This window comes from Lepus europaeus, chromosome 19, assembly GCF_033115175.1.
Source record: "Lepus europaeus isolate LE1 chromosome 19, mLepTim1.pri, whole genome shotgun sequence".
Taxonomy (NCBI): domain Eukaryota; kingdom Metazoa; phylum Chordata; class Mammalia; order Lagomorpha; family Leporidae; genus Lepus; species Lepus europaeus.
The window spans coordinates 28,335,380-28,407,468 of NC_084845.1; positions in this window are offsets into that span (position 1 = coordinate 28,335,380).

Consider the following 72,089-nt stretch of genomic DNA (forward strand, 5'->3'; position numbering starts at 1 on the left):
CTCAATCCCAGATATTGCGCCAGACTCTGTGTTTGCGTTTTCTGGACATTATCAACGGACTTTATTGTTTTGAATGTTTTTATCAGGGAACATTTAATTTTGTACCTTAGAAACACTAATTGGTTCAACATGGAGACACCAGTCTACACATTCGTATGTTCTAGGGAGAAAGTTAGAGGAACTGCGGCAAACAAACATGATATTTCTGTTTGTATACATGACATTTTATGCACTTGCATAACGAAAAAAACTTTGCTTTTCTCCAAAACCATTTTTACTGTGATTTTCTCGGTCCATTGCGTACGAATTCCACCAAACTTAGTCATGATACGACTGGATGAAACCAGAAATATCCGGTTGTGTTTTGGCTTACTACAACCCAGATATTGTGAAAGCCTCTGTGTTTATGTTTTCCGGATATTATCAACGGAATTTATGTTTTTGCATGTTATTTATCAGGGAACATTTAATTTTGTGCTGGGAAACACTAATTGGTTCCACATGGAGACACCAGCTCTACACATTCGTATTTTCTAGGGAGAAAGCTAGAGGAACTGCGGCAAACAAACATGATATTTCTGTTTGTATAGATGACATTTTATGCACTTTCCTAAAGAAAAGACTTTGCTTTTCTCCAAAACCATTTTTCCTGTGATTTTCTCGGTCCATTACATATGAATTCCACCCCACTTTGTCCGGATATGAGTGGATGAAACCAGAAATATCCGGTTGTGTTTTGTCTTACTATATCCCAGATATTGCTACAGCCTCAGTGTCTGTGTTTTCTGGATACTATCGATGGATTTTATTGTTTTGAATGTTTTTATCAGGGAACATTTAATTTTGTACCGTAGAAACACTAATTGGTTCCACATGGAGACACCAGTCTACACATTCCTATTTTCTAGGGAGAAAGCTAGAGGAACTGCGGCAAACAAACATGATATTTCTGTTTGTATAGATGACATTTTATGCACTTTCCTAAGAAAAAGACTTTACTTTTCTCCAAAACCATTTTTACTGCGATTTTCCTGGTTCATTGCATAGGAATTCCACCAAACTTAGTCCGGATATGACTGGATGAAACCAGAAATATCCGGTTGTGTTTTGGCTAACTCAATCCCAGATATCGCGACAGACTCTGTGTTTGTGTTTTCTGGACATTATCAACGGACTTTATTGTTTTGAATGTTTTTATCAGGGAACATTTAATTTTGTGCTGGGAAACACTAATTGGTTCCACATGGAGACACCAGTCTACACATTCGTATTTTCTAGGGAGAAAGCTAGAATAACTGCGGTAAACAAACATGATGTTTCTGTTTGTATAGATGACATTTTATGCACTGGCTTAAGGAAAAGACTTTGTTTTACTCCAAAACCATTTTTACTGCAATTTTCCTGGTTCATTGCATACGAATTCCACCAAACTTAGTCCGGATATGACTGGATGAAACCAGAAATATCCGGTTGTGTTTTGGCTAACTCAATCCCAGATATTGCGCCAGACTCTGTGTTTGCGTTTTCTGGACATTATCAACGGACTTTATTGTTTTGAATGTTTTTATCAGGGAACATTTAATTTTGTACCTTAGAAACACTAATTGGTTCAACATGGAGACACCAGTCTACACATTCGTATGTTCTAGGGAGAAAGTTAGAGGAACTGCGGCAAACAAACATGATATTTCTGTTTGTATACATGACATTTTATGCACTTGCATAACGAAAAAAACTTTGCTTTTCTCCAAAACCATTTTTACTGTGATTTTCTCGGTCCATTGCGTACGAATTCCACCAAACTTAGTCATGATACGACTGGATGAAACCAGAAATATACGGTTGTGTTTTGGCTTACTACAACCCAGATATTGTGAAAGCCTCTGTGTTTATGTTTTCCGGATATTATCAACGGAATTTATGTTTTTGCATGTTATTTATCAGGGAACATTTAATTTTGTGCTGGGAAACACTAATTGGTTCCACATGGAGACACCAGCTCTACACATTCGTATTTTCTAGGGAGAAAGCTAGAGGAACTGCGGCAAACAAACATGATATTTCTGTTTGTATAGATGACATTTTATGCACTTTCCTAAAGAAAAGACTTTGCTTTTCTCCAAAACCATTTTTCCTGTGATTTTCTCGGTCCATTACATATGAATTCCACCCCACTTTGTCCGGATATGAGTGGATGAAACCAGAAATATCCGGTTGTGTTTTGGCTAACTCAATCCCAGATATTGTGAAAGCTTCTGTATTTGTGTTCTCCGGATATTATGAACGGATTTTATGGTTTTGCATGTTTTTTATCAGGGAATATTTAATTTTGTACCGTAGAAACACTAATTGGTTCCACACGGAGACACCAGCTCTACACATTTGTATTTTCTAGGGAGAAAGCTAGAGGAACTGCGGCAAACAAACATGATATTTCTGTTTGTATAGATGACATTTTATGCACTCTCCTAAGAAGAAGACTTTACTTTTCTCCAAAACCATTTTTACTGTGATTTTTTCGGTCCATTGCATACGAATTCCACCTCACTTTGTCCGGATATGACTGGATGAAACCAGAAATATCCGTTTTCTTTTTTTTTTGGCTTACTATATCCCAGATATTACTACAGACTCTGTGTTTGTGTTTTCTGGATATTATCGATGGATTATATTGTTTTTAATGTTTTTATCAGGCAACACTTAATTTTGTGCTGGGAAACACTAATTGGTTCCACATGGAGACACCAGTCTACACATTCGTATTTTCTAGGGAGAAAGCTAGAATAACTGCGGTAAACAAACATGATGTTTCTGTATGTATAGATGACATTTTATGCACTGGCTTAAGGAAAAGACTTTGTTTTACTCCAAAACCATTTTTACTGCGATTTTCCCGGTTCATTGCATATGAATTCCACCAAACTTAGTCCGGATATGACTGGATGAAACCAGAAATATCCGGTTGTGTTTTGGCTAACTCAATCCCAGATATTGCGACGGACTCTGTGTTTGCGTTTTCTGGACATTATCAACGGACTTTATTGTTTTGAATGTTTTTATCAGGGAACATTTAATTTTGTACCTTAGAAACACTAATTGGTTCAACATGGAGACACCAGTATACACATTCATATGTTCTAGGGAGAAAGTTAGAGGAACTGCGGCAAACAAACATGATATTTCTGTTTGTATACATGACATTTTATGCACTTGCATAACGAAAAAAACTTTGCTTTTCTCCAAAACCATTTTTACTGTGATTTTCTCGGTCCGTTGCATACGAATTCCACCAAACTTAGTCCTGATACGACTGGATGAAACCAGAAATATCCGGTTGTGTTTTGGCTTACTACAACCCAGATATTGTGAAAGCCTCTGTACTTATGTTTTCCGGATATTATCAACGGAATTTATGTTTTTGCATGTTATTTATCAGGGAACATTTAATTTTGTGCTGGGAAACACTAATTGGTTCCACATGGAGACACCAGCTCTACACATTCGTATTTTCTAGGGAGAAACCTAGAGGAACTGCGGCAAACAAACATCATATTTCTGTTTGTATAGATGACATTTTATGCACTTTCCTAAAGAAAAGACTTTGCTTTTCTCCAAAACCATTTTTCCTGTGATTTTCTCTGTCCATTACATATGAATTCCACCCCACTTTGTCCAGATATGAGTGGATGAAACCAGAAATATCCGGTTGTGTTTTGTCTTACTATATCCCAGATATTGCTACAGCCTCAGTGTCTGTGTTTTCTGGATATTATCGATGGATTTTATTGTTTTGAATGTTTTTATCAGGGAACATTTAATTTTGTACCGTAGAAACACTAATTGGTTCCCCATGGAGACACCAGTAACACATTCCTATGTTCTAGGGAGAAAGCTTGAGGAACTGCAAATCGATATGATATGTCTGTTTGTATAGATGACATTTTATGCACTTGCGATGGAAAAGACTTTTTGCCTTTCTCTAAAACCATTTTTACTGTGATTTTGTTGGTCCATTGCGTACGAATTCCAACCCACTTTGTCCGGATATGACTGGATGAAACCAGAAATATCCGGTTGTGTTTTGGCTAACTCAATCCCAGATATTGTGAAAGCTTCTGTATTTGTGTTCTCCGGATATTATGAACGGATTTTATGGTTTTGCATGTTTTTTATCAGGGAACATTTAATTTTGTACCGTAGAAACACTAATTGGTTCCACACGGAGACACCAGCTCTACACATTTGTATTTTCTAGGGAGAAAGCTAGAGGAACTGCGGCAAACAAACATGATATTTCTGTTTGTATAGATGACATTTTATGCACTTTCCCAAGAAAAAGACTTTACTTTTCTCCAAAACCATTTTTACTGTGATTTTCTCGGTCCATTGCATACGAATTCCACCTCACTTTGTCCGGATATGAGTGGATGAAACCAGAAATATCCGTTTTCTTTTTTTTTTTTTTTTGGCTTACAATATCCCAGATATTACTACAGACTCTGTGTTTGTGTTTTCTGGATATTATCGATGGATTATATTGTTTTGAATGTTTTTATCAGGGAACATTTAATTTTGTGCTGGGAAACACTAATTGGTTCCACATGGAGACACCAGTCTACACATTCGTATTTTCTAGGGAGAAAGCTAGAATAACTGCGGTAAACAAACATGATATTTCTGTTTGTATAGATGACATTTTATGCACTGGCTTAAGGAAAAGACTTTGTTTTACTCCAAAACCATTTTTACTGCGATTTTCCCGGTTCATTGCATACGAATTCCACCAAACTTAGTCCGGATATGACTGGATGAAACCAGAAATATCCGGTTGTGTTTTGGCTAACTCAATCCCAGATATTGCGACGGACTCTGTGTTTGTGTTTTCTGGACATTATCAACGGACTTTATTGTTTTGAATGTTTTTATCAGGGAACATTTAATTTTGTACCTTAGAAACACTAATAGGTTCAACATGGAGACACCAGTATACACATTCGTATGTTCTAGGGAGAAAGTTAGAGGAACTGCGGCAAACAAACATGATATTTCTGTTTGTATACATGACATTTTATGCACTTGCATAACGAAAAAAACTTTGTTTTTCTCCAAAACCATTTTTACTGTGATTTTCTCGGTCCATTGCATACAAATTCCACCTCGCTTTGTCCGGATATGACTGGATGAAACCAGGAATATCCGGTTGTGTTTTGGCTTACTACAACCCAGATATTGTGAAAGCCTCTGTGTTTACGTTTTCCGGATATTATCAACGGAATTTATGTTTTTGCATGTTATTTATCAGGGAACATTTAATTTTGTGCTGGGAAACACTAATTGGTTCCACATGGAGACACCAGCTCTACACAATCGTATTTTCTAGGGAGAAAGCTAGAGGAACTGCGGCAAACAAACATGATATTTCTGTTTGTATAGATGACATTTTATGCACTTTCCTAAAGAAAAGACTTTGTTTTTCTCCAAAACCATTTTTACTGTGATTTTCTCGGTCCATTACATATGAATTCCACCCCACTTTGTCCGGATATGAGTGGATGAAACCAGAAATATCCGGTTGTGTTTTGTCTTACTATATCCCAGATATTGCTACAGCCTCAGTGTCTGTGTTTTCTGGATATTATCGATGGATTTTATTGTTTTGAATGTTTTTATCAGGGAACATTTAATTTTGTACCGTAGAAACACTAATTGGTTCCACATGGAGACACCAGTAACACATTCCTATGTTCTAGGGAGAAAGCTTGAGGAACTGCAAATCGATATGTTATGTCTGTTTGTATAGATGATATTTTATGCACTTGCGATGGAAAAGACTTTTTGCCTTTCTCTAAAACCATTTTTACTGTGATTTTGTTGGTCCATTGCATATGAATTCCAACCCACTTTGTCCGGGTATGACTGGATGAAACCAGAAATATCCGGTTGTGTTTTGGCTAACTCAATCCCAGATATTGTGAAAGCTTCTGTATTTGTGTTCTCCGGATATTATGAACGGATTTTATGGTTTTGCATGTTTTTTATCAGGGAACATTTAATTTTGTACCTTAGAAACACTAATCGGTTCCACACGGAGACACCAGCTCTACACATTTGTATTTTCTAGGGAGAAAGCTAGAGGAACTGCGGCAAACAAACATGATATTTCTGTTTGTATAGATGACATTTTATGCACTTTCCCAAGAAAAAGACTTTACTTTTCTCCAAAACCATTTTTACTGTGATTTTCTCGGTCCATTGCATACGAATTCCACCCCACTTTGTCCGGATATGAGTGGATGAAACCAGAAATATCCGGTTGTGTTTTGTCTTACTATATCCCAGATATTGCTACAGCCTCAGTGTCTGTGTTTTCTGGATATTATCGATGGATTTTATTGTTTTGAATGTTTTTATCAGGGAACATTTAATTTTGTACCGTAGAAACACTAATTGGTTCCACATGGAGACACCAGTAACACATTCCTATGTTGTAGGGAGAAAGCTTGAGGAACTGCAAATCGATATGATATGTCTGTTTGTATAGATGACATTTTATGCACTTGCGATGGAAAAGACTTTTTGCCTTTCTCTAAAACCATTTTTACTGTGATTTTGTTGGTCCATTGCATACGAATTCCAACCCACTTTGTCCGGATATGACTGGATGAAACCAGAAATATCCGGTTGTGTTTTGGCTAACTCAATCCCAGATATTGTGAAAGCTTCTGTATTTGTGTTCTCCGGATATTATGAACGGATTTTATGGTTTTGCATGTTTTTTATCAGGGAACATTTAATTTTGTACCGTAGAAACACTAATTGGTTCCACAAGGAGACACCAGCTCTACACATTTGTATTTTCTAGGGAGAAAGCTAGAGGAACTGCGGCAAACAAACATGATATTTCTGTTTGTATACATGACATTTTATGCACTTGCATAACGAAAAAAACTTTGCTTTTCTCCAAAACCATTTTTACTGTGATTTTCTCGGTCCATTGCATACGAATTCCACCTCACTTTGTCCGGATATGACTGGATGAAACCAGAAATATCCGTTTTTTTTTTTTTTTGGCTTACTATATCCCAGATATTACTACAGACTCTGTGTTTGTGTTTTCTGGATATTATCGATTGATTTTATTGTTTTGAATGTTTTTATCAGGGAACATTTAATTTTGTTCTGGGAAACACTAATTGGTTCCACATGGAGACACCAGTCTACACATTCGTATTTTCTAGGGAGAAAGCTAGAATAACTACGGTAAACACACATGATGTTTCTGTTTGTATAGATGACATTTTATGCACTGGCTTAAGGAAAAGACTTTGTTTTACTCCAAAACCATTTTTACTGCGATTTTCCCGGTTCATTGCATACGAATTCCACCAAACTTAGTCCGGATATGACTGGATGAAACCAGAAATATCCGGTTGTGTTTTGGCTAACTCAATCCCAGATATTGCGACGGACTCTGTGTTTGTGTTTTCTGGACATTATCAACGGACTTTATTGTTTTGAATGTTTTTATCAGGGAACATTTAATTTTGTACCTTAGAAACACTAATAGGTTCAACATGGAGACACCAGTCTACACATTCGTATGTTCTAGGGAGAAAGTTAGAGGAACTGCGGCAAACAAACATGATATTTCTGTTTGTATACATGACATTTTATGCACTTGCATAACGAAAAAAACTTTGCTTTTCTCCAAAACCATTTTTACTGTGATTTTCTCGGACCATTGCATACGAATTCCACCTCGCTTTGTCCGGATATGACTGGATGAAACCAGAAATATCCGGTTGTGTTTTGGCTTACTACAACCCAGATATTGTGAAAGCCTCTGTGTTTATGTTTTCCGGATATTATCAACGGAATTTATGTTGTTGCATGTTATTTATCAGGGAACATTTAATTTTGTGCTGGGAAACACTAACTGGTTCCACACGGAGACACCAGCTCTACACATTCGTATTTTCTAGGGAGAAAGCTAGAGGAACTGCGGCAAACAAACATGACATTTCTGTTTGTATAGATGACATTTTATGCACTTTCCTAAAGAAAAGACTTTGCTTTTCTCCAAAACCATTTTTCCTGTGATATTCTCGATCCATTACATATGAATTCCACCCCACTTTGTCCGGATATGAGTGGATGAAACCAGAAATATCTGGTTGTGTTTTGTCTTACTATATCCCAGATATTGCTACAGCCTCAGTGTCTGTGTTTTCTAGATAATATCGATAGATTTTATTGTTTTGAATGTTTTTATCAGGGAACATTTAATTTTGTACCGTAGAAACACTAATTGGTTCCACATGGAGACACCAGTAACACATTCCTATGTTCTAGGGAGAAAGCTTGAGGAACTGCAAATCGATATGATATGTCTGTTTGTATAGATGACACTTTATGCACTTGCGATGGAAAAGACTTTTTGCCTTTCTCTAAAACCATTTTTACTGTGATTTTGTTGGTCCATTGCATACGAATTCCAACCCACTTTGTCCGGATATGACTGGATGAAACCAGAAATATCCGGTTGTGTTTTGGCTAACTCAATCCCAGATATTGTGAAAGCTTCTGTATTTGTGTTCTCCGGATATTATGAATGGATTTTATGGTTTTGCATCTTTTTTATCAGGGAACATTTAATTTTGTACCGTAGAAACACTAATTGGTTCCACACGGAGACACCAGCTCTACACATTTGTATTTTCTAGGGAGAAAGCTAGAGGAACTGCGGCAAACAAACATGATATTTCTGTTTGTATAGATGACATTTTATGCACTTTCCTAACAAAAAGACTTTACTTTTCTCCAAAACCATTTTTACTGTGATTTTCTCGGTCCATTGCATACGAATTCCACCTCACTTTGTCCGGATATGACTGGATGAAACCAGAAATATCCGTTTTCTTTTTTTGTCGTTTACTATATCCCAGATATTACTACAGACTCTGTGTTTGTGTTTTCTGGATATTATCGATGGATTATATTGTTTTGAATGTATTTATCAGGGAACATTTAATTTTGTGCTGGGAAACACTAATTGGTTCCACATGGAGACACCAGTCTACACATTCGTATTTTCTAGAGAGAAAGCTAGAATAACTGCGGTAAACAAACATGATGTTTCTGTTTGTATAGATGGCATTTTATGCACTGCCTTAAGGAAAAGACATTGTTTTACTCCAAAACCATTTTTACTGCGATTTTCCCGGTTCATTGAATACGAATTCCACCAAACTTAGTCCAGATATGATTGGATGAAACCAGAAATATCCGGTTGTGTTTTGGCTAACTCAATCCCAGATATTGCGACGGAGTCTGTGTTTGTGTTTTCTGGACATTTTCAACGGATTTTATGGTATTGCATGTTTTTTATCAGGGAACATTTAATTTTGTACCTTAGAAACACTAATTGGTTCCACACGGAGACACCAGCTCTACACATTTGTATTTTCTAGGGAGAAAGCTAGAGGAACTGCGGCAAACAAACATGATATTTCTGTTTGTATACATGACATTTTATGCACTTGCATAACGAAAAAAACTTTGCTTTTCTCCAAAACCATTTTTACTGTGATTTTCTCGGTCCATTGCATACGAATTCCACCTCGCTTTGTCCGGATATGACTGGATGAAACCAGAAATATCCGGTTGTGTTTTGGCTTACTACAACCCAGATATTGTGAAAGCCTCTGTGTTTATGTTTTCCGGATATTATCAACGGAATTTATGTTGTTGCATGTTATTTATCAGGGAACATTTAATTTTGTGCTGGGAAACACTAATTGGTTCCACATGGAGACACCAGCTCTACACATTCGTATTTTCTAGGGAGAAAGCTAGAGGAACTGCGGCAAACAAACATGATGTTTCTGTTTGTATAGATGACATTTTATGCACTTTCCTAAAGAAAAGACTTTGCTTTTCTCCAAAACCATTTTTACTGTGATTTTCTCGGTTCATTGCATACGAATTCCACCTCACTTTGTCCGGATATGACTGGATGAAACCAGAAATATCCGGTTGTGTTTTGGCTAACTCAATCCCAGATATTGTGAAAGCTTCTGTATTTGTGTTTTCCGGATATTATCAACGGATTTTATGGTTTTGCATGCTTTTTATCAGGGAACATTTAATTTTGTACCTTAGAAACACTAATTGGTTCCACACGGAGACACCAGCTCTACACATTTGTATTTTCTAGGGAGAAAGCTAGAGGAACTGCGGCAAACAAACATGATATTTCTGTTTGTATACATGACATTTTATGCACTTGCATAACGAAAAAAACTTTGCTTTTCTCCAAAACCATTTTTACTGTGATTTTCTCGGTCCATTGCATACGAATTCCACCTCGATTTGTCCGGATATGACTGGATGAAACCAGAAATATCCGGTTGTGTTTTGGCTTACTACAACCCAGATATTGTGAAAGCCTCTGTGTTTATGTTTTCCAGATGTTATCAACGAAATTTATGTTTTTGCATGTTATTTATCAGGGAACATTTAATTTTGTGCTGAGAAACACTAACTGGTTCCACACGGAGACACCAGCTCTACACATTCGTATTTTCTAGGGAGAAAGGTAGAGGAACTGCGGCAAAAAAACATGACATTTCTGTTTGTATAGATGACATTTTATGCACTTTCCTAAAGAAAAGACTTTGCTTTTCTCCAAAACCATTTTTCCTGTGATATTCTCGATCCATTACATATGAATTCCACCCCACTTTGTCCGGATATGAGTGGATGAAACCAGAAATATCCGGTTGTGTTTTGTCTTACTATATCCCAGATATTGCTACAGCCTCAGTGTCTGTGTTTTCTGGATATTATCGATGGATTTTATTGTTTTGAATGTTTTTATCAGGGAACATTTAATTTTGTACCGTAGAAACACTAATTGGTTCCACATGGAGACACCAGGAACACATTCCTATGTTCTAGGGAGAAAGCTTGAGGAACTGCAAATCGATATGATATGTCTGTTTGTATAGATGACACTTTATGCACTTGCGATGGAAAAGACTTTTTGCCTTTCTCTAAAACCATTTTTACTGTGATTTTGTTGGTCCATTGCATACGAATTCCAACCCACTTTGTCCGGATATGACTGGATGAAACCAGAAATAACCGGTTGTGTTTTGGCTAACTCAATCCCAGATATTGTGAAAGCTTCTGTATTTGTGTTCTCCGGATATTATGAATGGATTTTATGGTTTTGCATCTTTTTTATCAGGGAACATTTAATTTTGTACCGTAGAAACACTAATTGGTTCCTCACGGAGACACCAGCTCTACACATTTGTATTTTCTAGGGAGAAAGCTAGAGGAACTGCGGCAAACAAACATGATATTTCTGTTTGTATAGATGACATTTTATGCACTTTCCTAACAAAAAGACTTTACTTTTCTCCAAAACCATTTTTACTGTGATTTTCTCGGTCCATTGCATACGAATTCCACCTCACTTTGTCCGGATATGACTGGATGAAACCAGAAATATCCGTTTTCTTTTTTTGTCGCTTACTATATCCCAGATATTACTACAGACTCTGTGTTTGTGTTTTCTGGATATTATCGATGGATTATATTGTTTTGAATGTATTTATCAGGGAACATTTAATTTTGTGCTGGGAAACACTAATTGGTTCCACATGGAGACACCAGTCTACACATTCGTATTTTCTAGGGACATAGCTAGAATAACTGCGGTAAACAAACATGATGTTTCTGTTTGTATAGATGGCATTTTATGCACTGCCTTAAGGAAAAGACATTGTTTTACTCCAAAACCATTTTTACTGCGATTTTCCCGGTTCATTGCATACGAATTCCACCAAACTTAGTCCGGATATGACTGGATGAAACCAGAAATATCCGGTTGTGTTTTGGCTAACTCAATCCCAGATATTGCGACGGAGTCTGTGTTTGTGTTTTCTGGACATTTTCAACGGATTTTATGGTATTGCATGTTTTTTATCAGGGAACATTTAATTTTGTACCTTAGAAACACTAATTGGTTCCACACGGATACACCAGCTCTACACATTTGTATTTTCTAGGGAGAAAGCTAGAGGAACTGCGGCAAACAAACATGATATTTCTGTTTGTATACATGACATTTTATGCACTTGCATAACGAAAAAAACTTTGCTTTTCTCCAAAACCATTTTTACTGTGATTTTCTCGGTCCATTGCATACGAATTCCACCTCGCTTTGTCCTGATATGACTGGATGAAACCAGAAATATCCGGTTGTGTTTTGGCTTACTACAACCCAGATATTGTGAAAGCCTCTGTGTTTATGTTTTCCGGATATTATCAACGGAATTTATGTTGTTGCATGTTATTTATCAGGGAACATTTAATTTTGTGCTGGGAAACACTAATTGGTTCCACATGGAGACACCAGCTCTACACATTCGTATTTTCTAGGGAGAAAGCTAGAGGAACTGCGGCAAACAAACATGATATTTCTGTTTGTATAGATGACATTTTATGCACTTTCCTAAAGAAAAGACTTTGCTTTTCTCCAAAACCATTTTTCCTGTGATATTCTCGATCCATTACATATGAATTCCACCCCACTTTGTCCGGATATGAGTGGATGAAACGAGAAATATCCGGTTGTGTTTTGTCTTACTATATCCCAGATATTGCTACAGCCTCAGTGTCTGTGTTTTCTGGATATTATCGATGGATTTTATTGTTTTGAATGTTTTTATCAGGGAACATTTAATTTTGTACCGTAGAAACACTAATTGGTTCCACATGGAGACACCAGTAACACATTCCTATGTTGTAGGGAGAAAGCTTGAGGAACTGCAAATCGATATGATATGTCTGTTTGTATAGATGACATTTTATGCACTTGCGATGGAAAAGACTTTTTGCCTTTCTCTAAAACCATTTTTACTGTGATTTTGTTGGTCCATTGCATACGAATTCCAACCCACTTTGTCCGGATATGACTGGATGAAACCAGAAATATCCGGTTGTGTTTTGGCTAACTCAATCCCAGATATTGTGAAAGCTTCTGTATTTGTGTTCTCCGGATATTATGAACGGATTTTATGGTTTTGCATGTTTTTTATCAGGGAACATTTAATTTTGTACCGTAGAAACACTAATTGGTTCCACACGGAGACACCAGCTCTACACATTTGTATTTTCTAGGGAGAAAGCTAGAGGAACTGCGGCAAACAAACATGATATTTCTGTTTGTATAGATGACATTTTATGCACTTTCCTAACAAAAAGATTTTACTTTTCTCCAAAACCATTTTTACTGTGATTTTCTCGGTCCATTGCATACGAATTCCACCTCGCTTTGTCCGGATATGACTGGATGAAACCAGAAATATCCGGTTGTGTTTTGGCTTACTACAACCCAGATATTGTGAAAGCCTCTGTGTTTATGTTTTCCGGATGTTATCAACGAAATTTATGTTTTTGCATGTTATTTATCAGGGAACATTTAATTTTGTGCTGAGAACCACTAACTGGTTCCACACGGAGACACCAGCTCTACACATTCATATTTTCTAGGGAGAAAGGTAGAGGAACTGCGGCAAACAAACATGACATTTCTGTTTGTATAGATGACATTTTATGCACTTTCCTAAAGAAAAGACTTTGCTTTTCTCCAAAACCATTTTTCCTGTGATATTCTCCATCCATTACATATGAATTCCACCCCACTTTGTCCGGATATGAGTGGATGAAACCAGAAATATCCGGTTGTGTTTTGTCTTACTATATCCCAGATATTGCTACAGCCTCAGTGTCTGTGTTTTCTGGATATTATCGATGGATTTTATTGTTTTGAATGTTTTTATCAGGGAACATTTAATTTTGTACCGTAGAAACACTAATTGGTTCCACATGGAGACACCAGTAACACATTCCTATGTTCTAGGGAGAAAGCTTGAGGAACTGCAAATCGATATGATATGTCTGTTTGTATAGATGACACTTTATGCACTTGCGATGGAAAAGACTTTTTGCCTTTCTCTAAAACCATTTTTACTGTGATTTTGTTGGTCCATTGCATACGAATTCCAACCCACTTTGTCCGGATATGACTGGATGAAACCAGAAATATCCGGTTGTGTTTTGGCTAACTCAATCCCAGATATTGTGAAAGCTTCTGTATTTGTGTTCTCCGGATATTATGAATGGATTTTATGGTTTTGCATCTTTTTTATCAGGGAACATTTAATTTTGTACCGTAGAAACACTAATTGGTTCCACACGGAGACACCAGCTCTACACATTTGTATTTTCTAGGGAGAAAGCTAGAGGAACTGCGGCAAACAAACATGATATTTCTGTTTGTATAGATGACATTTTATGCACTTTCCTAACAAAAAGACTTTACTTTTCTCCAAAACCATTTTTACTGTGATTTTCTCGGTCCATTGCATACGAATTCCACCTCACTTTGTCCGGATATGACTGGATGAAACCAGAAATATCCGTTTTCTTTTTTTGTCGCTTACTATATCCCAGATATTACTACAGACTCTGTGTTTGTGTTTTCTGGATATTATCGATGGATTATATTGTTTTGAATGTATTTATCAGGGAACATTTAATTTTGTGCTGGGAAACACTAATTGGTTCCACATGGAGACACCAGTCTACACATTCGTATTTTCTAGGGAGAAAGCTAGAATAACTGCGGTAAACAAACATGATGTTTCTGTTTGTATAGATGGCATTTTATGCAATGCCTTAAGGAAAAGACATTGTTTTACTCCAAAACCATTTTTACTGCGATTTTCCCGGTTCATTGCATACGAATTCCACCAAACTTAGTCCGGATATGACTGGATGAAACCAGAAATATCCGGTTGTGTTTTGGCTAACTCAATCCCAGATATTGCGACGGAGTCTGTGTTTGTGTTTTCTGGACATTTTCAACGGATTTTATGGTATTGCATGTTTTTTATCAGGGAACATTTAATTTTGTACCTTAGAAACACTAATTGGTTCCACACGGATACACCAGCTCTACACATTTGTATTTTCTAGGGAGAAAGCTAGAGGAACTGCGGCAAACAAACATGATATTTCTGTTTGTATACATGACATTTTATGCACTTGCATAACGAAAAAAACTTTGCTTTTCTCCAAAACCATTTTTACTGTGATTTTCTCGGTCCATTGCATACGAATTCCACCTCGCTTTGTCCTGATATGACTGGATGAAACCAGAAATATCCGGTTGTGTTTTGGCTTACTACAACCCAGATATTGTGAAAGCCTCTGTGTTTATGTTTTCCGGATATTATCAACGGAATTTATGTTGTTGCATGTTATTTATCAGGGAACATTTAATTTTGTGCTGGGAAACACTAATTGGTTCCACATGGAGACACCAGCTCTACACATTCATATTTTCTAGGGAGAAACCTAGAGGAACTGCGGCAAACAAACATGATATTTCTGTTTGTATAGATGACATTTTATGCACTTTCCTAAAGAAAAGACTTTGCTTTTCTCCAAAATCATTTTTCCTGTGATATTCTCCATCCATTACATATGAATTCCACCCCACTTTGTCCGGATATGAGTGGATGAAACGAGAAATATCCGGTTGTGTTTTGTCTTACTATATCCCAGATATTGCTACAGCCTCAGTGTCTGTGTTTTCTGGATATTATCGATGGATTTTATTGTTTTGAATGTTTTTATCAGGGAACATTTAATTTTGTACCGTAGAAACACTAATTGGTTCCACATGGAGACACCAGTAACACATTCCTATGTTCTAGGGAGAAAGCTTGAGGAACTGCAAATCGATATGATATGTCTGTTTGTATAGATGACATTTTATGCACTTGCGATGGAAAAGACTTTTTGCCTTTCTCTAAAACCATTTTTACTGTGATTTTGTTGGTCCATTGCATACGAATTCCAACCCACTTTGTCCGGATATGACTGGATGAAACCAGAAATATCCGGTTGTGTTTTGGCTAACTCAATCCCAGATATTGTGAAAGCTTCTGTATTTGTGTTCTCCGGATATTATGAACGGATTTTATGGTTTTGCATGTTTTTTATCAGGGAACATTTAATTTTGTACCGTAGAAACACTAATTGGTTCCACACGGAGACACCAGCTCTACACATTTGTATTTTCTAGGGAGAAAGCTAGAGGAACTGCGGCAAACAAACATGATATTTCTGTTTGTATAGATGACATTTTATGCACTTTCCTAACAAAAAGATTTTACTTTTCTCCAAAACCATTTTTACTGTGATTTTCTCGGTCCATTGCATACGAATTCCACCTCACTTTGTCCGGATATGACTGGATGAAACCAGAAATATCCGTTTTCTTTTTTTTGGGCTTACTATATCCCAGATATTACTACAGACTCTGTGTTTGTGTTTTCTGGATATTATCGATGGATTATATTGTTTTGAATGTTTTTATCAGGGAACATTTAATTTTGTGCTGGGAAACACTAATTGGTTCCACATGGAGACACCAGTCTACACATTCGTATTTTCTAGGGAGAAAGCTAGAATAACTGCGGTAAACAAACATGATGTTTCTGTTTGTATAGATGACATTTTATGCACTGGCTTAAGGAAAAGATTTTGTTTTACTCCAAAACCATTTTTACTGCGATTTTCCCGGTTCATTGCATACGAATTCCACCAAACTTAGTCCGGATATGACTGGATGAAACCAGAAATATCCGGTTGTGTTTTGGCTAACTCAATCCCAGATATTGCGACGGACTCTGTGTTTGTGTTTTCTGGACATTATCAACGGACTTTATTGTTTTGAATGTTTTTATCAGGGAACATTTAATTTTGTACCTTAGAAACACTAATAGGTTCAACATGGAGACACCAGTCTACACATTCGTATGTTCTAGGGAGAAAGTTAGAGGAACTGCGGCAAACAAACATGATATTTCTGTTTGTATACATGACATTTTATGCACTTGCATAACGAAAAAAACTTTGCTTTTCTCCAAAACCATTTTTACTGTGATTTTCTCGGTCCATTGCATACGAATTCCACCTCGCTTTGTCCAGATATGACTGGATGAAACCAGAAATATCCGGTTGTGTTTTGGCTTACTACAACCCAGATATTGTGAAAGCCTCTGTGTTTATGTTTTCCGGATATTATCAACGGAATTTATGTTGTTGCATGTTATTTATCAGGGAACATTTAATTTTGTGCTGGGAAACACTAATTGGTTCCACATGGAGACACCAGCTCTACACATTCATATTTTCTAGGGAGAAACCTAGAGGAACTGCGGCAAACAAACATGATATTTCTGTTTGTATAGATGACATTTTATGCACTTTCCTAAAGAAAAGACTTTGCTTTTCTCCAAAACCATTTTTCCTGTGATATTCTCGATCCATTACATATGAATTCCACCCCACTTTGTCCGGATATGAGTGGATGAAACCAGAAATATCCGGTTGTGTTTTGTCTTACTATATCCCAGATATTGCTACAGCCTCAGTGTCTGTGTTTTCTGGATATTATCGATGGATTTTATTGTTTTGAATGTTTTTATCAGGGAACCTTTAATTTTGTACCGTAGAAACACTAATTGGTTCCCCATGGAGACACCAGTAACACATTCCTATGTTCTAGGGAGAAAGCTTGAGGAACTGCAAATCGATATGATATGTCTGTTTGTATAGATGACACTTTATGCACTTGCGATGGAAAAGACTTTTTGCCTTTCTCTAAAACCATTTTTACTGTGATTTTGTTGGTCCATTGCATACGAATTCCAACCCACTTTGTCCGGATATGACTGGATGAAACCAGAAATATCCGGTTGTGTTTTGGCTAACTCAATCCCAAATATTGTGAAAGCTTCTGTATTTGTGTTCTCTGGATATTATGAACGGATTTTATGGTTTTGCATGTTTTTTATCAGGGAACATTTAATTTTGTACCGTAGAAACACTAATTGGTTCCACACGGAGACACCAGCTCTACACATTTGTATTTTCTAGGGAGAAAGCTAGAGGAACTGCGGCAAACAAACATGATATTTCTGTTTGTATAGATGACATTTTATGCACTTTCCTAACAAAAAGACTTTACTTTTCTCCAAAACCATTTTTAATGTGATTTTCTCGGTCCATTGCATACGAATTCCACCTCACTTTGTCCGGATATGACTGGATGAAACCAGAAATATCCGTTTTCTTTTTTTTTTGGCTTACTATATCCCAGATATTACTACAGACTCTGTGTTTGTGTTTTCTGGATATTATCGATGGATTATATTGTTTTGAATGTTTTTATCAGGGAACATTTAATTTTGTGCTGGGAAACACTAATTGGTTCCACATGGAGACACCAGTCTACACATTCGTATTTTCTAGGGAGAAAGCTAGAATAACTGCGGTAAACAAACATGATGTTTCTGTTTGTATAGATGGCATTTTATGCACTGCCTTAAGGAAAAGACATTGTTTTACTCCAAAACCATTTTTACTGCGATTTTCCCGGTTCATTGCATACGAATTCCACCAAACTTAGTCCGGATATGACTGGATGAAACCAGAAATATCCGGTTGTGTTTTGGCTAACTCAATCCCAGATATTGCGACGGAGTCTGTGTTTGTGTTTTCTGGACATTTTCAACGGATTTTATGGTATTGCATGTTTTTTATCAGGGAACATTTAATTTTGTACCTTAGAAACACTAATTGGTTCCACACGGATACACCAGCTCTACACATTTGTATTTTCTAGGGAGAAAGCTAGAGGAACTGCGGCAAACAAACATGATATTTCTGTTTGTATACATGACATTTTATGCACTTGCATAACGAAAAAAACTTTGCTTTTCTCCAAAACCATTTTTACTGTGATTTTCTCGGTCCATTGCATACGAATTCCACCTCGCTTTGTCCAGATATGACTGGATGAAACCAGAAATATCCGGTTGTGTTTTGGCTTACTACAACCCAGATATTGTGAAAGCCTCTGTGTTTATGTTTTCCGGATATTATCAACGGAATTTATGTTTTTGCATGTTATTTATCAGGGAACATTTAATTTTGTGCTGGGAAACACTAATTGGTTCCACATGGAGACACCAGCTCTACACATTCGTATTTTCTAGGGAGAAAGCTAGAGGAACTGCGGCAAACAAACATGATATTTCTGTTTGTATAGATGACATTTTATGCACTTTCCTAAAGAAAAGACTTTGCTTTTCTCCAAAACCATTTTTCCTGTGATATTCTCGATCCATTACATATGAATTCCACCCCACTTTGTCCGGATATGAGTGGATGAAACCAGAAATATCCGGTTGTGTTTTGTCTTACTATATCCCAGATATTGCTACAGCCTCAGTGTCTGTGTTTTCTGGATATTATCGATGGATTTTATTGTTTTGAATGTTTTTATCAGGGAACCTTTAATTTTGTACCGTAGAAACACTAATTGGTTCCACATGGAGACACCAGTAACACATTCCTATGTTCTAGGGAGAAAGCTTGAGGAACTGCAAATCGATATGATATGTCTGTTTGTATAGATGACACTTTATGCACTTGCGATGGAAAAGACTTTTTGCCTTTCTCTAAAACCATTTTTACTGTGATTTTGTTGGTCCATTGCATACGAATTCCAACCCACTTTGTCCGGATATGACTGGATGAAACCAGAAATATCCGGTTGTGTTTTGGCTCACGCAATCCCAGATATTGTGAAAGCTTCTGTATTTGTGTTCTCCGGATATTATGAACGGATTTTATGGTTTTGCATGTTTTTTATCAGGGAACATTTAATTTTGTACCGTAGAAACACTAATTGGTTCCACACGGAGACACCAGCTCTACACATTTGTATTTTCTAGGGAGAAATCTAGAGCAACTGCGGCAAACAAACATGATATTTCTGTTTGTATACATGACATTTTATGCACTTGCATAACAAAAATACTTTACTTTTCTCCAAAACCATTTTTACTGTGATTTTCTCGGTCCATTGCATACGAATTCCACCTCACTTTGTCCGGATATGACTGGATGAAACCAGAAATATCCGTTTTCTTTTTTTTGGGCTTACTATATCCCAGATATTACTACAGACTCTGTGTTTGTGTTTTCTGGATACTATCGATGGATTATATTGTTTTGATTGTTTTTATCAGGGAACATTTAATTTTGTGCTGGGAAACACTAATTGGTTCCACATGGAGACACCAGTCTACACATTCGTATTTTCTAGGGAGAAAGCTAGAATAACTGCGGTAAACAAACATGATGTTTCTGTTTGTATAGATGACATTTTATGCACTGGCTTAAGGAAAAGACTTTGTTTTACTCCAAAACCATTTTTACTGCGATTTTCCCGGTTCATTGCATATGAATTCCACCAAACTTAGTCCGGATATGAATGGATGAAACCAGAAATATCCGGTTGTGTTTTGGCTAACTCAATCCCAGATATTGCAACGGACTCTGTGTTTGTGTTTTCTGGACATTATCAACGGACTTTATTGTTTTGAATGTTTTTATCAGGGAACATTTAATTTTGTACCTTAGAAACACTAATTGGTTCCACACGGAGACACCAGTTCTACACATTTGTATGTTCTAGGGAGAAAGCTAGAGGAACTGCGGCAAACAAACATGATATTTCTGTTTGTATACATGACATTTTATGCACTTGCATAACGAAAAAAAACTTTGCTTTTCTCCAAAACCATTTTTACTGTGATTTTCTCGTTCCATTGCATACGAATTCCACCTCGCTTTGTCCGGATATGACTGGATGAAACCAGAAATATCCGGTTGTGTTTTGGCTTACTACAACCCAGATATTGTGAAAGCCTCTGTGTTTATGTTTTCCGGATACTATCAATGGAATTTATGTTTTTGCATGTTATTTATCAGGGAACATTTAATTTTGTGCTGGGAAACACTAATTGGTTCCACATGGAGACACCAGTCTACACATTCGTATTTTCTAGGGAGAAAGCTAGAATAACTGCGGTAAACAAACATGATGTTTCTGTTTGTATAGATGACATTTTATGCACTGGCTTAAGGAAAAGACTTTGTTTTACTCCAGAACCATTTTTACTGTGATTTTCTCGGTCCATTGCATACGAATTCCACCTCACTTTGTCCGGATATGAGTGGATGAAACCAGAAATATCCGTTTTCTTTTTTTTGGGGCTTACTATATCCCAGATATTACTACAGACTCTGTGTTTGTGTTTTCTGGATATTATCGATGGATTATATTGTTTTGAATGTTTTTATCAGGGAACATTTAATTTTGTGCTGGGAAACACTAATTGGTTCCACATGGAGACACCAGTCTACACATTCGTATTTTCTAGGGAGAAAGCTAGAATAACTGCGGTAAACAAACATGATGTTTCTGTTTGTATAGATGGCATTTTATGCACTGCCTTAAGGAAAAGACATTGTTTTACTCCAAAACCATTTTTACTGCGATTTTCCCGGTTCATTGCATACGAATTCCACCAAACTTAGTCCGGATATGACTGGATGAAACCAGAAATATCCGGTTGTGTTTTGGCTAACTCAATCCCAGATATTGCGACGGAGTCTGTGTTTGTGTTTTCTGGACATTTTCAACGGATTTTATGGTATTGCATGTTTTTTATCAGGGAACATTTAATTTTGTACCTTAGAAACACTAATTGGTTCCACACGGATACACCAGCTCTACACATTTGTATTTTCTAGGGAGAAAGCTAGAGGAACTGCGGCAAACAAACATGATATTTCTGTTTGTATACATGACATTTTATGCACTTGCATAACGAAAAAAACTTTGCTTTTCTCCAAAACCATTTTTACTGTGATTTTCTCGGTCCATTGCATACGAATTCCACCTCGCTTTGTCCAGATATGACTGGATGAAACCAGAAATATCCGGTTGTGTTTTGGCTTACTACAACCCAGATATTGTGAAAGCCTCTGTGTTTATGTTTTCCGGATATTATCAACGGAATTTATGTTTTTGCATGTTATTTATCAGGGAACATTTAATTTTGTGCTGGGAAACACTAATTGGTTCCACATGGAGACACCAGCTCTACACATTCGTATTTTCTAGGGAGAAAGCTAGAGGAACTGCGGCAAACAAACATGATATTTCTGTTTGTATAGATGACATTTTATGCACTTTCCTAAAGAAAAGACTTTGCTTTTCTCCAAAACCATTTTTCCTGTGATATTCTCGATCCATTACATATGAATTCCACCCCACTTTGTCCGGATATGAGTGGATGAAACCAGAAATATCCGGTTGTGTTTTGTCTTACTATATCCCAGATATTGCTACAGCCTCAGTGTCTGTGTTTTCTGGATATTATCGATGGATTTTATTGTTTTGAATGTTTTTATCAGGGAACCTTTAATTTTGTACCGTAGAAACACTAATTGGTTCCACATGGAGACACCAGTAACACATTCCTATGTTCTAGGGAGAAAGCTTGAGGAACTGCAAATCGATATGATATGTCTGTTTGTATAGATGACACTTTATGCACTTGCGATGGAAAAGACTTTTTGCCTTTCTCTAAAACCATTTTTACTGTGATTTTGTTGGTCCATTGCATACGAATTCCAACCCACTTTGTCCGGATATGACTGGATGAAACCAGAAATATCCGGTTGTGTTTTGGCTCACGCAATCCCAGATATTGTGAAAGCTTCTGTATTTGTGTTCTCCGGATATTATGAACGGATTTTATGGTTTTGCATGTTTTTTATCAGGGAACATTTAATTTTGTACCGTAGAAACACTAATTGGTTCCACACGGAGACACCAGCTCTACACATTTGTATTTTCTAGGGAGAAATCTAGAGCAACTGCGGCAAACAAACATGATATTTCTGTTTGTATACATGACATTTTATGCACTTGCATAACAAAAATACTTTACTTTTCTCCAAAACCATTTTTACTGTGATTTTCTCGGTCCATTGCATACGAATTCCACCTCACTTTGTCCGGATATGACTGGATGAAACCAGAAATATCCGTTTTCTTTTTTTTGGGCTTACTATATCCCAGATATTACTACAGACTCTGTGTTTGTGTTTTCTGGATACTATCGATGGATTATATTGTTTTGATTGTTTTTATCAGGGAACATTTAATTTTGTGCTGGGAAACACTAATTGGTTCCACATGGAGACACCAGTCTACACATTCGTATTTTCTAGGGAGAAAGCTAGAATAACTGCGGTAAACAAACATGATGTTTCTGTTTGTATAGATGACATTTTATGCACTGGCTTAAGGAAAAGACTTTGTTTTACTCCAAAACCATTTTTACTGCGATTTTCCCGGTTCATTGCATATGAATTCCACCAAACTTAGTCCGGATATGAATGGATGAAACCAGAAATATCCGGTTGTGTTTTGGCTAACTCAATCCCAGATATTGCAACGGACTCTGTGTTTGTGTTTTCTGGACATTATCAACGGACTTTATTGTTTTGAATGTTTTTATCAGGGAACATTTAATTTTGTACCTTAGAAACACTAATTGGTTCCACACGGAGACACCAGTTCTACACATTTGTATGTTCTAGGGAGAAAGCTAGAGGAACTGCGGCAAACAAACATGATATTTCTGTTTGTATACATGACATTTTATGCACTTGCATAACGAAAAAAAACTTTGCTTTTCTCCAAAACCATTTTTACTGTGATTTTCTCGGTCCATTGCATACGAATTCCACCTCGCTTTGTCCGGATATGACTGGATGAAACCAGAAATATCCGGTTGTGTTTTGGCTTACTACAACCCAGATATTGTGAAAGCCTCTGTGTTTATGTTTTCCGGATACTATCAATGGAATTTATGTTTTTGCATGTTATTTATCAGGGAACATTTAATTTTGTGCTGGGAAACACTAATTGGTTCCACATGGAGACACCAGTCTACACATTCGTATTTTCTAGGGAGAAAGCTAGAATAACTGCGGTAAACAAACATGATGTTTCTGTTTGTATAGATGACATTTTATGCACTGGCTTAAGGAAAAGACTTTGTTTTACTCCAGAACCATTTTTACTGTGATTTTCTCGGTCCATTGCATACGAATTCCACCTCACTTTGTCCGGATATGAGTGGATGAAACCAGAAATATCCGTTTTCTTTTTTTTGGGGCTTACTATATCCCAGATATTACTACAGACTCTGTGTTTGTGTTTTCTGGATATTATCGATGGATTATATTGTTTTGAATGTTTTTATCAGGGAACATTTAATTTTGTGCTGGGAAACACTAATTGGTTCCACATGGAGACACCAGTCTACACATTCGTATTTTCTAGGGAGAAAGCTAGAATAACTGCGGTAAACAAACATGATGTTTCTGTTTGTATAGATGACATTTTATGCACTGGCTTAAGGAAAAGACTTTGTTTTACTCCAAAACCATTTTTACTGCGATTTTCCCGGTTCATTGCATACGAATTCCACCAAACTTAGTCCGGATATGACTGGATGAAACCAGAAATATCCGGTTGTGTTTTGGCTAACTCAATCCCAGATATTGCGACGGACTCTGTGTTTGTGTTTTCTGGACATTATCAACGGACTTTATTGTTTTGAATGTTTTTATCAGGGAACATTTAATTTTGTACCTTAGAAACACTAATAGGTTCAACATGGAGACACCAGTATACACATTCGTATGTTCTAGGGAGAAAGTTAGAGGAACTGCGGCAAACAAACATGATATTTCTGTTTGTATACATGACATTTTATGCACTTGCATAACGAAAAAAACTTTGCTTTTCTCCAAAACCATTTTTACTGTGATTTTCTCGGTCCATTGCATACGAATTCCACCTCGCTTTGTCCAGATATGACTGGATGAAACCAGAAATATCCGGTTGTGTTTTGGCTTACTACAACCCAGATATTGTGAAAGCCTCTGTGTTTATGTTTTCCGGATATTATCAACGGAATTTATGTTGTTGCATGTTATTTATCAGGGAACATTTAATTTTGTGCTGGGAAACACTAATTGGTTCCACATGGAGACACCAGCTCTACACATTCGTATTTTCTAGGGAGAAAGCTAGAGGAACTGCGGCAAACAAACATGACATTTCTGTTTGTATAGATGACATTTTATGCACTTTCCTAAAGAAAAGACTTTGCTTTTCTCCAAAACCATTTTTCCTGTGATATTCTCGATCCATTACATATGAATTCCACCCCACTTTGTCCGGATATGAGTGGATGAAACCAGAAATATCCGGTTGTGTTTTGTCTTACTATATCCCAGATATTGCTACAGCCTCAGTGTCTGTGTTTTCTGGATATTATCGATGGATTTTATTGTTTTGAATGTTTTTATCAGGGAACCTTTAATTTTGTACCGTAGAAACACTAATTGGTTCCACATGGAGACACCAGTAACACATTCCTATGTTCTAGGGAGAAAGCTTGAGGAACTGCAAATCGATATGATATGTCTGTTTGTATAGATGACACTTTATGCACTTGCGATGGAAAAGACTTTTTGCCTTTCTCTAAAACCATTTTTACTGTGATTTTGTTGGTCCATTGCATACGAATTCCAACCCACTTTGTCCGGATATGACTGGATGAAACCAGAAATATCCGGTTGTGTTTTGGCTAACTCAATCCCAGATATTGTGAAAGCTTCTGTATTTGTGTTCTCTGGATATTATGAACGGATTTTATGGTTTTGCATGTTTTTTATCAGGGAACATTTAATTTTGTACCGTAGAAACACTAATTGGTTCCACACGGAGACACCAGCTCTACACATTTGTATTTTCTAGGGAGAAAGCTAGAGGAACTGCGGCAAACAAACATGATATTTCTGTTTGTATAGATGACATTTTATGCACTTTCCTAACAAAAAGACTTTACTTTTCCCCAAAACCATTTTTAATGTGATTTTCTCGGTCCATTGCATACGAATTCCACCTCACTTTGTCCGGATATGACTGGATGAAACCAGAAATATCCGTTTTCTTTTTTTTGGGCTTACTATATCCCAGATATTACTACAGACTCTGTGTTTGTGTTTTCTGGATATTATCGATGGATTATATTGTTTTGAATGTTTTTATCAGGGAACATTTAATTTTGTGCTGGGAAACACTAATTGGTTCCACATGGAGACACCAGTCTACACATTCGTATTTTCTAGGGAAAAAGCTAGAATAACTGCGGTAAACAAACATGATGTTTCTGTTTGTATAGATGGCATTTTATGCACTGCCTTAAGGAAAAGACATTGTTTTACTCCAAAACCATTTTTACTGCGATTTTCCCGGTTCATTGCATACGAATTCCACCAAACTTAGTCCGGATATGACTGGATGAAACCAGAAATATCCGGTTGTGTTTTGGCTAACTCAATCCCAGATATTGCGACGGAGTCTGTGTTTGTGTTTTCTGGACATTTTCAACGGATTTTATGGTATTGCATGTTTTTTATCAGGGAACATTTAATTTTGTACCTTAGAAACACTAATTGGTTCCACACGGAGACACCAGCACTACACATTTGTATTTTCTAGGGAGAAAGCTAGAGGAACTGCGGCAAACAAACATGATATTTCTGTTTGTATGCATGACATTTTATGCACTTGCATAACGAAAAAAACTTTGCTTTTCTCCAAAACCATTTTTACTGTGATTTTCTCGGTCCATTGCATACGAATTCCACCTCGCTTTGTCCGGATATGACTGGATGAAACCAGAAATATCCGGTTGTGTTTTGGCTTACTACAACCCAGATATTGTGAAAGCCTCTGTGTTTATGTTTTCTAGATATTATCAACGGAATTTATGTTGTTGCATGTTGTTTATCAGGGAACATTTAATTTTGTGCTGGGAAACACTAATTGGTTCCACATGGAGATACCAGCTCTACACATTCGTATTTTCTAGGGAGAAAGGTAGAGGAACTGCGGCAAACAAACATGACATTTCTGTTTGTATAGATGACATTTTATGCACTTTCCTAAAGAAAAGACTTTGCTTTTCTCCAAAACCATTTTTCCTGTGATATTCTCGATCCATTACATATGAATTCCACCCCACTTTGTCCGGATATGAGTGGATGAAACCAGAAATATCCGGTTGTGTTTTGTCTTACTATATCCCAGATATTGCTACAGCCTCAGTGTCTGTGTTTTCTGGATATTATCGATGGATTTTATTGTTTTGAATGTTTTTATCAGGGAACATTTAATTTTGTACCGTAGAAACACTAATTGGTTCCACATGGAGACACCAGTAACACATTCCTATGTTCTAGGGAGAAAGCTTGAGGAACTGCAAATCGATATGATATGTCTGTTTGTATAGATGACACTTTATGCACTTGCGATGGAAAAGACTTTTTGCCTTTCTCTAAAACCATTTTTACTGTGATTTTGTTGGTCCATTGCATACGAATTCCAACCCACTTTGTCCGGATATGACTGGATGAAACCAGAAATATCCGGTTGTGTTTTGGCTCACGCAATCCCAGATATTGTGAAAGCTTCTGTATTTGTGTTCTCCGGATATTATGAACGGATTTTATGGTTTTGCATGTTTTTTATCAGGGAACATTTAATTTTGTACCGTAGAAACACTAATTGGTTCCACACGGAGACACCAGCTCTACACATTTGTATTTTCTAGGGAGAAATCTAGAGGAACTGCGGCAAACAAACATGATATTTCTGTTTGTATACATGACATTTTATGCACTTGCATAACAAAAATACTTTACTTTTCTCCAAAACCATTTTTACTGTGATTTTCTCGGTCCATTGCATACGAATTCCACCTCACTTTGTCCGGATATGACTGGATGAAACCAGAAATATCCGTTTTCTTTTTTTTGGGCTTACTATATCCCAGATATTACTACAGACTCTGTGTTTGTGTTTTCTGGATACTATCGATGGATTATATTGTTTTGATTGTTTTTATCAGGGAACATTTAATTTTGTGCTGGGAAACACTAATTGGTTCCACATGGAGACACCAGTCTACACATTCGTATTTTCTAGGGAGAAAGCTAGAATAACTGCGGTAAACAAACATGATGTTTCTGTTTGTATAGATGACATTTTATGCACTGGCTTAAGGAAAAGACTTTGTTTTACTCCAAAACCATTTTTACTGCGATTTTCCCGGTTCATTGCATATGAATTCCACCAAACTTAGTCCGGATATGAATGGATGAAACCAGAAATATCCGGTTGTGTTTTGGCTAACTCAATCCCAGATATTGCAACGGACTCTGTGTTTGTGTTTTCTGGACATTATCAACGGACTTTATTGTTTTGAATGTTTTTATCAGGGAACATTTAATTTTGTACCTTAGAAACACTAATTGGTTCCACACGGAGACACCAGTTCTACACATTTGTATGTTCTAGGGAGAAAGCTAGAGGAACTGCGGCAAACAAACATGATATTTCTGTTTGTATACATGACATTTTATGCACTTGCATAACGAAAAAAAACTTTGCTTTTCTCCAAAACCATTTTTACTGTGATTTTCTCGGTCCATTGCATACGAATTCCACCTCGCTTTGTCCGGATATGACTGGATGAAACCAGAAATATCCGGTTGTGTTTTGGCTTACTACAACCCAGATATTGTGAAAGCCTCTGTGTTTATGTTTTCCGGATACTATCAATGGAATTTATGTTTTTGCATGTTATTTATCAGGGAACATTTAATTTTGTGCTGGGAAACACTAATTGGTTCCACATGGAGACACCAGTCTACACATTCGTATTTTCTAGGGAGAAAGCTAGAATAACTGCGGTAAACAAACATGATGTTTCTGTTTGTATAGATGACATTTTATGCACTGGCTTAAGGAAAAGACTTTGTTTTACTCCAAAACCATTTTTACTGTGATTTTCTCGGTCCATTGCATACGAATTCCACCTCACTTTGTCCGGATATGAGTGGATGAAACCAGAAATATCCGTTTTCTTTTTTTTGGGGCTTACTATATCCCAGATATTACTACAGACTCTGTGTTTGTGTTTTCTGGATATTATCGATGGATTATATTGTTTTGAATGTTTTTATCAGGGAACATTTAATTTTGTGCTGGGAAACACTAATTGGTTCCACATGGAGACACCAGTCTACACATTCGTATTTTCTAGGGAGAAAGCTAGAATAACTGCGGTAAACAAACATGATGTTTCTGTTTGTATAGATGACATTTTATGCACTGGCTTAAGGAAAAGACTTTGTTTTACTCCAAAACCATTTTTACTGCGATTTTCCCGGTTCATTGCATACGAATTCCACCAAACTTAGTCCGGATATGACTGGATGAAACCAGAAATATCCGGTTGTGTTTTGGCTAACTCAATCCCAGATATTGCGACGGACTCTGTGTTTGTGTTTTCTGGACATTATCAACGGACTTTATTGTTTTGAATGTTTTTATCAGGGAACATTTAATTTTGTACCTTAGAAACACTAATAGGTTCAACATGGAGACACCAGTCTACACATTCGTATGTTCTAGGGAGAAAGTTAGAGGAACTGCGGCAAACAAACATGATATTTCTGTTTGTATACATGACATTTTATGCACTTGCATAACGAAAAAAACTTTGCTTTTCTCCAAAACCATTTTTACTGTGATTTTCTCGGTCCATTGCATACGAATTCCACCTCGCTTTGTCCAGATATGACTGGATGAAACCAGAAATATCCGGTTGTGTTTTGGCTTACTACAACCCAGATATTGTGAAAGCCTCTGTGTTTATGTTTTCCGGATATTATCAACGGAATTTATGTTGTTGCATGTTATTTATCAGGGAACATTTAATTTTGTGCTGGGAAACACTAATTGGTTCCACATGGAGACACCAGCTCTACACATTCGTATTTTCTAGGGAGAAAGCTAGAGGAACTGCGGCAAACAAACATGACATTTCTGTTTGTATAGATGACATTTTATGCACTTTCCTAAAGAAAAGACTTTGCTTTTCTCCAAAACCATTTTTCCTGTGATATTCTCGATCCATTACATATGAATTCCACCCCACTTTGTCCGGATATGAGTGGATGAAACCAGAAATATCCGGTTGTGTTTTGTCTTACTATATCCCAGATATTGCTACAGCCTCAGTGTCTGTGTTTTCTGGATATTATCGATGGATTTTATTGTTTTGATTGTTTTTATCAGGGAACCTTTAATTTTGTACCGTAGAAACACTAATTGGTTCCACATGGAGACACCAGTAACACATTCCTATGTTCTAGGGAGAAAGCTTGAGGAACTGCAAATCGATATGATATGTCTGTTTGTATAGATGACACTTTATGCACTTGCGATGGAAAAGACTTTTTGCCTTTCTCTAAAACCATTTTTACTGTGATTTTGTTGGTCCATTGCATACGAATTCCAACCCACTTTGTCCGGATATGACTGGATGAAACCAGAAATATCCGGTTGTGTTTTGGCTAACTCAATCCCAGATATTGTGAAAGCTTCTGTATTTGTGTTCTCTGGATATTATGAACGGATTTTATGGTTTTGCATGTTTTTTATCAGGGAACATTTAATTTTGTACCGTAGAAACACTAATTGGTTCCACACGGAGACACCAGCTCTACACATTTGTATTTTCTAGGGAGAAAGCTAGAGGAACTGCGGCAAACAAACATGATATTTCTGTTTGTATAGATGACATTTTATGCACTTTCCTAACAAAAAGACTTTACTTTTCTCCAAAACCATTTTTACTGTGATTTTCTCGGTCCATTGCATACGAATTCCACCTCACTTTGTCCGGATATGACTGGATGAAACCAGAAATATCCGTTTTCTTTTTTTTTTGGCTTACTATATCCCCGATATTACTACAGACTCTGTGTTTGTGTTTTCTGGATATTATCGATGGATTATATTGTTTTGAATGTTTTTATCAGGGAACATTTAATTTTGTGCTGGGAAACACTAATTGGTTCCACATGGAGACACCAGTCTACACATTCGTATTTTCTAGGGAGAAAGCTAGAATAACTGCGGTAAACAAACATGATGTTTCTGTTTGTATAGATGGCATTTTATGCACTGCCTTAAGGAAAAGACATTGTTTTACTCCAAAACCATTTTTACTGCGATTTTCCCGGTTCATTGCATACGAATTCCACCAAACTTAGTCCGGATATGACTGGATGAAACCAGAAATATCCGGTTGTGTTTTGGCTAACTCAATCCCAGATATTGCGACGGACTCTGTGTTTGTGTTTTCTGGACATTTTCAACGGATTTTATGGTATTGCATGTTTTTTATCAGGGAACATTTAATTTTGTACCTTAGAAACACTAATTGGTTCCACACGGAGACACCAGCTCTACACATTTGTATTTTCTAGGGAGAAAGCTAGAGGAACTGCGGCAAACAAACATGATATTTCTGTTTGTATACATGACATTTTATGCACTTGCATAACGAAAAACTTTGCTTTTCTCCAAAACCATTTTTACTGTGATTTTCTCGGTCCATTGCATACGAATTCCACCTCGCTTTGTCCGGATATGACTGGATGAAACCAGAAATATCCGGTTGTGTTTTGGCTTACTACAACCCAGATATTGTGAAAGCCTCTGTGTTTATGTTTTCCGGATGTTATCAACGAAATTTATGTTTTTGCATGTTATTTATCAGGGAACATTTAATTTTCTGCTGAGAAACACTAACTGGTTCCACACGGAGACACCAGCTCTACACATTCGTATTTTCTAGGGAGAAAGGTAGAGGAACTGCGGCAAACAAACATGACATTTCTGTTTGTATAGATGACATTTTATGCACTTTCCTAAAGAAAAGACTTTGCTTTTCTCCAAAACCATTTTTCCTGTGATATTCTCGATCCATTACATATGAATTCCACCCCACTTTGTCCGGATATGAGTGGATGAAACCAGAAATATCCGGTTGTGTTTTGTCTTACTATATCCCAGATATTGCTACAGCCTCAGTGTCTGTGTTTTCTGGATATTAATGATGGATTTTATTGTTTTGAATGTTTTTATCAGGGAACATTTAATTTTGTACCGTAGAAACACTAATTGGTTCCACATGGAGACACCAGTAACACATTCCTATGTTCTAGGGAGAAAGCTTGAGGAACTGCAAATCGATATGATATGTCTGTTTGTATAGATGACACTTTATGCACTTGCGATGGAAAAGACTTTTTGCCTTTCTCTAAAACCATTTTTACTGTGATTTTGTTGGTCCATTGCATACGAATTCCAACCCACTTTGTCCGGATATGACTGGATGAAACCAGAAATATCCGGTTGTGTTTTGGCTAAATCAATCCCAGATATTGTGAAAGCTTCTGTATTTGTGTTCTCCGGATATTATGAACGGATTTTATGGTTTTGCATGTTTTTTATCAGGGAACATTTAATTTTGTACCGTAGAAACACTAATTGGTTCCACACGGAGACACCAGCTCTACACATTTGTATTTTCTAGGGAGAAAGCTAGAGGAACTGCGGCAAACAAACATGATATTTCTGTTTGTATACATGACATTTTATGCACTTGCATAACAAAAATACTTTACTTTTCTCCAAAACCATTTTTACTGTGATTTTCTCGGTCCATTGCATACGAATTCCACCTCACTTTGTCCGGATATGACTGGATGAAACCAGAAATATCCGTTTTCTTTTTTTTGGGCTTACTATATCCCAGATATTACTACAGACTCTGTGTTTGTGTTTTCTGGATACTATCGATCGATTATATTGTTTTGAATGTTTTTATCAGGGAACATTTAATTTTGTGCTGGGAAACACTAATTGGTTCCACATGGAGACACCAGTCTACACATTCGTATTTTCTAGGGAGAAAGCTAGAATAACTGCGGTAAACAAACATGATGTTTCTGTTTGTATAGATGACATTTTATGCACTGGCTTAAGGAAAAGACTTTGTTTTACTCCAAAACCATTTTTACTGCGATTTTCCCGGTTCATTGCATATGAATTCCACCAAACTTAGTCCGGATATGAATGGATGAAACCAGAAATATCCGGTTGTGTTTTGGCTAACTCAATCCCAGATATTGCAACGGACTCTGTGTTTGTGTTTTCTGGACATTATCAACGGACTTTATTGTTTTGAATGTTTTTATCAGGGAACATTTAATTTTGTACCTTAGAAACACTAATTGGTTCCACACGGAGACACCAGTTCTACACATTTGTATGTTCTAGGGAGAAAGCTAGAGGAACTGCGGCAAACAAACATGATATTTCTGTTTGTATACATGACATTTTATGCACTTGCATAACGAAAAAATCTTTGCTTTTCTCCAAAACCATTTTTACTGTGATTTTCTCGGTCCATTGCATACGAATTCCACCTCGCTTTGTCCGGATATGACTGGATGAAACCAGAAATATCCGGTTGTGTTTTGGCTTACTACAACCCAGATATTGTGAAAGCCTCTGTGTTTATGTTTTCCGGATACTATCAATGGAATTTATGTTTTTGCATGTTATTTATCAGGGAACATTTAATTTTGTGCTGGGAAACACTAATTGGTTCCACATGGAGACACCAGTCTACACATTCGTATTTTCTAGGGAGAAAGCTAGAATAACTGCGGTAAACAAACATGATGTTTCTGTTTGTATAGATGACATTTTATGCACTGGCTTAAGGAAAAGACTTTGTTTTACTCCAAAACCATTTTTACTGTGATTTTCTCGGTCCATTGCATACGAATTCCACCTCACTTTGTCCAGATATGAGTGGATGAAACCAGAAATATCCGTTTTCTTTTTTTTGGGGCTTACTATATCCCAGATATTACTACAGACTCTGTGTTTGTGTTTTCTGGATATTATCGATGGATTATATTGTTTTGAATGTTTTTATCAGGGAACATTTAATTTTGTGCTGGGAAACACTAATTGGTTCCACATGGAGACACCAGTCTACACATTCGTATTTTCTAGGGAGAAAGCTAGAATAACTGCGGTAAACAAACATGATGTTTCTGTTTGTATAGATGACATTTTATGCACTGGCTTAAGGAAAAGACTTTGTTTTACTCCAAAACCATTTTTACTGCGATTTTCCCAGTTCATTGCATACGAATTCCACCAAACTTAGTCCGGATATGACTGGATGAAACCAGAAATATCCGGTTGTGTTTTGGCTAACTCAATCCCAGATATTGTGAAAGCTTCTGTATTTGTGTTTTCCGGATATTATCAACGGATTTTATGGTTTTGCATGCTTTTTATCAGGGAACATTTAATTTTGTACCTTAGAAACACTAATAGGTTCAACATGGAGACACCAGTATACACATTCGTATGTTCTAGGGAGAAAGTTAGAGGAACTGCGGCAAACAAACATGATATTTCTGTTTGTATACATGACATTTTATGCACTTGCATAACGAAAAAAACTTTGCTTTTCTCCAAAACCATTTTTACTGTGATTTTCTCGGTCCATTGCATACGAATTCCACCTCGCTTTGTCCGGATATGACTGGATGAAACCAGAAATATCCGGTTGTGTTTTGGCTTACTACAACCCAGATATTGTGAAAGCCTCTGTGTTTATGTTTTCCGGATATTATCAACGGAATTTATGTTGTTGCATGTTATTTATCAGGGAACATTTAATTTTGTGCTGGGAAACACTAATTGGTTCCACATGGAGACACCAGCTCTACACATTCGTATTTTCTAGGGAGAAAGCTAGAGGAACTGCGGCAAACAAACATGACATTTCTGTTTGTATAGATGACATTTTATGCACTTTCCTAAAGAAAAGACTTTGCTTTTCTCCAAAACCATTTTTCCTGTGATATTCTCGATCCATTACATATGAATTCCACCCCACTTTGTCCGGATATGAGTGGATGAAACCAGAAATATCCGGTTGTGTTTTGTCTTACTATATCCCAGATATTGCTACAGCCTCAGTGTCTGTGTTTTCTGGATATTATCGATGGATTTTATTGTTTTGAATGTTTTTATCAGGGAACATTTAATTTTGTACCGTAGAAACACTAATTGGTTCCACATGGAGACACCAGTAACACATTCCTATGTTCTAGGGAGAAAGCTTGAGGAACTGCAAATCGATATGATATGTCTGTTTGTATAGATGACATTTTATGCACTTGCGATGGAAAAGACTTTTTGCCTTTCTCTAAAACCATTTTTACTGTGATTTTGTTGGTCCATTGCATATGAATTCCAACCCACTTTGTCCGGATATGACTGGATGAAACCAGAAATATCCGGTTGTGTTTTGGCTCACGCAATCCCAGATATTGTGAAAGCTTCTGTATTTGTGTTCTCCGGATATTATGAACGGATTTTATGGTTTTGCATGTTTTTTATCAGGGAACATTTAATTTTGTACCGTAGAAACACTAATTGGTTCCACACGGAGACACCAGCTCTACACATTTGTATTTTCTAGGGAGAAAGCTAGAGGAACTGCGGCAAACAAACATGATATTTCTGTTTGTATAGATGACATTTTATGCACTTTCCTAAGAAAAAGACTTTACTTTTCTCCAAAACCATTTTTACTGTGATTTTCTCGGTCCATTGCATACGAATTCCACCTCACTTTGTCCGGATATGAGTGGATGAAACCAGAAATATCCGTTTTCTTTTTTTTGGGCTTACTATATCCCAGATATTACTACAGACTCTGTGTTTGTGTTTTCTGGATATTATCGATGGATTATATTGTTTTGAATGTTTTTATCAGGGAACATTTAATTTTGTGCTGGGAAACACTAATTGGTTCCACATGGAGACACCAGTCTACACATTCGTATTTTCTAGGAAGAAAGCTAGAGGAACTGCGGCAAACAAACATGATATTTCTGTTTGTATAGATGACATTTTATGCACTTTCCTAAAGAAAAGACTTTGCTTTTCTCCAAAACCATTTTCCTGTGATATTCTCGATCCATTACATATGAATTCCACCCCACTTTGTCCGGATATGACTGGATGAAACCAGAAATATCCGGTTGTGTTTTGTCTTACTATATCCCAGATATTGCTACAGCCTCACTGTCTGTGTTTTCTGGATATTATCGATGGATTTTATTGTTTTGAATGTTTTTATCAGGGAACATTTAATTTTGTGCTGGGAAACACTAATTGGTTCCACATGGAGACACCAGTCTACACATTCGTATTTTCTAGGGAGAAAGCTAGAATAACTGCGGTAAACAAACATGATGTTTCTGTTTGTATAGATGACATTTTATGCACTGGCTTAAGGAAAAGACTTTGTTTTACTCCAAAACCATTTTTACTGCGATTTTCCCGGTTCATTGCATACGAATTCCACCAAAATTAGTCCGGATATGACTGGATGAAACCAGAAATATCCGGTTGTGTTTTGGCTAACTCAATCCCAGATATTGAGATGGACTCTGTGATTGTGTTTTCTGGACATTATCAACAGACTTTATTGTTTTGAATGTTTTTATCAGGGAACATTTAATTTTGTACCTTAGAAACACTAATAGGTTCAACATGGAGACACCAGTATACACATTCGTATGTTCTAGGGAGAAAGTTAGAGGAACTGCGGCAAACAAACATGATATTTCTGTTTGTATACATGACATTTTATGCACTTGCATAACGAAAAAAACTTTGCTTTTCTCCAAAACCATTTTTACTGTGATTTTCTCAGTCCATTGCATACGAATTCCACCTCGCTTTGTCCGGATATGACTGGATGAAACCAGAAATATCCGGTTGTGTTTTGGCTTACTACAACCCAGATATTGTGAAAGCCTCTGTGTTTATGTTTTCCGGATATTATCAACGGAATTTATGTTTTTGCATGTTATTTATCAGGGAACATTTATCTTTGTGCTGGGAAACACTAATTGGTTCCACATGGAGATACCAGCTCTACACATTCATATTTTCTAGGGAGAAAGCTAGAGGAACTGCGGCAAACAAACATGACATTTCTGTTTGTATAGATGACATTTTATGCACTTTCCTAAAGAAAAGACTTTGCTTTTCTCCAAAACCATTTTTCCTGTGATATTCTCGATCCATTACATATGAATTCCACCCCACTTTGTCCGGATATGAGTGGATGAAACCAGAAATATCCGGTTGTGTTTTGTCTTACTATATCCAAGATATTGCTACAGCCTCAGTGTCTGTGTTTTCTGGATATTATCGATGGATTTTATTGTTTTGAATGTTTTTATCAGGGAACATTTAATTTTGTACCGTAGAAACACTAATTGGTTCCACATGGAGACACCAGTAACACATTCCTATGTTCTAGGGAGAAAGCTTGAGGAACTGCAAATCGATATGATATGTCTGTTTGTATAGATGACATTTTATGTACTTGCGATGGAAAAGACTTTTTGCCTTTCTCTAAAACCATTTTTACTGTGATTTTGTTGGTCCATTGCATACGAATTCCAACCCACTTTGTCCGGATATGACTGGATGAAACCAGAAATATCCGGTTGTGTTTTGGCTAAATCAATCCCAGATATTGTGAAAGCTTCTGTATTTGTGTTCTCCGGATATTATGAACGGATTTTATGGTTTTGCATGTTTTTTATCAGGGAACATTTAATTTTGTACCGTAGAAACACTAATTGGTTCCACACGGAGACACCAGCTCTACACATTTGTATTTTCTAGGGAGAAAGCTAGAGGAACTGCGGCAAACAAACATGATATTTCTGTTTGTATACATGACATTTTATGCACTTTCCTCAGAAAAAGACTTTACTTTTCTCCAAAACCATTTTTACTGTGATTTTCTCGGTCCATTGCATACGAATTCCACCTCACTTTGTCCGGATATCAGTGGATGAAACCAGAAATATCCGTTTTCTTTTTTTTGGGCTTACTATATCCCAGATATTACTACAGACTCTGTGTTTGTGTTTTCTGGATATTATCGATGGATTATATTGTTTTGAATGTTTTTATCAGGGAACATTTAATTTTGTGCTGGGAAACACTAATTGGTTCCACATGGAGACACCAGTCTACACATTCGTATTTTCTAGGGAGAAAGCTAGAGGAACTGCGGCAAACAAACATGATATTTCTGTTTGTATAGATGACATTTTATGCACTTTCCTAAAGAAAAGACTTTGCTTTTCTCCAAAACCATTTTCCTGTGATATTCTCGATCCATTACATATGAATTCCACCCCACTTTGTCCGGATATGACTGGATGAAACCAGAAATATCCGGTTGTGTTTTGTCTTACTATATCCCAGATATTGCTACAGCCTCAGTGTCTGTGTTTTCTGGATATTATCGATGGATTTTATTGTTTTGAATGTTTTTATCAGGGAACATTTAATTTTGTGCTGGGAAACACTAATTGGTTCCACATGGAGACACCAGTCTACACATTCGTATTTTCTAGGGAGAAAGCTAGAATAACTGCGGTAAACAAACATGATGTTTCTGTTTGTATAGATGACATTTTATGCACTGGCTTAAGGAAAAGACTTTGTTTTACTCCAAAACCATTTTTACTGCGATTTTCCCGGTTCATTGCATACGAATTCCACCAAAATTAGTCCGGATATGACTGGATGAAACCAGAAATATCCGGTTGTGTTTTGGCTAACTCAATCCCAGATATTGCGACGGACTCTGTGTTTGTGTTTTCTGGACATTATCAACGGACTTTATTGTTTTGAATGTTTTTATCAGGGAACATTTAATTTTGTACCTTAGAAACACTAATAGGTTCAACATGGAGACACCAGTATACACATTCGTATGTTCTAGGGAGAAAGTTAGAGGAACTGCGGCAAACAAACATGATATTTCTGTTTGTATACATGACATTTTATGCACTTGCATAACGAAAAAAACTTTGCTTTTCTCCAAAACCATTTTTACTGTGATTTTCTCGGTCCATTGCATACGAATTCCACCTCGCTTTGTCCAGATATGACTGGATGAAACCAGAAATATCCGGTTGTGTTTTGGCTTACTACAACCCAGATATTGTGAAAGCCTCTGTGTTTATGTTTTCCGGATATTATCAACGGAATTTATGTTGTTGCATGTTATTTATCAGGGAACATTTAATTTTGTGCTGGGAAACACTAATTGGTTCCACATGGAGACACCAGCTCTACACATTCATATTTTCTAGGTAGAAAGCTAGAGGAACTGCGGCAAACAAACATGATATTTCTGTTTGTATAGATGACATTTTATGCACTTTCCTAAAGAAAAGACTTTGCTTTTCTCCAAAACCATTTTTCCTGTGATATTCTCGATCCATTACATATGAATTCCACCCCACTTTGTCCGGATATGAGTGGGTGAAACCAGAAATATCCGGTTGTGTTTTGTCTTACTATATCCCAGATATTGCTACAGCCTCAGTGTCTGTGTTTTCTGGATATTATCGATGGATTTTATTGTTTTGAATGTTTTTATCAGGGAACATTTAATTTTGTACCGTAGAAACACTAATTGGTTCCACATGGAGACACCAGTAACACATTCCTATGTTCTAGGGAGAAAGCTTGAGGAACTGCAAATCGATATGATATGTCTGTTTGTATAGATGACATTTTATGCACTTGCGATGGAAAAGACTTTTTGCCTTTCTCTAAAACCATTTTTACTGTGATTTTGTTGGTCCATTGCATATGAATTCCAACCCACTTTGTCCGGATATGACTGGATGAAACCAGAAATATCCGGTTGTGTTTTGGCTCACGCAATCCCAGATATTGTGAAAGCTTCTGTATTTGTGTTCTCCGGATATTATGAACGGATTTTATGGTTTTGCATGTTTTTTATCAGGGAACATTTAATTTTGTACCGTAGAAACACTAATTGGTTCCACACGGAGACACCAGCTCTACACATTTGTATTTTCTAGGGAGAAAGCTAGAGGAACTGCGGCAAACAAACATGATATTTCTGTTTGTATAGATGACATTTTATGCACTTTCCTCAGAAAAAGACTTTACTTTTCTCCAAAACCATTTTTACTGTGATTTTCTCGGTCCATTGCATACGAATTCCACCTCACTTTGTCCGGATATGAGTGGATGAAACCAGAAATATCCGTTTTCTTTTTTTTGGGCTTACTATATCCCAGATATTACTACAGACTCTGTGTTTGTGTTTTCTGGATATTATCGATGGATTATATTGTTTTGAATGTTTTTATCAGGGAACATTTAATTTTGTGCTGGGAAACACTAATTGGTTCCACATGGAGACACCAGTCTACACATTCGTATTTTCTAGGAAGAAAGCTAGAGGAACTGCGGCAAACAAACATGATATTTCTGTTTGTATAGATGACATTTTATGCACTTTCCTAAAGAAAAGACTTTGCTTTTCTCCAAAACCATTTTCCTGTGATATTCTCGATCCATTACATATGAATTCCACCCCACTTTGTCCGGATATGACTGGATGAAACCAGAAATATCCGGTTGTGTTTTGTCTTACTATATCCCAGATATTGCTACAGCCTCACTGTCTGTGTTTTCTGGATATTATCGATGGATTTTATTGTTTTGAATGTTTTTATCAGGGAACATTTAATTTTGTGCTGGGAAACACTAATTGGTTCCACATGGAGACACCAGTCTACACATTCGTATTTTCTAGGGAGAAAGCTAGAATAACTGCGGTAAACAAACATGATGTTTCTGTTTGTATAGATGACATTTTATGCACTGGCTTAAGGAAAAGACTTTGTTTTACTCCAAAACCATTTTTACTGCGATTTTCCCGGTTCATTGCATACGAATTCCACCAAAATTAGTCCGGATATGACTGGATGAAACCAGAAATATCCGGTTGTGTTTTGGCTAACTCAATCCCAGATATTGAGATGGACTCTGTGATTGTGTTTTCTGGACATTATCAACAGACTTTATTGTTTTGAATGTTTTTATCAGGGAACATTTAATTTTGTACCTTAGAAACACTAATAGGTTCAACATGGAGACACCAGTATACACATTCGTATGTTCTAGGGAGAAAGTTAGAGGAACTGCGGCAAAAAAACATGATATTTCTGTTTGTATACATGACATTTTATGCACTTGCATAACGAAAAAAACTTTGCTTTTCTCCAAAACCATTTTTACTGTGATTTTCTCAGTCCATTGCATACGAATTCCACCTCGCTTTGTCCGGATATGACTTGATGAAACCAGAAATATCCGGTTGTGTTTTGGCTTACTACAACCCAGATATTGTGAAAGCCTCTGTGTTTATGTTTTCCGGATATTATCAACGGAATTTATGTTTTTGCATGTTATTTATCAGGGAACATTTATCTTTGTGCTGGGAAACACTAATTGGTTCCACATGGAGATACCAGCTCTACACATTCGTATTTTCTAGGGAGAAAGCTAGAGGAACTGCGGCAAACAAACATGACATTTCTGTTTGTATAGATGACATTTTATGCACTTTCCTAAAGAAAAGACTTTGCTTTTCTCCAAAACCATTTTTCCTGTGATATTCTCGATCCATTACATATGAATTCCACCCCACTTTGTCCGGATATGAGTGGATGAAACCAGAAATATCCGGTTGTGTTTTGTCTTACTATATCCAAGATATTGCTACAGCCTCAGTGTCTGTGTTTTCTGGATATTATCGATGGATTTTATTGTTTTGAATGTTTTTATCAGGGAACATTTAATTTTGTACCGTAGAAACACTAATTGGTTCCACATGGAGACACCAGTAACACATTCCTATGTTCTAGGGAGAAAGCTTGAGGAACTGCAAATCGATATGATATGTCTGTTTGTATAGATGACATTTTATGCACTTGCGATGGAAAAGACTTTTTGCCTTTCTCTAAAACCATTTTTACTGTGATTTTGTTGGTCCATTGCATACGAATTCCAACCCACTTTGTCCGGATATGACTGGATGAAACCAGAAATATCCGGTTGTGTTTTGGCTAAATCAATCCCAGATATTGTGAAAGCTTCTGTATTTGTGTTCTCCGGATATTATGAACGGATTTTATGGTTTTGCATGTTTTTTATCAGGGAACATTTAATTTTGTACCGTAGAAACACTAATTGGTTCCACACGGAGACACCAGCTCTACACATTTGTATTTTCTAGGGAGAAAGCTAGAGGAACTGCGGCAAACAAACATGATATTTCTGTTTGTATACATGACATTTTATGCACTTTCCTCAGAAAAAGACTTTACTTTTCTCCAAAACCATTTTTACTGTGATTTTCTCGGTCCATTGCATACGAATTCCACCTCACTTTGTCCGGATATCAGTGGATGAAACCAGAAATATCCGTTTTCTTTTTTTTGGGCTTACTATATCCCAGATATTACTACAGACTCTGTGTTTGTGTTTTCTGGATATTATCGATGGATTATATTGTTTTGAATGTTTTTATCAGGGAACATTTAATTTTGTGCTGGGAAACACTAATTGGTTCCACATGGAGACACCAGTCTACACATTCGTATTTTCTAGGGAGAAAGCTAGAGGAACTGCGGCAAACAAACATGATATTTCTGTTTGTATAGATGACATTTTATGCACTTTCCTAAAGAAAAGACTTTGCTTTTCTCCAAAACCATTTTCCTGTGATATTCTCGATCCATTACATATGAATTCCACCCCACTTTGTCCGGATATGACTGGATGAAACCAGAAATATCCGGTTGTGTTTTGTCTTACTATATCCCAGATATTGCTACAGCCTCAGTGTCTGTGTTTTCTGGATATTATCGATGGATTTTATTGTTTTGAATGTTTTTATCAGGGAACATTTAATTTTGTGCTGGGAAACACTAATTGGTTCCACATGGAGACACCAGTCTACACATTCGTATTTTCTAGGGAGAAAGCTAGAATAACTGCGGTAAACAAACATGATGTTTCTGTTTGTATAGATGACATTTTATGCACTGGCTTAAGGAAAAGACTTTGTTTTACTCCAAAACCATTTTTACTGCGATTTTCCCGGTTCATTGCATACGAATTCCACCAAACTTAGTCCGGATATGACTGGATGAAACCAGAAATATCCGGTTGTGTTTTGGCTAACTCAATCCCAGATATTGAGATGGACTCTGTGATTGTGTTTTCTGGACATTATCAACAGACTTTATTGTTTTGAATGTTTTTATCAGGGAACATTTAATTTTGTACCTTAGAAACACTAATAGGTTCAACATGGAGACACCAGTATACACATTCGTATGTTCTAGGGAGAAAGTTAGAGGAACTGCGGCAAACAAACATGATATTTCTGTTTGTATACATGACATTTTATGCACTTGCATAACGAAAAAAACTTTGCTTTTCTCCAAAACCATTTTTACTGTGATTTTCTCAGTCCATTGCATACGAATTCCACCTCGCTTTGTCAGGATATGACTGGATGAAACCAGAAATATCCGGTTGTGTTTTGGCTTACTACAACCCAGATATTGTGAAAGCCTCTGTGTTTATGTTTTCCGGATATTATCAACGGAATTTATGTTTTTGCATGTTATTTATCAGGGAACATTTATCTTTGTGCTGGGAAACACTAATTGGTTCCACATGGAGACACCAGCTCTACACATTCGTATTTTCTAGGGAGAAAGGTAGAGGAACTGCGGCAAACAAACATGACATTTCTGTTTGTATAGATGACATTTTATGCACTTTCCTAAAGAAAAGACTTTGCTTTTCTCCAAAACCATTTTTCCTGTGATATTCTCCATCCATTACATATGAATTCCACCCCACTTTGTCCGGATATGAGTGGATGAAACCAGAAATATCCGGTTGTGTTTTGTCTTACTATATCCCAGATATTGCTACAGCCTCAGTGTCTGTGTTTTCTGGATATTATCGATGGATTTTATTGTTTTGAATGTTTTTATCAGGGAACATTTAATTTTGTACCGTAGAAACACTAATTGGTTCCACATGGAGACACCAGTTCTACACATTCGTATTTTCTAGGGAGAAAGCTAGAGGAACTGCGGCAAACAAACATGATATTTCTGTTTGTATACATGACATTTTATGCACTTGCATAACGAAAAAAACTTTACTTTTCTCCAAAACCATTTTTACTGTGATTTTCTCGGTCCATTGCATACGAATTCCACCTCGCTTTTTCCGGATATGACTGGATGAAACCAGAAATATCCGGTTGTGTTTTGGCTTACTACAACCCAGATATTGTGAAAGCCTCTGTGTTTATGTTTTCCGGATACTATCAACGGAATTTATGTTTTTGCATGTTATTTATCAGGGAACATTTAATTTTGTGCTGGGAAACACTAATTGGTTCCACATGGAGACACCAGTCTACACATTCGTATTTTCTAGGGAGAAAGCTAGAATAACTGCGGTAAACAAACATGATGTTTCTGTTTGTATAGATGACATTTTATGCACTTGCCTAACGTAAAGACTTTGCTTTTCTCCAAAACCATTTGTACTGTGATTTTCTCGTTCCATTGCATATGAATTCCACCCCAGTTTGTCCGGATATGACTGGATGAAATCAGAAACAACCGGTTGTGTTTTGCCTAACTCAATCCCAGATATTGCTACAGCCTCTGTGTTTCTGCATTCCTGATATTATCCACAGACTTTATTGTTTTGAATGTTTTCAATCAGGGAACATTTAATTTTGTGCTGCGAAACACTGATTGTTTCCACATGGATACACCAGCTCTACACATTTGTAATTTCTAGGGAGAAAGCTAGAGGAACTGCGACAAACAAAAATGATATTTCTATTTGTATGGGTGACATTTTATGCTCTTGCCTAACGAAAAGACTTTGCTTTTCTCCAAAACCATTTTTACTGTTATTTTCTCGGTTCATTGCATACGAATTCCACACCAGTTTGTCTGGATATGACTGGATGAAACCAGAAATATCCGGTTGTGTTTTGGCTTACTACAACCCAGATATTGTGAAAGCCTCTGTGTTTATGTTTTCCGAATACTATCAACGGAATTTATGTTTTTGCATGTTATTTATCAGGGAACATTTAATTTTGTGCTGGGAAACACTAATTGGTTCCACATGGAGACACCAGTCTACACATTCGTATTTTCTAGGGAGAAAGCTAGAATAACTGCGGCAAACAAACATGATATTTCTGTTTGTATCGATGACATTTTATGCACTTGCCTAACGTAAAGACTTTGCTTTTCTCCAAAACCATTTGTACTGTGATTTTCTCGTTCCATTGCATACGAATTCCACCCCAGTTTGTCCGGATATGACTGGATGAAATCAGAAACATCCGGTTGTGTTTTGCCTAACTCAATCCCAGATATTGCTACAGCCTCTGTGTTTCTGCATTCCTGATATTATCCACAGACTTTATTGTTTTGAAAGTTTTTTATAAGGTAACATTTAATTTTGTACCTTAAAAACACTAATTTTTTCCACATGGAGACCCAGCTCTACATATTCCTATTTTCTAGGAAGAAATCTAGAGGAACTGCGGCAAACAAACATGATATTTCTGTTTGTATAGATGACATTTTATGCACTTGCCTAATGAAAATACTTTGCTTATCTCCAAAACCATATTTAATGCGGTTTTCTCGGTCCATTGCATATGAATTCCACACCAATTTGTCCGGATATGACTGGATGAAACCGGAAATATCCGGTTTTGTTTTGGCTAACTCAATCTGAAATATTGCTACAGCCTCTGTGTTTATGTATTCCTGATATTATCCACGGACTTTATTTTTTTGAATTTTTTTTTCAGGGAACGTTTATTTTTGTACCGTTGAAACAATAATTAATTCATCAAGGGATACCAGCTCTACACATTCGTATTTTCTAGGGAGAAAGCAAGAAGACCTGTGGAAAGCAAACATGATATTTCTGTTTCTATAGATGACATTTTATGCACTTGCCTAACGAAAAGACTTTGCTTTTCTCCAAAACCATTTGCACTGTGATTTTCTCGGTCCATTACATATGATTTCCACACTAGTTTGACCGGATATGACTGGATGAAAGCAAAAATATCCGGTTGTGTTTTGGCTATCTCAATCCCAGATATTGTTACCGCCTCTATGTTTGTGTATTCCTGATATTATCCACACACTTTATTGTTTTGAATGTTTTCAATCAGGGAACATTTAATTTTGTGCTGCGAAACACTGATTGTTTCCACATGGATACACCAGCTCTACACATTTGTAATTTCTAGGGAGAAAGCTAGAGGAACTGCGACAAACAAAAATGATATTTCTATTTGTATGGGTGACATTTTATGCTCTTGCCTAACGAAAAGACTTTGCTTTTCTCCAAAACCATTTTTACTGTTATTTTCTCGGTTCATTGCATACAAATTCCACACCAGTTTGTCCGGATATGACTGGATGAAACCAGAAATATCCGGTTGTGTTTTGGCTAACTCAATCCCAGATATTGCTACAGCCTCTGTGTTTGTGCATTCCTGATATTATCCACAGACTTTATTGTTTTGAAAGTTTTTTATAAGGTAACATTTAATTTTGTACCTTAAAACACTAATTTTTTCCACATGGAGACCCAGCTCTACATATTCCTATTTTCTAGGGAGAAAGCTAGAGGAACTGCAGCAAACAAACAAGATATTTCTGTTTGTATAGATGATATTTTATGCACTTGCCTAACATAAAGACTTTGCTTTTCTTCAAAACCATTTTTACTGTGATTTTCTCAGACCATTGCATACGAATTCCACACCAGTTTGTCTGGATATGACTGGATGAAATCAGAAATATCCAGTTTTGTTTTGGCTAACTCAATCCCAGATATTGCTATAGCCTCTGTGTTTGTGTATTCCTGATATTATCAACGGACTTTATTTTTTCAATGTTTTTTTTTTTCAGGGAATATTTAATTTTGAGCTTGTAAACACTAATTGGTCCACATGGAGACACCAGCTCTACACATTCGTATTTTCTAGGGAGAAAGCTAGAGGAACTGCGACAAACAAACATGATATTTCTGTTTGTATAGATGACATTTTATGCACTTGCCTAACGAAAATACTTTGCTTTTCTCCAAAACCATTTTTACTGTAATTTTCTCAGTCCATTGCATACGAATTCCACACCACTTTTTCCGGATATGACTGGATGAAAACAGAATTATCCGGTTGTGTCTAGGCTAACTCAATCCGAAATATTGTGAAAGCCTCTGTGTTTATGTTTTCTGGATATTATCGTTGGGCTTATTGTTTTGAATGCTTTTATCAGGGAACATTTAATTTTATACCCTGGAAACACGATTTGTTTCATAATGGGAACACCAGCTCTACACATTTCTATTTTAAAGGGAGAAAGCTAGAGGAACTGCAGCAAACAAACATGATATTTCTGTTTGTATAGGTGACATTTTATGCACTTGCCTAACGAAAAGACTTTGCTTTTCTTCAAAACCATTTTTACTGTGATTTTCTCAGACCAAAGCATACGAATTCCACACCAGTTTCTCTGGTTATGACTGGATGAAATCAGAAATATCTGGTTGTGTTTTGGCTAACTCAATCCGAAATATTACTACTGGCTCTGTGTGTGTGTATTCCGGATATTATCCACGGACTTTATTTTTTTGAATTTTTTTTTTCAGGGAACATTTAATTTTGTGCTTGTAAACACTAATTGGTCCACATGGAGACACCAGGTCTACACATTCGTATTTTCCAGGGAAAAAGCTAGAGGAACTGCCACAAACATGATATTTCTGTTTGTATAGATGACATTTTATGCACTTGCCTAACGAGAAGACATTGCTTTTCTCCAAAACCAATTTTACTGTTATTTTCTCGGTCCATTACATACGAATTCCACACCACTTTGTCTGGATATGACTGGATGAAACCAGAAATATCCGGCTGTGTTTTGGCTAACTCAATCCGAAATATTGTGAAAGCCTCTGTGTTTGTGTTTTGTTGATATTATCGATGGACTTTATTGTTTTCAATATTTTTATCAGGGGATATTTAATTTTGTGCGTGGAAACACTAATTGGTTACACATGGAGACACCAGCGCTACACATTCGTATTTTCTAGGCAGAAAGCTAGAGGAACTCCGAAAAACAACCATTATATTTCTGTTGGTATCGATGACATTTTATGCACTTTCCTAACGAAAAGTCTTTGCTTTTCTCCAAAACCCTTTTTACTGTGATTTTCTCGGTCCATTGCATACGAATTCCACACCAGTTTGTTTGGATATGAGTAGATGAAACCGGAAATATCCAGATCTGTTTTGGCTAAATCAACCCCAGATATTGCTACAGCCTCTGTGTTTCTGCATTCCTGATATTATCCACAGACTTTATTGTTTTGAAAGTTTTTTATAAGGTAACATTTAATGTTGTACCGTAAAAACACTAATTTTTTCCACATTGAGACACCAGCTCTACATATTCTTATTTTCTAGGAAGTAAGCTAGAGGAACTGCGGCAAACAAACATGATATTTCTGTTTATATAGATGACATTTTATGCACTTGCCTAACGTAAAGACTTTGCTTTTCTTCAAAACCATTTTTACTGTGATTTTCTCAGACCAAAGCATACGAATTCCACACCAGTTTCTCTGGTTATGACTGGATGAAATCAGAAATATCTGGTTGAGTTTTGGCTAACTCAATCCGAAATATTACTACTGGCTCTGTGTGTGTGTATTCCGGATATTATCCACGGACTTTATTTTTTTGAATTTTTTTTCAGGGAACATTTAATTTTGAGCTTGTAAACACTAATTGGTCCACATGGAGACACCAGGTCTACACATTAGTATTTTCCAGGGAGATAGCTAGAGGAACTGCGGCAAACAAACATGATATTTCTGTTTGTATAGATGACATTTTATGCACTTGCCTAACGTAAAGACTTTGCTTTTCTTCAAAACCATTTTTACTGTGATTTTCTCAGACCATTGCATACGAATTCCACACCAGTTTGTAAGGATATGACTGGATGAAACCGGAAATATCTGGTTGTGTTTTGGCTAACTCAATCCGAAATATTACTACTGGCTCTGTGTGTGTGTATTCCGGATATTATCCACGGACTTTATTTTTTTGAATTTTTTTTCAGGGAACATTTAATTTTGTGCTTGTAAACACTAATTGGTCCACATGGAGACACCAGGTCTACACATTCGTATTTTCCAGGGAGAAAGCTAGAGGAACTGCCACAAACATGATATTTCTGTTTGTATAGATGACATTTTATGCACTTGCCTAACGAGAAGACATTGCTTTTCTCCAAAACTAATTTTACTGTTATTTTCTCGGTCCATTGCATACGAATTCCACACCACTTTGTCCGGATATGACTGGATGAAACCAGAAATATCCGGCTGTGTTTTGGCTAACTCAATCTGAAATATTGTGAAAGCCTCTGTGTTTGTGTTTTGTTGATATTATCGATGGACTTTATTGTTTTCAATATTTTTATCAGGGGATATTTAATTTTGTGCGTGGAAACACTAATTGGTTACACATGGAGACACCAGCGCTACACATTCGTATTTTCTAGGCAGAAAGCTAGAGGAACTCCGAAAAACAACCATTATATTTCTGTTGGTATCGATGACATTTTATGCACTTTCCTAACGAAAAGACTTTGCTTTTCTCCAAAACCCTTTTTACTGTGATTTTCTCGGTCCATTGCATACGAATTCCACACCAGTTTGTTTGGATATGACTAGATGAAACCGGAAATATCCAGATCTGTTTTGGCTAAATCAACCCCAGATATTGCTACAGCCTCTGTGTTTCTGCATTCCTGATATTATCCACAGACTTTATTGTTTGAATGTTTTTTTTGTAAGGGAACATTTAATTTTAGTAACATTGAAACACTAATTTTTTCCACATGGAGACACCAGCTCTACACATTCTTATTTTCTAGGGAGAAATCTAGAGGAACTGCAGCAAACAAACATGATATTTCTGTTTGTATCGATGACATTTTATGCACTTGCCTAACGTAAAGACTTTGCTTTTCTCCAAAACCATTTGTACTGTGATTTTCTCGTTCCATTGCATACGAATTCCAACCCAGTTTGTCCGGATATGACTGGATGAAATCAGAAACATCCGGTTGTGTTTTGCCTAACTCAATCCCAGATATTGCTACAGCCTCTGTGTTTCTGCATTCCTGATATTATCCACAGACTTTATTGTTTTGAAAGTTTTTTATAAGGTAACATTTAATTTTGTACCGTAAAAACACTAATATTTTCCACATGGAGACACCAGCTCTACATATTCCTATTTTCTAGGAAGAAAGCTAGAGGAACTGCGGCAAACAAACATGATATTTCTGTTTGTATAGATGACATTTTATGCAATTGCCTAACGTAAAGACTTTGCTTTTCTTCAAAACCATTTTTACTGTGATTTTCTCAGACCAAAGCATACGAATTCCACACCAGTTTCTCTGGTTATGACTGGATGAAATCAGAAATATCTGGTTGTGTTTTGGCTAACTCAATCCGAAATATTACTACTGGCTCTGTGTGTGTGTATTCCGGATATTATCCACGGACTTTATTTTTTTGAATTTTTTTTTCAGGGAACATTTAATTTTGTGCTTGTAAACACTAATTGGTCCACATGGAGACACCAGGTCTACACATTCGTATTTTCTAGGGAGAAAGCTAGAGGAAGTGCGGCAAACAAACATGATATTTCTGTTTGTATCGATGACATTTTATGCACTTGCCTAACAAAAAGACTTTGCTTTTCTCCAAAACCAATTTTACTGTTATTTTCTCACTCCATTGCATACGAATTCCACACGAGTTTGTAAGGATATGACTGGATGAAACCGGAAATATCTGGTTGTGTTTTGGCTAACTCAATCCCAGATATTGCTACCACCTCTGTGTATGTGTATTCCTGATATTATCCATGGACTTTATTGTTTTTTAATATTTTTTTTCAGGGAACATTTTATTTTGAGCTTGGAGACACTAATGGGTCCACATGGAGACACCAGCTCTACACATTTGTATTTTCTAGGGAGAAATCTAGAAACTGCGGCTAACAAACATGATATTTCTGTTTGTATCGATGACATTGTATGCACTTGCCTAACGAAAAGACTTTGCTTTTCTCCAAAACCATTTTTACTGTGATTTTCTCGGTCCACTGCATACGAATTCCACACTAGTTTGACCGGATATGACTGGATGAAAGCAGAAATATCCGGTTTTGTTTTGGCTAACTCAATCCCAGATATTGCTACAGCCTCTGTGTTTGTGTTTTCGGGATATTATCAACGGATTTTATTGTTTTCAATGTTTTTTTTAACGGGGAACATTTAATTTTGAGCTTGGATACACTAATTGGTTCCACATGGAGACACCAGCTCTACATATTTGTATTTTCCAGGGAGAAAGCTAGAGTAACTTCGGCAAACAAACATGATATTTCTGTTTGTATCGATGACATTTTTTGCACGTGTCTAACGAAAAGTCTTTCCTTTTCTCCAAAAGCATTTTTATTTTGATTTTATGGGTCCATTGCATACGAATTCCACACCAGTTTGTCCGGATATGACTGGATGAAACCAGAAATATCCGGTTGTTTTGGCTAACTCAATCCGACATATTGTGAAAGCCTCTGTGTTTGTGTTTTCTAGATATTATCGATAGAGTTTATTGTGTTGAATGTTTTTATGAGGGAACATTTAATATTTTACCGCAGAAACACTAATTAGTTCATCATGGGGACACCAGCTCTACACATTCGTATTTTCTAGGCTGAAAGCTAGAGGAACTGCGGCAAAAAAAACACGATATTTCTGTTTGTATAGATGATATTTTATACACTTGCCTAACGAAAAGACTTTGCTTTTCTCCAAAACCATTTTTGCTGTGATTTTTGGTCCATTGCATGCGAATTCCACACCAGTTTGTCCTGATTTGACTGGATAAAACCGGTAATATCCAGTTTGTTTGGCTAACTCAATCCCAGATATAGCTACAGCCTCTGTGTTTGTGTATTGCTGATATTATACACGGACTTTATTATTTTGAATGTTTTTTATCAGGGAACATTTAATTTTGTTCGGTTGAAACACTAATTGGTTCCACATGGAGACACCAGCTCTAAATATTCCTATTTTCTAGGGAGAAAGCTAGAGGAACTGCGACAAACAAACATGATATTTCTGTTTGTATAGATGACATTTTATGCACTTGCCTAACGAAAAGACTTTGCTTTTCTCCAAAACCATTTTTACTGTGATTTTCTTGGTGCAATGCATAGGAATTCCACACCAGTTTGTCCGGATATGACTGCATGAAACCAGAATTATCCGGTTGTGTTTTGGCTAACTCAATCCGAAATATTGTGAAAGCCTCTGTGTTTGTGTTTTCTGGATATTATCAATGGACTTTATTGCTTTGAATGTTTTTATCAGGGAATATTTTATTTTGAGCTTGGAAACACTAATTGGTTCCACATGGAGACACCAGCTCTACATATTCGTATGTTCTAGGGAGAAAGCTAGTGGAACTGCGGCAAACAAGCATGATATTTCTGTTTGTATAGATGACATTTTATGCTCTTTCCTAATGAAAAGATTTTGCTTTTCTCCAAAACCATTTTTGCTGTGATTTTTTCGGTCCATTGCATGCGAATTGCACACCAGTTTGTCCTGATATGACTGGATTAAACCAGAAATTTCCACTTTTGTTTTGGCTAGCTCAATCCCAGATATTGCTACAGCCTCTGTGTATGTGTATTCCTGATATTATACACGGAGTTTATTGTTTTGAATGATTTTAACAGGGAAGATTTAACTTTGTGCTTGGACACACTAATTGATTCCACATGGAGACACCAGCTCCACACATTCCTATGTTCTATGGAAAAGCTAGAGGAATTGCAGCAAACAAACATGATATTTCTGTTTTTATAGATGACAATTTATTCTCTTTCCTAATGAAAAGATTTTGCTTTTCTCCAAAACCATTTTTGCTGTGATTTTTTTCGGTCCATTGCATGCGAATTCCACACCAGTTTGTCCTGATATGACTGGATTAAACCAGAAATATCCAGTTTTGTTTTGACTAACTCAATCCCAGATATTGCTACAGCCTCTGTGTATGTGTACTCCTGATATTATACACGGAGTTTATTGTTTTGAATGATTTTAACAGGGAATATTTAAGTTTGTGCTTGGAAATACTAATTGATTCCACATGGAGACACCAGCTCTACACATTCCTATTTTTTTGGGAGAAAGCTAGAGGAACTGCGGGAAACAAACAAGATCTTTCAGTGTGTATCCATGACATTTTATGCACTTTCCAAATGAAAAGACTTTGTTTTTATCCAAAACCATTATTACTGTGATTTTCTTGGTTCATTGCATACGAATTCCACACCAGTTTGTCCGGATATAACGGGATGAAATCGGAAATATCTGGTTTTGTTTTGGCTAAGTCAATCCCAGATATTGCTACAGCCTCTTTGTTTGTTTATTACTAATATTATCCATGGACTTTATTTTTTTGTATGTTTTTTTTCAGGGAACACTTAATTTTGTGCTTGGAAACACTAATTGGTTCTACATGGAGACACCAGCTCTACATATTCGTATTTTCTAGGGAGAAAGCTAGAGGAACTGCAGCAAACAAGCATGATATTTCTGTTTGTATAGATGACATTTTATGCAGTTGCCTAACGAAAAGACTTTGATTTCTCCACAACCATTTTTACAGTGATTTTCTCGGTCCATTGCATACGAATTCCATAGAAGTTTGTCCGGATAAGACTGGATGAAACCGAAAATATCCAGTTTTGTTTTGGCTACCTCAATCCATGTTATTTTTACCGTCTCTGTGTTTCTGTATTCTTGATATTATGCACAGACTTTATTGTTTTGTATGTTTTTTTATCAGGGAACATTTAATTTTGTGCTGCGAAACACTAATTGTTTCCACAAGGAGACACCAGCTCTAAACATTCGTATTTTCCAGGGAGAAAGCTAGAGGAACTGCGGCAAACAAACATGATATTTCTGGTTTTATAGATGACATTTTACACACTTGCATAACGAAAAGACTTTGCTTTTCTCCAAAACCATTTTTACTGTGATTTTCTCAGTCCATTGCATACGATTTCCACACCACTTTGCCCGGATGTGACTGGATGAAACCAGAAATATCCTGTTGTGTTTGGGCTAACTGAATCAGAAATATTGCTACATTCTATGTGTTTGTGTTTTCTGGATATTATCCCCGGACTTTATTGTTTTGAAAGTTTTTTTATCAGGGAACATTTTATTTTTCCTTTGAATCACTAATTCTTCCACATGGAGACACCAGCTCTACACATTCGTATTTTCTAGGGAGAAAGCTAGAGGAACTGCGGCAAACAAACATGATATTTCTGTTTGTCTAGATGACATTTTATGCACTTGCCTAACAAAAAGTCTTTGCTTTTCTCCAAAACCATTTTAATGTGATTTTCTCGGTCCATTGCATACGAATTCCACAGTAGTTTGTCCAGATATTACTGGATGAAAACAGAAATATCCGGTTGTGTTTTGGCTAACTCAATCTGAAATATTGTGAAAGCCTCTGTGTTTGTGTTTCTGGATATTATCAACGGACTTTGTATTTTTCAATGTTTTTTATCGGGGAACATTTTATTTTGAGCTTGGATACAGTAATTGATTCCACATGGAGACACCAGCTGAACATATTCGTATTTTTTAGGGAGAAAGCTAGAGGAACTGCGGCAAACAAACATGACATTTCTGTTTGTATAGATGACATTTTACGCACTTGCCTAACGAAAAGACTTTGCTTTTCTCCAAAACCATTTTTACTGTGATTTTCTCGGTCCATTGCATACGAATTCCACACCACTTTGCCTGGATATGACTGGATATAACCAGAAATATTCGGTTGTGGTTTAGCTAACTAAATCCGAAATATTGTGAAAGCCTCTGTGTTTGTGTTTTCTGGATATTATCCATGGGCTTTATTGTTTTTAATGTTTTTTTTATCAGGGAACATTTTATTTTTCACTTGGAGTCACTAAATCTTCCACATGGAGACACCAGCTCTACACATTTGTATTTTCTAGGGAGAAAGCTAGATTAACTGCGGCAAACAAACATGATATTTCTGTTTGTATAGATGACTTTTTATGCACTTGCCTAACGAAAAGCTTTGCTTTTCTCAAAAACCATTTTTACAGTGATTTTTTCGGTCCATTGCATACGAATTCCACAGTAGTTTGTCCAGATATTACTCCATGAAACCAGAAATATCCGGTTGTGTTTTGGCTAAATCAATCCGAAATATTGTGAAAGCCTCTGTGTTTGTGTTTTCTGGATATTATCCACGGGCTTTATTGTTTTGAATGTTTTTTATCAGGGAACATTTTATTATGAGCTTGGAAACACTAATTGTTTCCAGATGGAGACACCAGCTCTACACATTCCTATTTTCTACGGAAAAGCTAGAGGAACTGCAGCAAACAACCATGATATTTCTGTTTGTATAGATGACATTTTATGCACTTTCCTAATGAAAAGGCTTTGCTTTTCTCCAAAACCATTTTACTGCGATTTTCTCGGTCCATTGCATACGAATTCCACACTACTTTGTCCGGATATGACTAGATGCAAAAGGAAATATCAGGTTCTGTTTTGGCTAACTCAATCCCAGATAGGGCTACAGCCTCTGGTTTCTGTATTCCATATATTATCAACGGACTTTATGTTTTTTCAAATTTTTTATAAGGAAACATTTAATTTTATGCTGGGGAACACTAGTTGGTAGCACATGGAGACACCAGATCTACACATTCATATTTTCTGGGAAGAAAGCTAGAGGAACGGCGGCAAACAAACATGATATTTCTGTTTGTATAGATGACATTTTATGCACTTGCCGAAAACAAGACTTTGCTTTTCTCCAAAACCATTTTTACTGTGATTTTCTCAGTCCATTACATCCGAATTCCACACCACTTTGTCCGGATATGCCTGGATGAAAACAGAAATATCCAGTTCTGTTTTGGCTAACTATATCCCAGATATGGCTACAGCCTCTGTGTGTGTGTTTTCTGGATATTATCAACAGACTTTATTATTTGAGTGTTTTTATCGGGGAACATTTAATTTTGTACCGTAGAAACACTAATTGGTTCCACATGGAGACAACAGCTCTACACATTCGTATTTTCTACGGAGAAAGCTAGAGGAACTGCGGCAAACAAACATGATATTTCTGTTTGAATAGATGACATTTTATGCACTTGCCGAAGGAAAAGACTTTGCTTTTCTCTAAAACCATTTTTACTGTGATTTTCTCAGTCCATTGCATACGAATTCCACCCCACTTTGTCCGGATATGACTGTGTGCAACCAGAAATATCCGGTTTTGTTTTGGCTAACTCAATCCCAGATATTGTGAAAGCCTCTGGGTTTGTGTTTTCCGGATATTATCAATGGATTTTATGGTTTTGCATGTTTGTTATCAGGGAACATTTAATTTTGTGCTTGGAAACACTAATTGGTTCGTAGTGGAAACACCAGTCTACACATTCGTATATTCTAGGGAGAAAGCTAGAGGAACTGTGGCAAACAGACATGATATTTCTTTTTGAATAGATGACATTTTATGCACTTGCCTAAGAAAAGACTTTGCTTTCTTCCAGAAACATTTTTACTCTGATTTTCTCGGTCCATTGCATACGAATTCCACAGCACTTTGTCCGGATATGACTGGATGAAACCAGAAATATCCGGTTGTGTTTTGGCTAACTCAATGTGAAATATTGAGAAAGCCTCTGTGTTTGTTATTTCTGGATTTTTTCGATGCACTTTATTGTTTTGAATATTTTATCAGGTAACATTTAATTTTCCACCATAGAAACACAAATTAATTCACCATGGAGAAACCAGCTCTACACATTCGTATTTTCTAGGCAGAAAGCTAGAGGAACTGCGGCAATCAAACATGATATTTCAGTTTGCATACATGACATTTTATATACTTGCCTAAAGAAAAGACTTTGCTTTTCTCCAAAACCATTTTTACTATGATTTTCTCGGTCCATTGCATACGAATTCCACACCACTTTGTCCGGATATGACTGGATGAAACCAGAAATATCCAGTCGTGTTTTGGCTAACTGAATCCAAGATATTGTGAAAGCCTCTGTGTTTGTGTTTTCTGGATATTATCAATGGACTTTATGGTTTTGAATGTTTTTTTAAACTTGCATTTAATGAATATAAATTTCCAGTGTACAGCTTATGGATTACAATGGCTTCCCCCTCCCATAACTTCCCTCCCGCCCGCAACTCTCCCCTCTCCCGCTCCCTCTCCTCTTCCATTTGCATCAAGATTCATTTTCAATTCTCTTTATATACAGAAGATCAATTTAGTATAAAGATTTCAACAGTTTGCACCCACATAGAAACACAAAGTGAAACATACTGTTTGAGTACTTGTTATAGCATTAAATCACAATGGACATCACATTAAGTACAGAGATCCCACATGAGGAGCAAGTGCACAGTGGCTCCTGTTGTTGACCCAACAAATTGACACTCTAATTTATGGCGCCAGTGACCACCCTAGGCTCTCGTCATGAGTTGCCAAGGCTATGGAAGCCTTCCAAGTTCCCCGACTCTGATCATATTTAGACAAGGCCATAAAAGACAGGGTGAGGAGAGTAACCAATGATCCTAAGAGTGGCATTTACCAGGTTTGAACAATTATACAGCATTAAGTGGGGAAGAGGACCATCAGTACACACAGGTTGGGAGTAGAGCAATTGGTGGTAGAGTAGAGGTTATGATTACAAAGGAATGAGGTCCAAGTCCGCTAGACAGGGCCTAGAACAAAGGACAGAGTCATTATTAGAGGAGCTAAGAAAGGTGCTGTCTAAGCTACAAGTAATTTTTCTGATTGAGAGGCAAATAGAACCTGATAGAAAGGGTTTGGTAATAATCTGGTGGGCTTTAGGCCTTGTAAGTTAAGAGGCCCAGACCTATCTATCTCTTCACATGGGGTACATCCTAAGGGAGGTGTGAACCTCCTAGGGGAAGGCACTCTGTTGACTTTCATTACTTGGCTGGCCTGGGAGGAGAGCTGGCCAGGTAAAGGCAGGGGGCATCTCTAACTAGAAATTTACAGTTCTGCCTGCAATGTTGCTGACCCTACTTGACCATCCCCTCAGCTGCAGTGGTCACTTTGGAAGTTGGGCTGAGTGAAGGGCTTTTCAGCTCAGAGCCAATTATATCTGTGGCTCTGACCTGGGCATCCTTTGACTCCAGGGCAGGTCCATTTCCAGTGATCCAACTCTTGGCAGAGCTGCCAGGGCTCTTCACAAGCTGACTTCTGCTGAAGCCCAGGCTTACCACCTTGAAAGCCACTGCAGTGGACTGGCCTGTTGGGTCTCCTTGAGGGCAGATCACTGTACAGATCAGCCATTAATAGGCCTGCCACCCATTGCTTCTGATGCCGAGCTTTCTTTTCCTCCTGGTTTGTGTTAAAGCAGACCAGACGATGCAAGTCAAGGGAGTGCCCAAGTCCCATCTCTAATCTTCGGTGGCCTGAACTACAAGTCTATAGTCACAGGCGTGTTCTGTAGTAGTTTTTCTAAGGTAGACAATGCCCATGGGGAAAATTATATTCTCACTTTAAAACTTTCTTTCCCTTTGGTCTGAAAGGGAGGTTTTTTTCTACTTACTGTATACTTCGCTGATGGCGAAGTGAATCTAGCTATGAGATTATTAGTTAAGTTCTTATTTTGGCTATGCTATTACAGAAAAGTGTTAGCCATATCTTTTATAAGGTCTAAAGATTAAATTGTGGGTCCTACAGATTCCTTTATAATAGAATTAGTTTCCTACCTTGAAGAGAATAGAGAAATGTAAGAACAAGTTGGGCTTAGAATAGAGAAATGAGGGAGCAAGTCCTAGATCGGTTGCTGACAATAGCAATATTACATGAATACTTAGCATACCGTTTCAACCATTAGATAACAACTTAAGAAAACGTTTACCAGAAGGTCCAATGCCTTCTATAAATTTTAAGAATCATGTATTTGAAAACACCTCTTAAGTATCTAACATGGTGTAATTTGTTTAGCCAGTAAACTTAAGCACAACCATCTAAAATGTCTTTAGTTTCTTTCTACCAACACGTTTAAAACATATGATGCACAGATTCAGGTCACACAAATTAAAATGTGTCTTTGATTGATTTTAGCAGCTTAAAAATATGGACAATCTTATCTATAAGCCATTTAAAATAAAACTCTTAATAAAATTTCCCCTTGTGGACATACAATATGTACACACATATAACATAGCATAATAGACCAATATAGCAATAGCTTTTAAAATCTTTAACTCTTTTTGTAGGTTGCCAATAGATTTGAATTGCTTTTTGTTTTTAGTTACTTCAGTTAACCATACTTTCTCTCAGTTGGTACTGTTAATACATTATTGGCTTCATCTATTTACAGAGCCATCCCAAAATACTGAATACAATAAAAGTGGCTGGAAAACGTCCATAGGAACCTATAGGAGGACAGCTAAACACAGAACCTACAACGCTTTAGTTTTATGAGCAGCACATCATATATAACTATGGGTGACAAAAGACTTTATGTCGCCATGTTTAAAATTATAAACTCAACAACCAACAAGTGGCACTTGCTTACTTCACAGTATTTTTGACAGCACCTGTAGGATTTTACAAGCATTTAACCCTTTAGGCCTCTGGGGCTTTCTCATTAAGATAACTATCATGTCTAGTAACACAAGATCATTAGACTTTTTAATTCTCAAACATTTGTATTAATAGCATTTTCCATTATAGAAACTTAAAGTCTGGTACCACATCACATCTTGACAGTCCTTCTAATATAATCCAAAGAGACTGATTAGTTGGTGTCTCTATAAGATGAGAGACATAGGTCCTTCGATTTTTTCAGTTGGGCCCAAACTGGAAAAAGCAAAGTCCAGGATTTACTGTAAATTTTCTCCAAAATTTGTTTGATACTTTGATTTTGTGAATGCCTGTCAAGAATGCCAAGAAGGCGCAAAATCCAAAATATCTGGTTGAAATAAGATTCCTTAAAATCATGACATAACATAGACCAAATTTGATCATTGTTACAAGGTGATTCTTCAAATCTTTGAAAATAAGCACATATTTAAATAACCCATAGCTCTTAATAAAAATTCAGCTGTTTTTGAACAATTAGAATTTAACAGACATCAAGAGAACATAATAGATTACTTTAACACATTGCTTTAACAGAGCATCAGAGTTTAACTCTATGTCAAAGAGAAATTGAGCTTCCTGTGATCTTTTGCTGTGAGGTTTCCTTCCTTTACCTTCTTTCATATTGGTGACCATGTTTCTGTGTTTTTTTATCAGGGAACATTTAATTTTGTGCTGGGAAACACTAGCTGGTTCCTCATCGAGACACCAGCTCTACACATTCGTATTTTCTAGGGAGAAAGCTAGAGGAACTGCGGCAAACAAACATGCTATTTCTGTTTGTATACATGACATTTTATGCACTTGCCAAATGAAAAGACTTTGTTTTTCCCAAAACAATTTTTACTGTGATTTTCTCGGTCCATTGCATACGAATTCCACACCACTTTGTCTGGATATGACTGGATGAAACTAGAAATATTCGGTTGTGTTTTGGCTAACTGAATCCCAGATATTGCTACAGCCTCTTTGTTTGAGTTTTCCAGATATTATAAACGGACTTTACGGTTTTGAATGTTTTTATGAGAGAATATTTAATTTTGTGCTGGGAAACACTAATTGGTTCCACATTAATACACCAGCTCTACACATTCGTATTATCTAGGGAGAAACCCTGAGGAACTGGGGCAAACAAGCATGATATTTCTGTTTCAATAGAAGATATTTTATGCACTTTGCCTAACGAAAAGACTTTGCTTTTCTCCAGTACCATTTTTACTCTGATTTTCTCGGTCCATTGCATACGAATTACACACCACTTTGTCTGGATATGACTGGATGAAACCAGAAATATCCGGTTGTGTTTTGGCTAACTCAATCCCAGAAATTGCTTCAGGCTCTGTGTTTGTGATTTCTGGATATTATCGATGTACTTTATTGTTTTGAATATTTTTATCAGGTAACATTTAATTTTCCACCATAGAAATACTAATTAATACACCATGGAGAAACCAGGTGTACACATTCGTATTTTCTAGGGAGAAAGCTAGAGGAACTGTGGCAAACAAACATGATATTTGTTTGTATACATGACATTTTATACACTTGCCTAAAGAAAAGACTTTGCTTTTCTTCAAAACATTTTTATTGTGATTTCCTCAGTTTGTTGCATAGAAATTCCAAACCACTTTGTCAGGATATGACTGGATGAAACCAGAAATATCCGGTCTTGTTTTGGCTAACTCAATCCCAGATATTGCTACAGCCTCGGTGTTTGGGTTTTCTGGATATTATCAACAGGCTTTATGATTTTGAATGTTTTTTATCAGAGAATATTTAATTTTGTGCTGGGAAACACTAATTGGTTCCACATGGAGACACCAGCTCTACACATTCATATTTTCTAGTGACAAACCTAGAAGAACTGTGGCAAACAAACATGATATTTCTGTTTCTATAGATGACGTTTTATGTACTTGCCTAAAGAAAAGACTTTGCTTTTCTCCAAAACCATTTTTACTGCGATTTTCTCGGTCCATTGCATACGAATTCCACACCACTTTGTCCGGATATGACTTAATGAAAGGAGAAATATCAAATCCGAAATATTGTGAAAGCCTCTGTGTTTGTGTTTTCCGGATATTATCAACGGACTTTTTCTTTTGAATGTTTTTTATCAGGGAACATTTAATTTTGTGCTAGGAAACACTAATTGGTTCCACATGGGGACACCAGCTCTACACATTCGTATTTTCTAGGGAGAAATCTAGAGGACGTGCGGCAAACAAACATATTATTTCTGTTTGTATACATGACATTGTATGCACTTGCCTAACGAAAAGACTTTGCTTTCCTGCAAAACCATTTTTACTGTGATTTTCTCGGTCCATTGCATACGAATTCCACGCAACTTTGTCTGGATATGACTGGATGAAACCAGGAATATCCGGTTGTGTTTTGGCTAACTCAATCCTAGATATTGCTACAGCCTCTGTGTTTGTGTTTTCCGGATATTATCAACGGGTTTTATGCTTTTGAATGTTTTTTGACAGAGAATATTTAATTTTGTGCTGGGAAACACTAATTGGTTCCACAAGGAGACAGCATCTCTACACATTCGTATTTTCTAGGGAGAAATCTAGAAGAACTGCGGCCAACAAACATGATATTTCTGTTTGTATAGATAACATTTTATGCACTTGCCTAGCGAAAACACTTTGCTTTTCTCCAAAACAATTTTACTGTGTTTTTTTGGTCATTGTATACAAATTCCCCTCCACTTTTTTAGATATGACTGGATGAAAACAGAATTACCCGGTTGCGTTTTGGCTAACTCAATTCGAAATATTGTGAAAGCCCCTGAGTTTGTGTTTTCCAGATATAATTAATGGACTTTTTCCTTTGAATGTTTTTTTTTATCAGGGAACATTTAATTTTGTGCTGGAAACACTAGTTGACTCCACATGGAGACACCAGCTCTAAACATTCATATTTTATAGGGGTAAATCTAGACGAACTGCGGCAAACAAACATGATATTTCTGTTCGTATAGATTACATTTTATGCACTTGCCTAAACAAAGGACTTTGCTTTTCTCCAAAACCATTTTTACTTTGATTTTCTTGGTCCATTCCATACGAATTCCACACTACTTTGTCTGGATATGACTGGATGAATCCAGCAATATCAAGTTCTTTTTTGGCTAACTCAATCTGTAATATTGTGAAAGCCTCTGTGTTACTGTTTTCTGGATATTATCGATGGACTTTATTCTTTTGAGTGTTTTTATCCAGGAAAAGTTAATTTTGTGCTGGGACACACTAATTGGTTCGACCTGGAGACACCAGCTCTACACATTCGTATTTTCTAGGGAGAAAGTTAGAGTTACTGCGGCAAACAAACCTGATATTTCTGTTTGTATAGATGACTTTTTATGCACTTGCCTAAGGAAAAAACTTTGCTTTTCTTGAAAACAATTTTTTCTCTGATTTTTTGGTCCATTGCATACAAGTTCCACACCACTTTTTCCGGAAATGACTGGATGAAACCAGAAATATCCAGTTGTGTTTAGGCTAACTCAATTCCAGATATTGCTACAAACTCTGTGTTTGTGTTTTCTGGATATTATCAATGGACTTTATTATTTTGAATGATTTTATCAGGGAACATTTAATTTTGTACCGTGTAAACACTAATTAGTTCCACATGGGGACACCATGTATACACATTCCTAATTTCTAGGGAGAAAGCTAGAGGAACCGGGGCAAACAAACAATATGTTTCTGTTTCAATATATGCCATTTTATGCACTTGCCTAAAGAAAAGACTTTGCTTTTCTCCAAAACCATTTTTACTGTGATTTTATCGGTCCATTGCATATGAATTCCACACCACTTTTCCGAATATGACTGGATGAAAACAGAAATACCAGGTTGTGTTTTGGCTAACTCAATCCGAAATATTTTGAAAGCCTCTGTGTTTCTGTTTTCTGGATATTACCGATGGACTTTATTGTTTTGAAAGTTTTTATCAGGGAACATTTAATTTTGTTCTGGGAAGCATTAATTGGTTCCACATGGAGAGACCACCTCTACACATTCGTATTTTCTAGTGAGAAAGCTAGATTAACTGCGGCAAACTAACATGATATTTCTGTTTGTATACATGACATTTTATGCACTTGCCTAAGGAAAAGACTTTGCTTTTCTCCAAAACCATTTTTCCTGTGATTTTCTCCTTCCATTGCATAAGAATTCCACAACACTTTGACAGGAAATGCCTGGATGAAACCAGAAATATCTGGTTGTGTTTTGGCTAACTCAATCCCAGATATTGCTACAGACTCTGTGTTTGTGTTTCCTGGATATTATCAACGGACTTTATTGTTTTGAATGTTTTTATCAGGGAACGTTTAATTTTGTACCGTAGAAACACTAATTGGTTCCACATGGAGACACCAGCTCTGCACATTTACATTTTCTAGGGAGGAAACTCGAGGAACTGCGGCAAACAAACATGATATTTCTGTTTGTATTCATGACATTTTATGCACTTGACGAAGGAAAAGACTCTCCGTTTCTCCAAAACCATTTTTACTGTGATTTTCTCGGTCCATTTCATGCGAATTCCACACCACTTTGTCCGTATATGACTGGATGAAACCAGAAATATCCGGTTGTGTTTTGGCTGACTCAATCCCAGATATTGCTACAGCCTCTGTGTTTGTGTTTTCCGGATATTATCTACAGACCTTATTGTTTTGAATGTTTTTTATCAGGGAACATTTAATTTTGTGCTGGAAATACTAGTTGACTCCACATGGAGACACCAGCTCTACACATTCGTATTTTCTAGGCAGAACGCTAGAGGAACTACGGCAAACACACATGATATTTCTGTTTCAATAGATGACATTTTATGCACTTGCCTAACGAAAACACTTTGTTTTTCTCCAAAACCTTTTTTACTGTGAATTTCTCGGTCCATTGCATACAAATTCCACAACACTTTCTATGGATATGACTGGATGTAACCAGAAATATTCAGTTTTGTTTTGGCTAACTTAATCCGAGATATTTTGAAAGCCCGATGTTTGTTTTTTCCGGATATTATCATTGGACTTTTTCTTTTGAATGTTTTTTTTATCAGGGAACATTTAATTTTGTGCTGGGAAAAACTAGTTCACCCCACTTGGAGACACCAGCTCTGCACATTCGTATTTTCTACTGAAAAAGCTAGAGGAACTGTGGCAACAAACATGATACTTCTGTTTGTATAGGTGACATTTTACGCACTTGCCTAACGAAAAGACTTGCTTTTCTCCACAACCATTTTTTGCTGTGATTTTCTCGGTCCATTGCATACGAATTCCACACCACTTTGTCCGGATATGCCTGGATGAAAACAGAAATATCCAGTTGTGTTTTGGATAACTGAATCCAAAATATTGTGAAAGCCTCTGTGTTTGTGATTTCTGGATATTATCGATGGAGTTTATTGTTTTGAATATTTTTATCAAGGAACATTTAATTTTGTACCATACAAACACTAATTAATTCACCTCGGAGAAACCAGCTCTACACATTCTTATTTTCTAGGGAGAAAGCTAGAGGAACTGCGGCAAACAAACATGATATTTCTGTTTGTATAGATGACTTTTTATGCACTTGCCTAACGAAAAGAATTTGCATTTCTCCAAAACCATTTTTACTGTGATTTTCTCGGTCCATTGCATACGTTCCACACCACTTTGTCCGGATATGACTGGATGAAACCAGAAATATCCGGTTGTGTTTTGGCTAACTCAATGCGAAATATTGTGAAAGCCTGTGTGTTTGTGTTTTCTGGATATTAGCAACGGACTTTTTCTTTTGAATGTTTTTTTTATCAGGGAACATTTAATTTTGTGCAGGGAAACACTAGTTGACTCCACATGGGTATACCAGCTCTGCACATTTACATTTTCTAGGGAGGAAGCTAGAGGAACTGCGGCAAACAAACATGATATTTTTGTTTGTATAGATGACATATTATGCACTTGCCTAATGAAAAGACATTGCTTTTCTCCAAAACCATTTTTACTGTGATTTTCTCGGTTCATTGCATACGAATTCCACATCACTTTGTCCAGATATGACTGGATGAAACCAAAAATATCCAGTTGTGTTTTGGCTAAATCAATCTGCAATATTGAGAAAGCCGGTGTGTTTGTGTTTTCCGGATATTATTGACAGACTTATTGTTTTGAATGTTTTTTATCAGGGAATATTTAATTTTGTGCTGGAAACACTAGTTAACTCCACCTGGAGACAACAGGTCTACACATTCATATTTTCTAGGGAGAAAGCTAAAGGAATAGGGCAAACAAACTTGATATTTCTGTTTGAATACAGGACGTTTTAGGCACTTGCGTAACGAAAAGAATTTGCTTTTCTCTAAAACCATTTTGACTGTGATTTTCTCGGTCCATAGCATACCCATTCCACAAGACTATGTCCGAATATGCCTGTATGGAACCACAAATATCCGGTTGTGTTTTCTCTAACTCAATCCCAGATATTGCTACAGGCTCTCTGTTTCTGTTTTCCGTATATTATCGACACACTTTATGTTTTGAGTGTTTTTATCAGGGAACATTTAATTTTGTGCTGGGAAACACTATTTGGTTCCACATGGAGACACAAGCTCTACACATTCGTATTTTCTAGGGAGAAAGCTAGAGGAACTGCGGCAAACAAAATGATGTTTCTGCTTCTATAGATGACATTTTATGCACTTTCCGAATGAAAAGACTTTGGTTTTCTCCAAAACAATTTTTCGTGATTTTCTCGGTCCATTGCATACAAATTCCACCTCACTTTGTCCGGATATGACTGGATGAAACCAGAAATATCCGGTTGTGTTTTGGCTAACTCAATCCCAGATATTGCTACAGCCTCTGTGTTCATGTTTTCTGGATATTATCAACTTGCTTTATGGTTTTGAATGTTTATTCATCAGGGAATATTTAATTTTTTCCTGGGTAACACTAATTGGTTCCATATGGAGACACCGACTCTACATTTTCGTAATTTCTAGGGAGAAAGCTAGAGGAACTGCGGCACACAAACATGATATTTCTGTTTCTATACATTGCATCTTATGCACTTGCCTGAGAAAAGACTTTGCGTTTCTCCAAAACCATTTTTACTGTGATTTTCTCGGTCCATTGCATACGCATTCCAGACTACTTTGCCCGGATATGCCTGGATGAAACCAGAAATATCTGGTTGTGTTTTGGCTAACTCAAACTGAAACATTGTGAAAACCTCTGTGTTTGTGTTTTCTGAATATTATCGATGGACTTTATTGTTTTGAAACATTTCACCAGAGAACATTTAATTTTGTACCATAGAAACCCTAATTATTTCAACATGGAGACACCACCTATACATATTCCTATTCTCTAGGGAGAAAGCTAGAGGAACTGCGGCAAACAAATGTTGCATTTATGTTTGGACAGATAACATTTTATGAGCTTGACTAAAGAAAAGACTTTGCTTTTCTCCAAAACCATTTTTTGTGATTTTCTTAGTCCATTGCATACTAATTCCACGACACTTGGTCCGGATATGACTGGATGAAACCAGAAATATCAGGTTTTGTTTTGGCTAACTCAATCCTAGATATTGCTACAGCCTCTGTGTTCGTGTTTTCCGGATATTATCAACTTGCTTTATGGTTTTCAATGTTTTTTTTATCAGGGAATATTTAATTATTTCCAGGGTAACACTAATTGGTTCCACATGGAGACACCGACTCTACACTTTCGTAATTTCTAGGGATTAAGCTAGAGGAACTGCGGCAAACAAACACGATATTTCTGTTTCTAAACATTGCATTTTATGCACTTCACTGACAAAAGACTTTACTTTTCTCAAAAACCATTTTTACTGCGATTCTCTCGGTCCATTGCATACGCATTCCAGACCACTTTGCCCGGATATACCTGGATGAAACCAGAAATATCCTGTTGTGTTTTGGCTAAATCAATCTGAAACATTGTGAAAACCTCTGTGTTTGTGTTTTCTGGATATTATCGATGGACTTTATTGTTTTGAAACATTTCACCAGAGAACATTTCATTTTGTACCTTAGAAACCCTAATTATTTCAACATGGAGACATCAGCTCTACACATTCCTATTTTCTAGGGAGAAACCTAGAGGAACTGCGGAAAACAAACATGATGTTTCTGCTTCTATAGATGACATTTTTGCACTTGCGTAACGAAAAGACTAAGCTTTTCTCGAAAACCATTTTACTTTGATTTTCTCGGTCCATTGCATACGCATTCCACACCACTGTGTCCGGATAAGAATGGATGAAACCAGAAATATCAGGTTGTGTTTTGGCTAACACAATCCGAAACATTGTGAATTCCTATGTGTTTGTGTTTTCTGGTTATTATCGATGGACTTTGTTGTTTTGAAGTTTTTTACCAGGGAACATTTAATTTTGTACCGTAGAAACACTAATTAGTTGAAAATGGAGACACCAGCTCTACACATTCGTATATTCTAGGAAGAAAGCTAGAGAAACTGCAGCAAACACGATATTTCTGTATGTATAGATGACATTTTATGCACTTGCCTAATGAAAAGACTTTGCATTTCTTGAAAAACATTTTTACTGTGATTTTCTCGGTCCATTGCATACGAATTCCAGCCCATTTTGTGCGGATATGACTGGATGATACCAGAAATATCTGGTTGTGTTTTGGCTAACTCAATCCCAGATATTGCTATAGCCTCTGTGTTTGTGTTTTCAGGATATTATCGACAGACTTTATTGTTGTGAATTTTTTTATCTGGAAACATTTGATTTTGTACCATAGAAACACTAATTGGTTCAACATGGAGACTCCAGCTCTACACATTCGTATTTTCTAGGGAGAAAGCTAGAGGAATTGCGGCATACAAACATGAACATGATATTTCTGTTTGTATAGATGACATTTCATGCACTTGCCTAATGAAGTTACTTTGCTTTTCTCCAAAACCATTTTTACTGTGATTTTTTTGGTCCATTGCATAAGAATTCCACCCCACTTTGTCTGGATATGACAAGATGAAACCAGAAATATCCGGTTGTGTTTTGGCTAACTCAATCCCAAATATTGTGAGAGCCTCTGTGTTTGTGTTTTCTGGACATTATCAACGGACTTTACTGTTTTGAATGCTTTTTATCAGGGAACATTTAATTTTGTGCTGGGTAACACTAATTGGTTGTACATGGAGACACCAGCTCTACACATTCATATTTTCTAGGGAGAAAGGTCGAGGAACTGTGGCAAACAAACCTGCCATTTTTCATTGTATAGATGACATTATATGCACTGGCCGAAGTAAAAGACTTTACTTTTCTCCAAAACCATTTTTACTGAGATTTTCTTAGTCCATTGCATATGAATTCCACACCACTTTGTCCGGATATACCTGGATGAAAACAGAAATATCTGCTTGTGTTTTGGCTAACTCAATTCCAGATATTGCTACAGCCGCTGTGTTTGTGTATTCTGGATATTATCGATGGACTTTATTGTTTTGAATGTTTTTTATCAGTGAACATTTAATTTTGTGCTTGGAAACACTCATTGACTCCACATGGAGACACCAGCTCTACACATTCATATTTTCTAGGAAGAAAGCTAGAGGAACTGCAGCAAACAAACATATTATTTCTGTATGTATAGATGACATTTTATGCACTTGCCTAACGAAAAGACTTTGCTTTTCTCCAAATCCATTTTTACTGTGAGTTTCTCAGTCCATGGCATGCGAATTCCACACCAATTTGTCCGGATATGTCTGGATGAAAATAGAAATATGCGGTTGTGTTTTGGCTAACTTAATCCGAAATATTGTGAAAGCATCTGTGTTTGTGTTTTCTGGATTTTACCGATGGACTTTATTTTTTTTTTGTATGTTTTTATCAGGGAACATTTAATTTTGTACCGTAGAAACACTAATTGGTTCACATGGAGACACCAGCTCTACACATTCGTATTTTCTAGGGAGAAAGCTAGTGGAACTGCGGCAAACAGCATGATATTTGTTTGTAAAAATACATTTTATGCACTTGCCTAATGAAAAGAATTTGTTTTTCTCCGAAACCATTTTTACTGTGATTTTCTCAGTCCATTGCATCGGAATTCCACACCACTTTGTCCGTATATGCCTGGATGAAACCAGAAATATCCGGTTCTGTTTTGGCTAAATATACACCAGATATGGCTACAGTGTCAGGGTTTGTGTTTTCTGGATATTATCAACAGCCTTTATTGTTTTGAATGTTTTTATCAGGGAACATTTAATTTTGTACCATAGAAACACTAATTTGTTCAAATGGAGACACCAGCTCTACACATTCCTATTTTCTAGTGAGAAATCTAGAGGAACTGCGGCAAACAAACTTGATATTTCTGTTTGTATACATGACATTTTATGCACTGGCCGAAGGAAATGACATTACTTTTCTCCAAAACAATTCTTATTGTGATTTTCTCAGTCCAATGCATCCGAATTCCACACCAGTTTGTCCGGATATGCCTGGATGAAAACACAAATATCCGGTTCTGTTTTGGCAAACTATATCCTAGATATGGCTACAGCCTCAGAGTTTGTGTTTTCTGGATATTATCAATGGACTTTATTGTTTTGAATGTTTTTTATCAAGGAGCATTTAACTCTGTGCTAGGAAACACTAGTTGATTCTACATGGAGACACCAGTACTACACACCTGTATTTTTTAGGGTGAAATCTAGAGGATCTGCAGCAAACAAATTTGCCAATTCTGTTTGTATAGATGACATTTTATGCACTTGCATAACGAAAATACTATGCTTTTCTCCAAAACCATTTTTGCTGTGATTTTCTCGGTCCATTGCATACGAATTCCAAACCGCTTTGACCGGATATGCCTGGATGAAAACAGAAATATCTGTTCTGTTTTCGCTAACTCAATCGAAACATTGTGAAAACCTCTGTGTTTTTGTTTTTTGGATATTATCGATGGACTTTATTGTTTTGAAATTTTTTACCAAGGAACATTTAATTTTGTACCGTAGAAACACTAATAGTTCCACATGGAGACACCAGTCTAAACAATCCTATGTTCTAGGGAGGAAGCTTGAGGAACTACAGCAAACAAACCTGATGTTTCTGTTTGTATAGATGATATTTTATGCAATTGCCGAAGGAAAAGACTTTGATTTTCTTCAAAAGCATTTTTACTGAGATTTTCTCGGCCCATTGCATACCAATTCAATACCACTTTATCCGGATATGACTGGATGAAACCACAAATATCCGGTTGTATTTTCGGTAACTCAATCCCAGATATTACTACTGCTTTTGTGTTTTTGTTTTCTGGATATTATTGAGGGACTTTATTGTTTTCAATGTTCTTTAGCTGGAAAGATTTAATTTTGTGCTGGGAAACACTAAATGGTTCCACATGTAAACACCAGCTCTACACATTTGTGTTTTCAAGGGAGAAAGCTAGAGGAACTGCTGCAAACAAACATGATATTTCTGTTTGTATAGATGATATTTTATGCACTTGCCTAACGAAAAGACTTTGCTTTTCTCCAAACCATTTTTACTGTGATTTTCTCTTTCCATTGCATACGAATTCCACACCACTTTGTTCGGATATGACGGGATGAAACTAGAAATATCCGGTTGTGTTTTGGCTAACTCAATCCCAGATATTGCTACAGCCTCTGTGTTGTGTTTTCCAGATACTATCGATGGACTTTATTGTTCTGAATGTTTTTATCAGGGAACATTTAATTTTGTACCGTACAAACACTAATTGGTTCAAAATGGAGACACAAGCTCTACACATTTGTATTTTTTAGGGAGAATGCTAGAGGAACTACGGCAAACAAACATGATATTTCTGTTTGTATAGATGACATTTTATTCCCTTGCTGAAGGAAAGGACTTTGCTTTTCTCAAAACCATTTTTACTGTGATTTTCTTGGTCCATTGCATACGAATTCCACACCACTTTGACCGGATATGCCTGGATGAAACCAGAAATATCCCGTTGTGTTTTTGGTAACTCAATCCGAAATATTGTGAAAGCCTCTAAGTTTGTGTTTTCTGGATATTACCAATGGACTTTATTGTTTTGAATGTTTTTATCAGGGAATATTTAATTTAATACCATAGAAAAATTAATTGGTTCCACATGGAGACACCAGCTCTACACATTCGTATTTTCTAGGGAGAGA